Source organism: Mus caroli, unplaced genomic scaffold (genome assembly GCF_978045245.1).
Source record: "Mus caroli unplaced genomic scaffold, Mus_caroli_1 scaffold_14, whole genome shotgun sequence".
Taxonomy (NCBI): domain Eukaryota; kingdom Metazoa; phylum Chordata; class Mammalia; order Rodentia; family Muridae; genus Mus; species Mus caroli.
In genome coordinates, this window is record NW_028227269.1 from 113,170,962 (window position 1) to 113,243,050 (window position 72,089).

The window sequence follows — 72,089 nt, forward strand, 5'->3', positions numbered from 1 at the left end:
GGAAACCATTCCTTAAACACCTCTGATGGCTGGATCTAGATGAGCCAGAAGAGCAGGCAGCCAGGGACATCAAAATGTATGTGACAAATGATACTTACAGTCAGTGGGTCCTTACCAACAACAACAACAAAAAACAGACCCATAGAAGAGCCAAGCCTATACCAGAGCAGCTGAAGGCTAAAGAGCTCAAGCCTTAGGGTTTCAGAAGGAGGTGACTACCCTGACTTGTACTCAGAGCACAGGGTCCAGGCATCTTCACCACACTCTAAATCCCTAAGAGATCTGTCACCAACATAGATAACTACAGTCTGTGAGGAAGCATTCCCCTAATCAAGCCTAAACAAAGGATAATAGTGGGTGGCAACAATCACAAAGGTTTTGCTCACTGTCAGACCTTGGTGCCCAGAGCAAGAAAACATCTCCAAGACCTTTAGACTCCTACCTCACCTTTACAAGGGTATATTTGTACACAGTTGTTCTTCTGGCCAACACCAATGGCAGTAATAGCCACTAACAGCTGTCAATGATTGACAGAGATCAGCATCTTATTCAGTCCACTGAGTACTAACTGGAATCCATCTTGGGTTTTGCAAATGTTTCTCAAGACCATGTGGGCAGAAATAGCTGACCAGAAAGATAAAACCAGGTCTATGTAAATCCAAAACTAGGGTATGATGCTTCTCCTCCCAGGATGGCAGTTGTTATGTCTGTGCTTCTTGCAGCATGTTCTCCTGGCATCCTAGCATTCTCTCCAACGCCAGACAATATTACACTATGTGACCCAATTATCATTCTCACGGGACACCAAAGGATTTGTTACGGTCCCAGGCCCAATATAAGAATATATGGTAAATTCATAGTAATGATTATCTCTGATGAGTAGGATTATTACTATTTTAAATATCCTAAAATATACTTTATGAATTTGAGAGGTTTTGTTATGGTTTCATTTGTGTTTTGAGTCAGAGTTTCTTTGTGTAGCCCTGGCTGTTCTGGAACTTTATTTGTAGACCAGACTGAACTTGAATTCAGAGGTCTGCTTACCGCTGCCTCCCCAGTGATGGGATTAATGGTGTGTACTACCTTCAGTGGGAAATTATAAAATTTTAACGTGAACCCATAGAATACTTGATACATGAAAAATTTCAAATGTACTTGAAAGTTTGGAAACTAGAATGTATAGCCCCTACTAATAAAAATAAACACTATATATTTTAATGTAAATGGTTGTTTTGCCGGCATGTGTATCTGGATGTAACATGTGGACCTAGTGTGTGAAGACATCAGAAATAAACATCAGATCCTGTATGACTGGAGTTACAGATGGTGGTGAGTTGCCATGTGGGTGCTGTGGGTGTTGAGAATTGAATTGTAAGAGCAATAAATGCATTAAATCACTGAGTTAACATCCCAGGACCACCCACATTTATTTTCATTTACTATTTTATCAAAGAAGCTGCATCATCTGACCTGAAGAGTGTCCCAAAGCTATGCGTTAGAAACATTTTATTATTTATTATATTTATTTAGTGATTGATTGGTTGATTGAATATGTATATATGTTTACACACATACATGCCACGTGTGTTAGCCAGAGGAATTTCTTCAACCCTTCCATCAAGTGGATCTCTAACATCCAATTCCAATTGCCGGGTTTGGTCATGAGGGTCTTTATACTCTGAGCCATTTTGCTGGCTAGGAATGTAACATCTTGATAGTATTCAATACTTTATACAGAATTCTGTTTGTTTCACATAGATGCTTCTTTAGATAGAGAAACCTCTTAGCATTGAACAGCATGCTTTGTTTTTGCACAGAGGCAGGACAAGGCTAAAAAATGTGGGGGCATTTCCATCGATTTGAAAGATCAAATGTCTTGCCAGGCATCACTAATGGTTGATGTTACACCTGTCATGAAGGATTGCAAGGTGTTGATGGTTTCATTCTGTCATTTATCTTCTCCTTCTCTCTCTCTCTCTCTCTCTCTCTCTCTCTCTCTCTCTCTCTCTCATTAGAATGCTTCTTCAAAAGGAGCATTTCAGCAAGATAGAGTGGCACATTTATAAAAGTCCAGCACTACAAAGACATAGGCAAGAGGATTTGGAGTTTATTGGTAGCCTTGGTTCCAGGAGACTTTGTGGTGGTTTGAATATGCTTGGCCTAGGTAGTGGCACTATTAGAAGATTTTTCCTTGTTGGAGGAAGTGTGTGACTGTGGGGGTGAGCTTACAGATCTTCCCTCTAGCCACTTGGAAGTCAGTCTTCTCCTAGCAGCCTTTAGATCAAGATGTAGAACTCTCAGCTTCTTTCTTGCCATGCCTGTGTAGACACTGCTATGATCCCACCTTGATGATAAGGGACTGAATCTCTGAACATATAAGCCAGACCATGAGTTATCTTGGTCATGGTGTCTCCTCACAGCAGTAAAAACTTAAATAAGACACACTCTGTCTTAAAACAAGCAAGCAAGCAAGCAAGCAAACAAACAAAAACCAACAATAACTACTCAACCAACCAACTAACCAACCAATCAGAAGAAAGAATCCCACATAATTTTCCTTTCATCAACTATTTTATTGCATATCATAATAGAACACAAAGGTAAAGTAGAAACCTCTAGATCTTTGAGGAGTTAGTTATGTCAAATGATATTTTGTTAGAGCACACAGGTGAAAGCCTACAGAACAGTCAAACAGGATCTGAGGAACCACCTGTGGAGAGAATGAGAGGCGAGGTACACAAGGACGGACAGCAAGTCTGATTGATCAAGCTGTCATTTTTTTTTATTATTCCCAGGCAGGTTTTATGCCCACAGAAGCAGGGTATGGGGAGGGAGATGACTCAGATCACTTTGTTTCTGGGAGAACACACCTGTTCCCCAAAGCAGGATATTGGCTAGGAAAAAAGTTCAGCAGGAGAAACAGAATAGAATGGGTTGCTAGGTACCTGTCCACAAGATCTATAGCTATTTGTTCTTAACTTGGGGTAGTACTTTCCCATAGAGGCCTCAACTTTTTCCCACAGAAATCTCAACTAAGCTACTATTTTTCCACTAAGGCCAAGACTTTGTAAACAAGCACTTATGGCTGACAAGGCAGTAAACATTCAAACAGGGTTACTCCTATCATCTTCCTAAAACAAACACATAGAAGAATGTTTTCCTGAAGCAGACACATGTGAAAGGATGTTTCCATATAGCAAACATGTAGAAGGACCTGTGAGGAAAGAGTATCAATATGACGCCACAGAAAAGGGGAGACTAGCACTGAGCCTTGATTTGGTTTGCTCAACATCTCTATTCTTCATTAAAGTCATGCATGTATTGGTTTGCCATATACAGAATTGGTGAGCTCAACTTGTGATAATGCCACAACTGACTCAAACTCACTTAAAAACTGCCCATGAGGTTTCTCTGACCTTGCATCAGACCTGTTGGGCAGCCCTGTGGTTTCTTCAGGATTGAACTACATCTACTGGTTTGTGACTGGTGTCTACCTGTCTAGAGGTCTACAGCAGTTGAGGAATATTTGGTCTTTGCTATGTGAATGAACTCCTGTCATAAAATTCAAGCTCACTCCCATCTACTATTGCTGAACAGTCTACTTCCCCCATATCATAAAAACTTTTCTCTTTCACTATCTACTGAGTGGTGGGGTAGAAGAGAGTTTGAACCTTCATTAAATGTAGGTTGCTAAAAATTATGCCTACACAAAGGAAAGGGGTTGATTCTCTTTAATAGCCACATTCAACATTTATATATGCAAAATATATGATCTATAACATACACACACACACATACCACACACACACATACCACACACACACACACATATATATATATATATATATATATATATATATATATATATATATATAACAAATATATATATATATTTGTTAGAGGGACTGGTGATTGAACTCTGGGTCTTATACATGGTAGACAAATACTCTATGGATTGACATCTCTAAACTTCCTGGCCTCTGCTGTAGTGTTGAGTATCAAACCCAACACTTTTTATGTCAACTATTTGCCTCCATGTTAGTTAATCTTCTGCCACCGTGCCCAAACACCTGCTACACACAGTGTAAAGGAGAAAAGATTTCATTCCCCGTTTGAGATGGTTTGTTCATGTCCTCCTGACTTCCCTAATTTGGGACCATGTGTGGTGAGGCAGAACAGAGTGGCAAAGACCATGTAGTAGAGGAAAGTAGTTTTACTATCAGTGGACTGGAGACAGAAAGCAAGAGAAAGGTGCCAGAGCAAAGGCAATTTATGCAAGGGCACTCTTCCAATGAACCACTTCCTACAACAAGGTATTGAATCACAGCCCTAATGATCCAGATGTCTCTTGAATCTCACTCATATCTACAGCTGTGCTTGATGAATCTTCTAGACAACTTTCAGTACAATCAAGCTGACACCCAAGATTAACATCACAATCACTGAGCCACATACACAGCTCTTAGCAACAAGTTTTCAAATAATTACATGGTTTTCTAAAGGCTACCAGAGTGGCTTAGTATTTTTGTATCATAATGAATAAAAGGAGTTAAAAATAGTCAATGTGTTTTAATCTATTTATCTTTCTTTTTAGCTCACTTAACACAAATTGTCTCTTTTTGGTTTTGTTTTGTTTTTGTTTTTTGAGACAGGGTTTCTCAGTATAACCCTGGCTGTCCTGGAACTCACTTTGTAGACCAGGCTGGCCTCAAACTCAGAAATCTGCCTGCCTCTGCCTCTCAAGTGCTGGGATTAAAGGTGTGCACCACCACCACATGGCCACAAATCATTTTTAAAGTCTCTGAGACAGCGTTTCTCTGTGCAGCCCTGGTTGTCCTGGAACTTGCTCTGTAGATTAGAATGTCCTTGAACTCAGAATCTATGGGACTGTGATAGACAGCTTATTTTAGCTGAATGGGGCTTCCTCCTGTGACCCAATAGAGAAATTGAAAAGGGACAGAAAGGTGAGTCACGTTCCCAGAATCAGGTTCCTGTCCATAATTCTGTGACCATCAGTCATGTAGACAATGTCCCAAGCATCTGGCATTCTGGTTAGACACCACTCCCACAGTTACCTGACAATAGCCAGGTATGCTCCTCCCCACAGCTACCTGGCAACAGCAAGATAGCCCAGCCCAGTATAAAATGGCTATTTGGCCCCTCCTTGCACTCTTTAAGCCCTCACTTTTCTTACTCTCTAACCCTACTTCTCTCTTTCCATTCTCCCCTCTCTACATGTGGCCATGGCCTGACTCTCTCTTTCTACTTTCTCTCTTTCTCCCTGCCTTTCTACAATAAAGCTCTAAACCATACACTGTCTCAGCTCATCAAGGCCCACCATGCTTGAAAAATGGGATAGTCTCTCTCTCTCTCTCTCTCTCTCTCTCTCTCTCTCTCTCTCTCTCTCTCTCTCTCTCTCTCTTCTTTCTTTCTTCCTTGCCTCCTTTCTTCCTTCCTTTTTTTCCTTCCTTCCTTTCTTTCTGTTTGCTTGTTTTCTGGAGGAAAATAAGATGTGTAGCTGTGTGAATTCAAAGATAGGACCAATATGGAAAGAGTTGGAGATGGGATAACATTATTAGAATGCACTGTATTACTCTTATTGAGAAGCCTATAAAAGTCAAAAAATGAACATTAATATGACAACGAATTAGTAAAGAATCTAATGAACACAGAGACATCACATGTTAATCATAGCAGGGAAGATCAGTTAATACACTTAAAAAAGAAAGCCACAGAGGATAAAGAGTCCCTTCCATACCTACCTCATCTCTCTCTGGGGATTTGTGACATTTTTGTGTTATCTGCTGCTCATGAGCTCCCCTGCATGTAGGTTTGAAAAGACTTACACTGAAGTTGCAATGTCTGGCCTAAGAAAAATGGCATCCCTGTTACTTCATTGTTCACAGACCTCAGCTGAAGGGAGAAGTGGTTCTAGTTTACGTGGAGATGATGATTTACACAACAGCTGTTTTAAGTTGTTCTAGTATTTGTATAATATCCTGCTATATTGACAATGAGGGATGTATAGACAATGAAATACTACTCATAGTAAAACACAAATTATGAAGTTTAAAGATATAAATGGACCTTTAAAAATATGCTGAATGTGGTCACCTATGTTCATAAGACAAATGCTTCATGTTTCATGTTTTCTTTCATAATGTTCACTGATTTGACTATCTGATTGTGTGTTTAATTTGTAGAAACCAAGATAGTAGAAATGGGCCAATAGGGTCACATGAATTAAAGGAGATGATGTAATAAAGTTGAGATAAATTGAATGCAAAGAATGCATAGAGATGAGGCAGAGTGGTTCAAACACCAAATGGTGTTGGGGCATGGAGAAAAATGACAGTGGTGTAGGATAAAACAATGTTAAGTGTTATAAGAGAGGTAAGATGAAAGGTAAGATGTTTCAATGTAGGTAAAAACAAAAATATAGAGGAAATAAAATGTATGGTGCATGAAAAACAAACTAGGAATCCTGAGATTAAAACAAAATGCATTATGAAGTAAAAAGAGAAAAAAATTACAAATTTTCTATGAAAACCTCTTGAGATATAATGAACAGTTCATAGTTGCCTAATATATATTAAGGAATATCTTAGTGTTGATAGAGTAATATTATGTTGAGATTACAATGAGGATTTATGGATCTTCTGCTATAGTATTTTTTATCAAAAATATTGAATGCAAGGAAATTCTATGAGAAATTGCTGGTATTCAGATAATACTCACTAATCAGTTATTGCAATTGTTTCAGTGATCTGGGTCTTGGCATGCTCTATGGCTGTGTAGTATATGTATTTGCAGAGACCAGTAGAACGTATACAGATGGGCTGTATGTTTTATTTTGACCTAGGTATATTGGGACAGAGCTACAAGCATGGAGGGCAGTGCAGCTCCCAGAAGATATGAGTTATTAATTGGACATCTCAGTGCCCATCATAGGATAACTCACAATGAGTTAATGGTTAGAGAGTCCTCATAGGTGCCACAAGAGTATGAGGTATTTCACTTGCTATAAGTTTCAAAATAACTTAACAATTAAACCTCATTTCTGAGAAAAACATAAAATGCTGAATAGAATAAAATAGACAGAGGATCTGAATCCAAAGAACTGTCTTCCAGATATAACAGGACTCATGTGCATGTGAACCTACAGAAACTATAACAGCATGTACAAGATATACAGAGACTCAATACACATGGTGTCCCAGTGCTGAGAGAGGGTCATGGCCACAGGTTCTCACTCTTAACTAAGAGGTTTCTGGAATTCACACTTGTTTGGCATAGAAAATTAGCTTTCTCCAATGGAACAACATTGGGTCTATTAGCCATACTTAAGGATGGACACATGTCCAGCAAGAGAAGGCCAACACACAGTAAGAAATTCCATCCTCAGAGAGTTGTGGAAGAGGGTACTACTGTGGAACTGCTGGTTGTGTGAACAACCCTGTATTAGTGAGACTGCAAAGACAGTAAATATAAGAACAACCATTTATGAATAATCTCAGAACCTACCTCAATTAACAAGTATATGTTGGTAAATAAATTCTATGAAAAGTGACCTAATATTTTGAACAACCTACAGGAATTCCATATGCACACCTATACATTTTAATATAAGTATTTCTCACATTCTAAGAGAGTGGGACTTCTGCTAGAACAGAGCCAGAGTTAACAGCTCATCTGGGATCACTTAATACTTAAGAATATGAAAACAGTGTTTCTTTGCCCAGATGTTGGTGGTTTGGATTTTATAGGTCAAATTCAAATTATTCGTTATCTCCAACTATTTCAACAAAAGTTCTGGTCTCTCAGAATCCAGTGATATTTTTATCATGCATCGCCACAGTTTTCCCTTTTATTGTTTTGTGGAGTCAGGAACATGTCAGTAGAGGTGGTCACCACTGAAGATGTTGGCAATATATGCTGTCTTGTAGGTTTATCCTAAATCAGCACAGCTTTATTCACAGATGTCCTTTTTAAAACAAGAAAAAAGCAACTTAGGACTTTGAGGAGGAGGCATAAAAATGGAGATTCAATATTACTATTTCTGAACAAGTCTAAAGGTTAGACTTTTTGGTCATCTCAGTAACAGGGCAGATTACTGCTCCTCTGGGGATTCTGACACACTCAGGATGAGATTACAACCCTTTGTCTTCACAGTAATAGTCTTTAGAGTTCTCAGATATCAGGATATTAGTTGCAGGTAGGCTGTGCTGGAGGATTTGTCTACAGTAAATGTGGCCTGGCCTTTGAACTTCTGATTGTAGGTAGTACCAAAACTTCAAGAATCAATTCATCCAATCCACTCAAGAGCCTGTCCAGGCCTCTACTTTATACAGTTCATAGTAGTTGCTAAATGTGTAGACAGAAGCTGAGCAGGACACCATCACTGAGTCACACAACCTCAGCTCCACAATGCTGCAGCTGAACCAGGGAGTTAATGTCTATTGGAGGGAAAGGCACAGTGAATGCCATTGTCACCTCAAACCCTATCTCCTCATCAGATTTTGAAATGGTGAGCCCCTTCCTGTTTTTATTGACAGGAGGAGGAGAAAGATGCAGCTCCATTCCCTGGTTAGAGTCAGTGTGTTCAGGGACTGTGGAGAAGACACTGATCAAAGGTTTTTTTTTTTCAGGGTGAGGACATCCCTGTATTTAATGCCATAGACTCAAATAATTTGCATATTCATGAGCAGGGTACATCTTACATAAGAACCAGCTGGCCAACAACTGGAGAAGAAGGACTGAGAAGGCACATGGATTAGACAACAGGATGCATAGGTCCAAATCCTACTCATCTCTGAGGAAATGCACCCCATATCCTTTCCCTGAGCCCCGGGCAGATGCTTTGGATGTAACTTTCAAGGACTAAGCTCTCAATAGATTTTTTGGCCTGAGTCTGTTTGTCAACTTTGGGACAATGATAACACTTTGGATTATACATGGTACTTTGCAATGATGATAGTGGTGGTGGTGATGGTGATGGTGAACATGGTGATGTTGTTGTCGATGATGATTTCGGTGGTAAATTCCAAAAATGTCTATCTTTTGAGAATTAGAAACTTCTTTCAGATTTCTACAAGTAATATTTGAGTTTCCCACAGTTTATATACTTCAAACTTTGCTAAAAAGAATAAAAGTAAATGGGCTTAAAATATATACATATCAATGATTAATGGACCACTATCATGAGTAGCTAAATTATAGATATAACTATAGATGTTTTAACAAAAGATTTTATCAATAAGTCCATTCTCTGGACCTACCAACACTAAATCCCTATTGTTACTTTTGGAACCTTCCAATAAGTCTTTTTCCAAACATCCTAACCACTTCTGTTTCATTAACTAATAAGGAGTGTGAATTTAGTTACTAATACCAATATAAACATACCTAAAATCATCACTAGTAAAGAGTGGAACTCCAGAAATTTTCCCCCCAAAGGAGATTAATTTTGTCCATCAGTTTTCAAATGCTAAAAGACTTTCAGCTTGGTGTGCCCTAAGAATACCTCCCCATCCATGTGGCAATTTTTTAATTGCTATACTGTTCTTAGTGGTGATAACAAAATTTATATAATTCAAATCTAAGGGATTAAACTGATATTCATGAGCTTGCCAGTAGACATCTTTACTTGCTTAGTCATTTTGGGGTCTCTCATGTGGTAGTTTTCACTGATTTGATTTGTTTATGTCTTTCCTCTTAAATATAGCTATTGAGAGTTCATATGTACACTATGAAGAAACAGTTAAATCCCTAGAGATAGAATTTCATGTCTGTTAACCTAATTTTCTGTATCATACATCCTTATTTGCCCTGTTTTTTTTTTTGAGACAGGGTTTCTCTTTTTTTTTTTTTATTTTTTAATATTTTTTTTCCACATAATGTGGCAACTTTATTTTATTTTTTTTAATATATTTTTATTACATATTTTCCTCAATTACATTTCCAATACTATCCCAAAAGTCCCCCATAGCGCCCCCACTTCCCTACCCACCCATTCCCATTCTTTTGGCCCTGGCATTCCCCTATATTGGGGCATATAAAGTTTGCAAGTCCAATGGGCCTCTCTTTCCATTGATGGCCGACTAGGCCATCTTTCGATACATATGCAGCTAGAGACAAGAGCTCCAGGGTTCTGGTTAGTACATCATGTTGTTCCAACAATAGGGTTGCAGATCCCTTTAGCTCCTTGGGTACTTTCTCTAGCTTCTCCATTGGGAGCCCTGTGATACATCCAATAGCTGACTGTGAACATCCACTCCTGTGTTTGCTAGGCCCCGGCATCGTCTCACAAGAGACAGCTATATTTGGGTCCTTTCTATTTGCCCTGTTTTTGATGCCCCTTGATTCAGTGGTAAGAGGTTTGTAACATTACTTATCTGTGGCTGTGTACTATGTCAATCATTCTCAATTCTCAAACTACTCACTAATGTCTGCATCAATATTTACAAACAGTTACATATGATGATATGGCAGTCTCTAGATAGTCCATCCTTCGTCTCAGCCCCAAACTTTGTCTCTGTAACTCCTTCCATGGGTGTCCCGTTCCCAATTCTTTTTCTTTTTCTTTTTTTTAAATTAATTTATTATATGTAAGTACACTGTAGCTGTCTTCAGGCATTCCAGAAGAGGACATCAGATCTCATTACAGATGGTTGTGAGCCACCATGTGGTTGATCAAATTTGAACTCGGGACCTTCAGAAGAGCAGTCGGCACTCTTATCCACTGAGCCATCTCGCCAGTCCCCGTTCCCAATTCTAAGAAGGGGGTAAGTGTCCACAGTTTGGTCTTCGTTCTTCTTGAGTTTCATGCGTTTAGCAAATTGTATCTTACATCTTGGGTATTCTAAATTTCTGGGCTAATATCCACTTATCAGTGAAAACATATTGTGCGAGTTCTTTTGTGATGGGCTTACCTCACTGAGGATGATGCCCTCCAGGTCCATCCATTTGCCTAGGAATTTCATAAATTCATTCTTTGTAATAGCTGAGTAGTACTCCATTGTGAAAATGTACCACATTTTTTTGTATCCATTCCTCTGTTGAGGGGCATCTGGGTTGTTTCCAGCTTCTGGCTACTATAAATAAGGCTGCTATGAACATAGTGGAGCATGTGTCCTTCTTATTGGTTGGAACATCTTCTGGATATATGCCCAGGAGAAGTATTGCTGGATCCTCCGGTAGTATTATGTCCAATTTTCTGAGGAACCACCAGACTGATTTCCAGAGTGGTTGTACAAGCTTCCAATCCCACCAACAATGGAAGAGTGTTCCTCTTTCTCCACATCCTCGCCAGCATCTGCAGTCACCTGAATTTTTAATCTTAGCCATTCTTACTGCTGCGAGGTGGAATCTCAGGGTTGTTTTGATTTTCATTTCCCTGATGATTAAGGATGTTGAACATTTTTTCAGGTGCTTCTCAGACATTTGGTATTCCTCAGGTGAGAATTCTTTGTTTAGCTCTGAGCCCCATTTCTTAGTGTTTGTTTGTTTTTTGTTTTTTGTTTTCTGGAGTCCACTTTCTTGAGTTATATATATATATCATATATATGTATATATATATATATATATATATATATATATATATATATATATATATACACATATATATGATAGGTAAAGATACTTTCCCAATGTGTTGGTGGCCTTTTTGTCTTGTTGACAGTGCCTTTTGCCTTACAGAAGCTTTGCAATTTTATGAGGTCCCATTTGTCGATTCTCAATCTGACAGCACAAGCCATTGCTGTTCTATTCAGGAATTCTTCCACTGTACCCATATCTTCGAAGCTTTTCCCTTCTTTCTCCTGTATAAGTTTCAGTGTCTCTGGTTTTATGTGGAGTTCCTTAATCCATTTAGATTTGACCTTAGTACAAGGAGATAGGAATGGATCAATTCACATGGTTCTACATGATAACCACCAGTTGTGCCAGCACCATTTGTTGAAAATGCTGTCTTTTTTTCCACTGGATGGTTTTTGCTCCCTTGTCAAAAATCAAGTGATCATATATGTGTGGGTTCATTTCTGGTCTTCAATTCTGTTGCTTTAGTCTAATTGTCTGTTGCTGTACCAGTATGATGCAGTTTTTATCACAATTGCTCTGTAGTACAGCTTTAGGTCAGGCATGGTGATTCCACCAGAGGTTCTTTTATCCTTGAGAAGAGTTTTTGCTATCCTAGGTTTTTTTATTCCAGATGAATTTGCAGATTGCCCTTTCTAATTCGATAGAGAATTGAATTGGGATTTTGATGGGGATTGCATTGAATCTGTAGATTGCTTTTGGCAAGATAGCAATTTTTACTATATTGATCATCCTAATCCATGATCATGGGAGATCTTTCCATCTTCTGAAATCTTCTTTAATTTTGTTCTTCAGAGACTTGAAGAAGTTCTTATCATACAGGTCTATCACTTCCTTAGTTAGAGTCACACGAGGTATTTTATATTATTTGTGAGAATTGAGAAGGGTGTTGTTTCACTAATTTCTTTCTCAGCCTGTTTATCCTTTGTGTACAGAAAGGCCATTGACTTGTTTGAGTTAATATTACATCCAGCTACTTTGCTGAAGCTGTTTATGAGGTTTAGGAGTTCTCTGGTAGAATTTTTATGGTCACTTATATATACTATCATATCATCTGCAAAAAGTGATATTTTGACTTTTTTCTTTCCAATTTGTATCCCCTTGATCTCCTTTTGTTGTTGAATTTCTCTGGCTAGGACTTCAAGTACAATGTTGAATAGGTAGTGAGAAAGTGGGCAGCCTTGTCTAGTCCCTGATTTTAGTGAGATTCCATCCATTCTCAGTTATCTCAGGATAACTAAAACTGAAGAAAAGAAAATATCTCAAATATCACAGCAGACCTTGTAGGTGTCATCTGGAATGCAGCCTCCCTGATCCAGATACAAGAAAGGATAGATTTTGTGCATGTTAGAGGATTTTGGAAATGGAGGTGCTCCCAGAAATCCATGTGACCAGTATGGTTTGGATAAAATGCAAAAAAAAAAAGGTGTCAAATTCATTGACTATTCAGTTGGATCATGAAGGGAAAATTAAATATGATACTCAACATAGACCACTAAAAGAAAAGTTCATTTACAGGAAATACCATGACCTAGATCCAAGGGTAGTTATATATGTGGATGACTCAGATCTGCAATGTCTCTATGAAGAGACCAGTGAAGAGATAACAGAAAAGACAAGAGTAGCCTTGCAGAAGATAGTATCAAGGAAGGTTGCTGCTGCCATACCATATCAGCAAGGAGTAACATTCAATTCTGCAGCTAAACAGAGGGTTATTTGGATGGTAGAATTGCAGAAATACCCAATGGAGCCTCCATCATCCAAGATGAGTAAGAAAATTCCCTGTGGACCACCTACTCCTAAAGTGGCTATGATGTACTGTCCTACTCAGAAAAAGACTTTTAAAGAACAGTTAGAATGGAAGATCCCTTAATGTATCCAACTAGAAGAACTCAAAACTTTATAAGATTCCTTTGGATAAACAAATGATTACTGATGGAAAAAGGGCTGCAGCCTATACATATAAATGAAAATTTGCAAACTGCCTGAAGCACTATCTTTTGCTGATCTGAAGGCACATGAAGTTGTGGAAATGTGAGCCGAATTGGAGAAAAAGATGGCTCAAAAAATAATAATAAAGTGAAACTTAGAGAAATGGCCCAGAAATTGAAAAAGGAGAGATGGGTTGAAAGTCCATGTGAAAAAGAGGATGGAGAGACATGTGAAAGGGATGAAATCCTTCATGACAGGCGAAAAGAGAGGCAGTGTGACTGGAGCGTTTCTAGGGCAGCTCCTGATAACAGGTCAAACTAACACAGAAATGAAAATGGTGATGTCAGTGAAGTCATTGATCTTGGTGTGCCCAATCCTTGAACTTCCAATGAAGTCAAGTATGAACAAAGGCCATTCACCTTTGCCAAGGGCTTGCAGGAGGAGAGGATGAAAATTACATTGTTTATGATTAGGCCTGGGGAGGTGGGAATGATGTGGCTCAGAGTATCTACAGGCCCAGTAAAATTCTGGACCATGACATGTAAGGTGATGACCTCAGAGCCAGGAAAAAGACTTACAGATTCATGCCAGATAAGGTGTTTTCTTGTTCAGACCATAGTCAGAGACTCAAATGGACCAGTTCACTTTGAGGATGATCCTTTTGGTTTGGAGATGTTTTTTGAAGAAGCCAAACTGCACAGTTTTTCTAAAAGACCGTCTGAAGGCATGATCTTAGTTTGTATAAAGCCATAGTGTGTCTGTATTCTACAAGACCTCTGCTACATCCTCACTGCCTTCTGATCCTTAGTCCCAGGCAGTTTTGCAAAATGGATACTGATTCTCCCACCCCCTTTCCTTTTCCTACTTATTTTCCTGTAGATTGAAATTTGCTAAGTGCTTCCCATCAGACTCCTTCGGGATGTCACTCCATGCTTGATCTTTTGTGAGACCAGAGTGTGGGTCACATATGTCAAGCTCCCAGAGGACAGTGCTGTTATTACCCCTCTATATCAACATCAGTTCAACCTGGGTGGCACTTACATGTTACCAAGTAGAGCTTCAGCAGGAGGTACCTTGCTTTTCTTTGGATCACAGCTGCTTTGTATTCTCAGAAAATACTTCTCAGAAGATTTCACCTCAATGACACTGGTCTCTTCTTAATCATAATGAATTTTATAACTACAACTAATCAACATCACTTGTCCCAGTAGCCGCCTTCTCTTGTTGATTATAAACGCAAACCCACATGGCCAAAGCTGACAAGTTCTGCTGTTTGCAGGATCTTGTTCTATTACATTATCACTAGCTTCATCTTTCCCAACTCCTTCACTGCCTAAGCTTGACTGTCCTGGAACTTGTGAAAATTGACCTTGAACTCATACATCTGTTTGCCTGTCTCCTGGGATTAAAGGTGTGTACTACCATGCCTGCATTTAAGCTTTTCTTCACCTAGAACTTGCTCTGTTTTTGGCTGACCTTGAACTCAGAGATCTGCTTGGCTTTATCTCCTGGGATTAAATTTTGCTGTGTAGGATCTTGAAACAAGTTCATCACTCCTTGATTCAACTTAACATCTTTGAACTCAGGATTTAGCTCCATTTCTATTCCTGCTGCCCCTTTAATACTTCACCTATATGTTTTATATTTTTCCTTTCAACATATTCCAAATGCCCTTTATGTGATGTAAGCAGAGAACAAAGTCTATAACAGGCATTTCTGAGACTTCCTTATTCAAGGCTATTAATCTGAGTCTCTAAAACTTACCCTCATTCTGTCTCTTCAGACTAGGCCAAAAAGCAACCACTTAAGAGCACTAATCCCAAACACTAACATGGTGGCTCAGAAGAAACATCTGCTATTCTAGTACCCAGTGGGTCCAATGCCCACTTCTAGCATCTTCAGGCACCAAGCATGCATGTGGTTTCAGATAGCTATGCAGACAAAACACAGACACACACAGACACACACAGACACACTATGGTTACATGACGTATATGAGTGTGGGGTGTGTGTGTGTGTCTAAAACAACTACAACACCTCTGTGAAAGTTAGAGAACAACCTGAGAGAGTCATTTTTCTCTATCTATCTGAGACTGTACTCAGGTAGTGAAGCATGTGAGCAAGGGCTTTTTCCCATTCTGACACCAAATCACTTTGACAGATCTACTTTCTTAGTTGTGTTGTAGTAAAGTTGCTGTTCTCTATATAAGCAGAGGACAAAGAGGGATCATCATGGTACAAGCAGCCCAAATGATATGCCCCTGCGGAAAATGAGACTTGACTGTAAGAATACATACCCATCCCTTTCTTCCAAGCCTACAACCCAGGTTATGGTCTAGGCATTTCTGATTTCCCACATTCATTATTTTAACATTGTCCTCTGTAGCATCTTTTGTCTCTCATCACCATAGAAAGCCAGTATCAAGTAAGAATTGCCCTTTGGTTTATTTTGTTGGTGTGGTGATTTAATTATGCTTGGAGCAGTGTGTGGTCCTATCTGGAGGTGTGGTCTGGTTGGAGGAGGTGTGCCACTGTGGAGGCTGGGCTTTGGGGAAATGTTTATATACTCAAGCTCTGCCCAGGGTGAGACACAGTAGGTTCTCCTTGCTGCCTTCGACTTGGGAGGCAGATGCAAACAGATATCTGATCTAGCTTAACCTGGTCGGTAGAAAGAGTTTCAGGGCAGCCAGGATTACACAGACAAACCCTATCTCTGAAAGAATCATCTCTCTTCTGAGTCTCAGTCCTCCTTTAGAGAAGATGGTGCTCACCAGGTAAGGAGTCGATTTGGGTTCTGGATATGCAAGGGTCTGGGAGTACATATATTTTCCATTTTTCTAACCAGATTTTTCAGGCTCAGTGTCAGAGCGAGGTAACTTGGCCATGATCATGGCTAGAAGCTCTTGTGGGCTTCATTGATGATTAGGCAGTTCAGAACCTGGGGTCTTTCATCAGGTGCCTTGCCAGCCTACTTGCCTCCCTCCTTCCTTCTCTGCAAGAAAGCAAGTCCATCTTGCTTTGTTGTGAGGAATTTAACTAGCTGCCTTCACATTACTTGCTACATTTTAACCTGGAATAGTAAGCTGGATAAACCCATCCACCTGTAAATTGTGATTTTCAAGAGTTTTTTAACAATAGCCACAGAAATGAAGGTAGAACCAACATGCAATATTTACTAGTATGGTAGTAGCCTTGATACAGAAAAATAGGCGTGAGTAGTGCTTACCAAGTGTTAGAGGTAGCAAATATTTGAGTCTTCTTCAGGTACTCTGATATATATTAGTAGGACTATGAGAGGAAAGGTAGAATTTGAAATGAATGCACACAGAAAAAAGCCATGGGTTCGCTGTGTATTGTGTGCTTGTCATAGCAATGTTGAAAAGTAAAGTCTCAAAATGGCCAGGCTTGATGAATACAATGCTTTCAGTTAGCTTTCATTTGTATGTTTTTAAATGTCATTTATAAAAAGCAGCAAGTACTGGCTAGAGAGACAGCTCATTTATTCAGAGCATTGGCTCTTCTCACATAGGACCTGGATTGGTTCCAGACACTATCTCCAGTAACTGCTCACAAAGAAAAAATTAGAAAATAAAAGCCTCTTGTGGTGGCAAACACCTTTAATCCCATCACTTGGGAGGCAGAGGCAGGGAGATTTCTGAGTTCGAGGCCAGCCTGGTCTACAAAGTGAGTTGCAGGACAGCCAGGCCTACAGAGAAACCCTGTCTTGAAACACCTGTCTATAAAATTTTTTTAAGAAAGAAAGAAACAAACAAAGAAAGAAACAAAGGAAGGAAGGAAGGAAGGAAGGAAGGAAGGAAGGAAGGAAGGAAGGAAGGAAGGAAGGAAGGAAAAGTTATTTTTCTTCAAGGGAGTCTCACTATGTAAAAAAAAACATTTTTATGGAAAAGCCCCATACCCAGAAGTAGATGGTCAACACAAAATGAACTCAGTAGTGTTTCTGGAGATTTTTTTTTTTTTTTTTTTTTTACTTTTACTGTTTGTACTGGCTGGTTTTGTGTGTCAACTTGACACAGCTGGAGTTATCACAGAGAAAGGAGCTTCAGTTGAGGAAATGCCTCCATGAGATCCAACTATAAGGCATTTTCTCAATTAGTGATCAAGGGGGAAAGGCCCTTTGTGGGTGGGACCATCTCTGGGCTGGTAGTCTTGGTTCTATAAGAGAGCAGGCTGAGCAAGCCAGAGGAGGCAAGCCAGTAAAAAACATCCCTCCATGGCCTCTGCATCAGCTCCTGCTTCCTGACCTGCTTGAGTTCCAGTCCTGACTTCCTTTGGTGATGAACAGCAATGTGGAAGAGTAAGCCGAATAAACCCTTTCCTCCATAACTTGCTTCTTGGTCATCATGTTTGTGCAGGAATAGAAACCCTGACTAAGACACTGTTAATCTGTTTAGTCCTATACTAGTTGGTTGGTTTGTTACTAAGAATTTCTCACATCCTAAGGAGATGGAGATGAACTTTCTGGTTGGTCTTTGCTGTTATGTTTCACTGGATGCACCAGGACTTCATATAATTGTCATATGTGTCTATGTCAACTGCTTTAATGCATAAATTTGTTTCAAAAGTAGAACTAAGTAACAAAACCTGAGGCTTTAATTTTTCGTTCATTTTGTGAACTTAAAAAAAAAAAACAACTTAAGAGTAATTTATTTATAGGAGCATACTCTAGATGTTCTCAGACACACCAAAAGGGGTACTGGAACCCATTACAAATGGGTGTGAGTCATCATGTGGTTGATGGGAATTGAACTCAGGACCTCTGGAAGAACATCCAGTGCTTTCAACTGCTGAGCAATCTCACCAGCAGTGAAACTGTTTTATTATATGTTTTGAGCATGTCCACTCAAAGTGCAGCAGTGCATATTTGTAAGTGTTCTAGTGATATATTAAAAGTCTGATAAACACAAATTACCTTATAATATTGGGTACTCTAAACTTCTTTAAAATGTATAGAAAGGGTATCTGAGTCTATTAAGTGTTTTATGAAATCTTAAACAGCTACTTGTTATATAAAACTACAATCCTCAGAATGATAAAATGAAATTTTTATTAAGCTATACAATTCATTGTTGTGTGCTGAAGTTTTGATAAATATAAATTCATCTTTTCCAAGGCATGAGGTTTCAATATGGCAGTGTCTGTGTGGTTGAACCTGAGGCAGAGGTGAAGTTCCCTTCTCAGAAATTTCTCCAGGAGAACCTTCTAGCTGCTCTTGCCTGCCCTGGAACCTTACAGTCATTCCTGTTCTAAAATTAAAAAGTAAATCATATGAAAAGCAGAAAGTTGCTCTTGGAAGAAGTGGCCTCTCTGAGTCTGTGACAGAAGCACCATTACTACCTTCTCAAAGCTCCACTTGTCTGCTTGCTGGGACATTCTGCTGCCAAGATTCCCAGAATCATGATCAAAGGGGGAGTGTGGAGGATATGGAGGATGAAATTCTGAAAGCAGAGGTAATGAAATATGGGAAAAACCAGTGGACTAGGATTGCCTCATTGCTGCATAGGAAATCAGCAAAGCAATGCAAAGCCAGATGGTACGAATGGCTGGATCCAAGTATTAAAAAAACTGAATGGTCCAGAGAAGAGGAAGAAAAACTCTTGTACTAGGCCAAGCTGACGCCAACAGAATGGAGGACCATTGATCCCACCATAAGAAGAACAGCATCCCAGTGCTTGGAACACTATGAGTTCCTCCTGGACAAAACTGTGCAAAGGTACAATGAAGAGGAAACAACAGATGACTCCGGAAAACTTAAGCCTGGAGAGATAGATCCAAACCCAGAAACCAAACCAGCCCGGCCTGATCCAATTGACATGGATGAAGATGAACTTGAGATGCTTTCTGAGGCTCGAGCCCATCTGGCCCATACTCAAGGAAAGAAGGCTAAAAGGAAAGCAAGAAAAAAGCAGTTGGAAGAAGCAAGGTATCTTGCTGCCCTCCAGAAAAGGTGAGAGCTTCAAGCAGCTGCTATAGAGATTCAGAACAAAAGGAAAAAGAAGAGAGGACTCGATTATAATGCTGAAATCCCATTTGAAAAAAAGCCTGCTCCTGGATTTTATGATACTTCTGAGGAGAATTGCCAGGCCCTTGATGCAGATTTCAGTAAATTACGACAGCAGGATCTTGATGGGGAGCTAAGATCTGAAAAAGAAGGAAGAGAAAGAAAAAAAACACAAACAGTGTTTTAAAAGGAGAAGGGCATCTGAATTACCATCAGTTATCCTCCAAACTAGTGGTGTCTCTGAATTTGCTAAAAAGAGAAGCAAACTTGTGTTGCCTGCCCCACAGATTTCAGATGCTGAACTCCAGGAAGTTGTCAAGGTAGGCCAGGCCAGTGAAATTGCACGGCAGATAGCAGAGGTGTCTGGAATAACAAACTCTGCTTCTAGCACTCTCCTGTACTATGTCACAAAAAACAACAGTATTGCTCTGAGAACCCCACAGACACCATCCTCTCAAGACAGGATTCTACAGGAAGCTCAGAACCTCATTGCCTTGACCAATGTGGACACTCCATTGAAAGGTGGGATAGATACTCTACTGCATGAGAGTGACATCTCTGTCGTGACCACACAGCAGCAGGTTATGCAGACTCCAAATACAGTTCTGGCTACCCCTTTCAGGACTCCTCCTAATGGAGCTGAAGGGCTGACTCCCCGAAGTGGAACAAGCCCTAAACCAGTCTCTAATGCCACCCCAGATAGAACACCATTTAGAGACAAGTTAAACATTTATCCAGAGGACAGAATGGCAGACTACAGTGACCCCTCTTATGTGAAGCAGATGGAAAGAGAATCTCCTGAACAACTCCGTCTAGGGTTGTTATGACTCCCTGCACCTAAGAACGATTTTGAAATTTTTCTGCCTGAAAATGCTGAGAAGGAACTGGAAGAACATGAAATAGATGATACCTACATTGAAGATACTTCTGATATGGATGCTCAAAAGCAGGCCATAAGAGATGCTGAGCATGTAAAGGAAATGAAAGGAATACACAAAGCTGTTCAGAAGGATCTACCCAGACCATCTGAAGTAAATAAATCTATTTTAAGAACTTCAAATGTAGAACCACCCCTAACAGATTTACAGAAGAGTGAAGAACTGATCAAAAAAGAAATGATTGTGATGCTTCATTATGATCTTCTACATCACCCCTACGAACCATCTGGAAATAAAAAAGGAAAAAATGTCGGGCTTGCTACCAACAATTCAAAGCACATTACCTATCTTGAGCATAGCCCTTATGAGAAGTTCTCCAAAGAAGATCTGAAAAAGGCCCAGTATGTTCTTGTACAAGAGATGGAAGTGGTAAAACAAGGAATGAGCCATGGAGAACTCTCTAGAGAAGCTTACAACCAGGTATGGGAGGAATGCTACAGTCAAGTCCTCTATCTTCCTGCTCAGAGCCGATACACTCATGCTAATCTTGCTAGCAAAAAGGACAGAATTGAATCACTTGAAAAGAGACTTAAGAGAAACAGGGGTCACATGACAACAGAAGCCAAGAGAGCTGAAAAGACAGAAAAGAAGATGAAAATTTTGCTTGGTGGTTACCAGTCTCGTGCTATGGGGCTCATGAAACAATTGAATGACTTATGGGACCAGGTTGAGCAGGCTCGCTTTGAGCTATGCACTTTTGAAGAACTCAAGAAACATGAAGACTCTGCTATTTCCCATAGGCTAGAGTGTTTAAAAGGAGATGTGCAGCTGCAGCAGGAACGAGAGAAAAAGCTTCAGCAGAGATACTCAGATTTGCTGATGGAGAAAGTGACTTTACAGGCCAAGTTCTGAAGCAGAGGATGCTCTGCCACAAAAGAACTAGTTGTTGCTTTACTACTCAGCAAGGCTGAACTGACCTTCCTCTTCCTTGACAAAGTTACCGAGCACCCAGGGTTTCTCAGTTGTTTCTTGTGAATGTTACTGATCTTTGCATTCTGTGTTACAAACTTGGACTCCGGGATAATGAAGGCTTAAATTATCCAGATGCTCATTCTTTGCCAGTGTCATATTTATAAAATTTCATAGTTTAGGCCTTTCATTTAAAAAGCCGGACTTTAAATACTGCCTTGAGTAAACACTTGAATAAAAAGAACATGTGGAAAAAAAAAAGAAGTAAATCATATAAATTGTCAACATGGGACAAAGATAAACATCCTCCACCAAGAATGAAAGTTTATGGCCCCCACAGATCAAGCCCAAAATGAAACAGGGAAGAGACAAATGAAAAGGAACAAAAAGCAGTGCATGATGGTACAAGCTGTAGTTTTGAAGGTGAAAGATCCTAAACAGATTATCCAGGGCAAGGGGAAGTTTGATGAAATGGTGTATAACAGTATAACGGCCACAGTTGAATGAGGAAGTAAGTACTGAAGGATGAGCAAAAAAAGCTGGGAGAAACCTTTCAACAATTCTATGACTTTATGAAAATCCTAGCTATTGAAAAAGAATTGAGAAAGCTAGAAGTAGAATATAAACAGAAGAGAGCTCAACTGAGCTAGTATTTTTATCCTGTGAAGAACTCTCAGCATGTGGAAGTACAGAGTATCCCTTTGCCAGACATGCTGCATTCTCCTTCCAACATCTTGATTCAGGGCATTCCACTTCCTGGTGCCCAGCCACCCTCCATACTGAAGAAACTCTCAGCATACGGGCCTACAATTGGAGCAGTTTCTATCCTTCCTCTTCTGGGACATGGTGTTCCTTCTATGCCTCCTGGCAGGAAACCACCAGGCCCTCCACCTGGCCCACCTCCTCCTCAAGTCCTGCAGATGTATGGCAGTAAAGTGGGCTTTGCTCTAGAACTTTCCCCTTAGAGGCAAGATGAAGACATGCTGTACAGTCCAGAACGTGCTCAGCAGATTTATGGTGATAACATGTCCAGCACCTGTGAAGATGACGGCTATCCTAAGAACATGGACCAAGATAAGTATGATATAGGTACTGAGGACAGTGACACTGACAGATTGGATGCAGAGAGTGACTGGTATGAGTTCAGGCACAGAGATAACAGTAAGCACAACATCACTGAAGAGACAAAGTCAGGTCTGGGCATTCAATTTGCTGATATGTCTGGGAACCTAAGGAAGAAGCACATGAAGGAGCTGACTCCTGTTCATGTCAAGATGCTTCGAATGGTAGGTCATGATATCCCTGAGGAAGAACAGGAAGTGGAAGAATTTTCAAAAGAGGATGATGACAAAGACTCTGATAATTCTGAAGCAGAGAAGCAATCACAAAAGCAGCACAAAGTAGATTCCTACTCTGACGGTACACGCTCTACAGTCTGTTCCTACTTAAGCAGCTCCCATGCCACGAAGGCCACCTGTCCCACCCTTACAGAATCCTGACCCACATACAAGCCTTCCTCCATTCCTAAGACCACCTGGAATGCCAGGAATTCAAGGGCCTTTACCACAACTTTTACCTCAAGGACCTCCAACAGGCCCACCAGGTCTGCTCCCTGAGGACCATCCTTGAGGAGCCCTAGGAAGTCGACCTCTTACAATCGACCTCCAGGTATCCCTCCTCCTCATCCTAGAATGCTGTGCCTACCCTTGAGGCCTCCTCTTCCTTCTGCCCAACCTGGCCATTTCCAATCAGCTCCCTTGCCCAACCCAGGAGTGTTGAGTGCCCTGCCCAGCCTCATTCAGCAACCAAAGGCAGAGGATGCAAGTGCAGCCACCATCAAGAAGTCCACAGTGACCATCAGTGCTAAGCCCCAGATCACCAATCCCAAAATAGGGGTCATATATTTTGTGCCCACTGCACTGAGGGTATACCATGAGAATAAGTGGGGTACTGCTGTTCACCAGAGAAGATCTCAGGATGACTCTGCTGTGCTCATTGCCAAAGCAGCCCCAAGATCTAGTCCTTCATTTCCTGTCTCAGTACAAACCAAGGATAATGCTTATGAAGTATTTATGATAGAGATGGAAGGACTGCTGTGAAAGACTCTCCTGCTTCCAGGACAGGCTTCTCATCAGAGTACTGGTTTGTGGAAAAAGAGACTCTTGTTAAAGTTAAGGTTAAGAGAAATGTCCACTGTCAGGTGTTTTTCATGTCCACTTCCATGAGCCTCCTAATGCTTGCCTGCTGTGATCCATGCCCTCACTCCACACAAGATGTTTCTTTTCAATAGGCCAGGATGTGAAACACTGCTGCTAAATGCTGTTCTATTTGACACCACCATCTCCTCCCTCTCTTCCCCTCTCTATTTTGGGAATTCTGCTAGATATTTTTCTTGAAGTTTTAGTTATTTGTTTTGAATCATGTGCCTTGAGTAGAGAATTGTGAAGGATAAATAAAGTTTATTTCATCTTGACTTTTGTTTTTGAGTTATTTTAAATATTTTCCTGTAAATATTTTGTAATATTTTATTGGGAGTGAAATTGATTACTATATCATTTTCTAATTCAATGTAGGATATATGGGAAGAAAATATATAGTTCTGGGATTAAAGTTATTTCTCACAAGCTAAACTCTTTGAGTGTTTCATGGAGAAATTAAATGTTCCATACCAAGATAAAAAAGTTCAATGTGTTGTAATGGCCACTGCTGGGAAGCCCTGAGGTTGCTCTACAACTCCAGCAAAGGCTGCCTGCACTAAGACTGGTTGTGGCTACTGAGCTATAAGAATGATTTGGAAGAATGCAGGTCTCATCAGAAGCTATCTTCTTACTCTGAATGGGTGGTAGATCTCATCCTAACCACAACTCATGACACATCCAAAAGCATGCTCCTTCCTCTGATAAGTCACCATCTTCTAGATCTGCTTCAGGACAACGTCAAAGTAAATGGTGAGAAGCTGGAAACAATCCCACTAAAATCAGGGACTACACAGGCTGCCCACTTTCTCCTTACCTATTCAACATTGTACTTGAAGTCCTAGCCAGAGCAATTTGACAATAAAATGAGATCAAGGGGATAGAAATTGGAAAGGAAGAAGTCAAAATATCACTTTTGGCAAATGATAAGATAGTATATATACTTGACCCTAAAAATGCCACCAGAGAACTCCTAAACCTGATAAACAGCTTCAATGAAGTAGCTGGATAAAAAATTAACTCAAACAAGGAAATGGACTTCCTCTACACAAAGGATAAACAGGCTGAGAAAGAAATTATGGAAACAACACCCTTCTCAATAGTCACAAATAATATAAAATACCTTGGCATGGCTCTAACTAAAGAAGTGAAAAAACTGTATGATAAGAACTTCAAGTCTCTGAAGAAAGAAATTAAAGATGATCTCCGATGATGGAAAGAAATGAAAGACGATCTCAGAAGATGGAAAGATCTCCCATGCTCATGGATTGGCAGGTTCAATATAGTAAAAATGGCTATCTTGCCAAAAGCTATCTACAGATTCAATGCAGTCCCCATCAAAATTCCAACTCAATTCTTCTTCAACGAATTTGAAAGGGCAATCTGCAAATTCATCTAGAATAACAAAAAACCTAGGATAGCAAAAATTCTTCACAAGGATAAAAGAACCTCTGGGGAAATCACCATGCCTGACCTAAAGCTTTACTACAGAGCAATTGTGATAAAAACTGCATGGTACTGGTATGGCAACAGACAAGTAGATCAATGGAATAGAATTGAAGATCCGTAAATGAAACCATACACCTATGGTCACTTGATCTTTGACAAGGGAGCTAAAACTATCCAGTGGAAAAAAAGACAGCATTTTCAACAAATGGTGCTGGCACAACTGGTGGTTAACATGTAGAAGAATGTAAATTGTTCCATTCCTATCTTGTACTAAGGTCAAATCTAAGTGGATCAAGGAACTCCACATAAAACCAGAGACAGTGAACTTATAGAGGAGAAAGTGGGTAAAAGTCTCGAAGATATGGGCACAGGAGGAAAATTCATGAATAGAACAGCAATAGCTTGTGCTGTAAGATCGAGTATCAACAAATGGGACCTCATAAAATTGCAAGGCTTCTGTAAGGCAAAAAGGCCACCAACAGATTGGGAAAGGATCTTTATCTATCCTAAATCATACAGGGGACTAATATCCAATATATATACATACACACACACACACACACACACATATATACATATACATATATACATATATGTGTGTATATATGTACACATATATATATATGTAACTCAAGAAGGTGGACTCCAGAAAATCAAATAACCCCATTAAAAAATGGGGCTCAGAGCTAAAAAAGAATTCTCACCTGAGGAATACTGAATGGCTGAGAAACACCTGAAAAAAATGTTCAGCATCCTTAATTATCAGGGAAATGCAAATCAAAACGACCCTGAGATTCCACCTCGCACCAGTCAGAATGGCTAAGATCAAAAATTCAGTTGACAACAGATGTTGGCAAGGATGTGGGGAAAGAGGAATACTCCTCCATTGTTGGTGGGATTGCAAGCTTGTACAACCACTCTGGAAATCAGACTGGCAGTTCCTCAGAAAATTGCACATAGTACTACAGGAGGATCCCGCAATACCTTTCCTGGGCATATATCCAGAAGATGTTCCAACTGGTAAGAAGGACACATGCTCCTCTATGTTCATAGCAGCCTTATTTATAATAGCTTGAAGCTGGAAACAACCCAGATGCCCCTCAACAGAGGAATAGATACAGAAAATGTGATACATTTACATAATGGAGTACTACAAAACTATTAAAAAGAATGAATTTATGAAATTCCTAGGCAAATGGATGGACCTGGAGGGCATCATCCTGAGTGAGGTAACCCAATCACAAAAGAATTCTCATATATGCACTCACTGATAAGTGGAAATTAGCCCAGAAACTTAGAATAACCAAGATATAAGATACAATTTGTAAAACACATGAAACTCAAGAAGAATGAAGACCAAAGTGTGGACACTTTGCCCCTTCTTAGAATTGGGAACAAAACCCCCATGGATGGAGTTACAGAGACAAAGTTTTGAGCTGAGATGAAAGGATAGACCATCTAGAGACTGCCATACCCGGGAATCCATCCCATAATCATCCCCCAAACGCTGACACCATTGCATACATTAGCAAGATTTTGCTGAAAGGACCCTGATATAGCTGTTTCTGCTGAGGCTATTCTTGAGCCTAGCAAACACAGAAGTGGATGCTCACACTCAGCTAGTTAATGGATCAAAGGGCCCCTAATGGAGGAGGTAGAGAAAGTACCCAAGGAGCTAAAGGGATCTGCAACCCTATAGGTGGAACTGAAAGACTCTGAGAGGAGCCCCTCGCTCAGGCCTCAGGACAATAGTGGACACCCAAGAACTTACAATAGACCGAGCTTGTTGCAAACCACATGAGGCTTTATTCGGGGAAAGCCAGAGCTCTAGGGACGACTCATATCTCACACAGGGGTAGAGGAGTCGACCCCGAGGAGAAAGAGGTCCCAGTTTTTATAGGCCCTCAGGGGGGAAAGGAAAGGGGGGAGTAGGGGATTTCCAGATCTAAACAATATCTATTCTGAAATGATTGATTCCTCAAGAAATGGGTATGGGAGGGAAACAAGGAAAAAAAAAATCTAATGAAGGTCCAGCAATGGGCACACACCTGGACAGAACATTGGCAGACACAGGTTGGAGGAGTGGCCAGAGCATTGTGCACCTCTATTTTTCTAAATCAGTGAAGCTAGTTCTGCTAACACTGACGTCTATCTCGCCAATTTCAGGGCTTCTGTGTCCTTTTACATTCTGTCAGGATCTTTCAGAACAACAATATGAACTAACCAATACCCCCTGGAGCTCATGTCTCTAGCTGCATATGTATAAGAAGATGGCCTAATGGGCCATCAGTTAAAAGAGAGGCCCATTGGTCTTGCAAACTTTATATGCCTAAGTACAGGGGAACAACAGGGCCAAGAAGTGGGAGTGTGGGGTGGGGGGGAAGGAGAGTTGGGGGAAGAGCATGGGGGACTTTTGGGATAGCATTGGAAATGTAAATGAAGAAAATACCTAATAAAAAAAAGAAAAAAAATGTTTACTGTCATTGAGGAATGGGTATATGCAAAACCATACTCTACTTCTCAGAGTGGGCCTGAGATTAAATACCATTTGCAGGGAGGAATGTCTGGGAACAGAAACTTCCTGGCTAAGCTCTGCAGTTCTTTAGGAACCTCATTAGCATGGAGAACACATTTGGGCCTACTTTACTGTGGTCACATCTCTTGTCCTGTTGTCTTGGTCTGAGATGTTGGGGTGTTGCCATATGTACAGGAAGCTAGACTGCCTGGTCTAGCCTCAGTCAGAAGAGATGCACCTAACCCTTAAGAGACTTGAGATCCCAGGGAGTGGGGAGGAGACATCTTAATTGTAACAGGCAGGATGAACAGGATGAGGAACTGTCAAAGGGATGATTGGGAGGGGGATAATGACTGGAATGTAAAAAATAGGTTTAAAAAATTAAAAATATATTAATTAAATTAAAAGATGAAACATAATTAAAACAAGCAAACAAAACAAAACAAAATAAAACAAAACAAAACAAAAATATAAACAAAACAGAACAAAAAGTAACCTGGGTGATCCCAATACACCTTTCTATTCTGGGAGTTAGGGGCATTGAATATTCTCTTTCTGGATAGATCTTTTTTAATTAATGTTTCTGTTTCTCCAATCTTGCAGCACTTACAGAAAACACAGCCCCATGCCGAAATGAGACTACATTATTTTGTGTTCCACTTACTGATCCAGGAGTAAAATTTACTGTAAGAACTTTCTGAATAAACTTTATGAATAACATCTCCCCAAATAGTCAGTGTGATAATGTTCACACACTGCGACTATGCTAGCAGATGCATTTGCCCTGTTTTGCTCTTCTCCCATATGGTGGGGAAATGAACATCTTGCTTAGTGCAGATGGTTTCAAATAAAAACATAAAGAGTGTACTGATCATCTCAGAAATATTTCTCTTTATCAGATGTTTGATGATCCTGAAAAAGCTTTGATTTTGAGCTTAAACATGGATTGTGGGGGTGCCCCACTGTCAGAGAAGGGAATTTTCTTTAAGAAACATTAAGAGCAGAATTTATCTAATGTTAAGATTAGAGTCTCATACCGAATGACTCAAGTGGTTTTTGTCTTCCTTCTACTTCAATTGACACATCATTAGTCAGTAGGAATGATAAAGTTTCAGCCCCTTTGCCTACACTTCTGTTTCCACTGTTCTTTGTTATATACATGCTGATAAGAGATCAAAGGGTTTTCCATGTAGGGATGTAACTCAGAACAGGATGTATTAGCATATATGTGCATGCTGAATTAAATTCCTGGCACCAAAGCTAAAGAGAGGTTTTCAGGGACTTCCCTTTTCAAACCTTATAGGACACCAACTACTCTTAAAAGGGACATGGAACACACAGCAGAAATACTCACGTTTATTCCATCAATAATATGAGATTCTTATACAGCATTCTCAAGTTCTTCCTGTCAGGAAACCTGAACCCAAACTATGCCTCTGTGAAAACCAAAGTCCTTTGACCTGAAAGTGATCATTTTAACCGTGAGCATCACATTATCATAGACCCATTCACATAAAACTGCCAACTTTGTCATTTGCCAAAATTAGATTTCAAACAATATATGTCCGGGGCCCATACTACATACCATCCTGGCTGTATCTGAGCAAGTCTACGAGCAAACCTGCTCTGAGTCTCCTCAGTCCCAGGGCAGTTTGCTACTCCTCCAGGGTTTCTGACACTCTCAGGATGTGGTTGCAACACTGTGTCTTGCACAGTAATAGACCGCAGAGTCCTCAGATGTCAGGCTGCTGAGCTGCATGTAAGCTGTGCTGGAGGATTTGTCTACAGTCAATGTGGCCTTGTCCTTAAACTTCTGATTTAACCTAGTTTCACTATCGAAAGGATCAATCATGCCTATCCATTCAAGGCCTTGTCCAGGCCGCTGCTTCACCCAGTGCATCCAGTAGCTGGTGAAGGTGTAGCCTGAAGCCTTGCAGGACATCTTCACTGAAGCCCCAGGCTTCACCAGCTCAGGCCCAGACTGCTGCAGTTGGACCTGGGAGTGGACACCTGTGGACAGAAAGGCAGAGTGAATGTCATTGTCACCCAAGTATATGGCCACACCTGAAGCCTGCTACTGTGAGCCCCTTACCTGTAGCTGTTGCTACCAAGAAGAGGATGATACAGCTCCATCCCATGGCGAGGTCCTGTGTGCCAAGTAACTGTAGAGAGACCAGTGATCTTATGTTTTTCGTTTGGTGTAGACAACCCTATATTTACCTTGTAGACTCACAGGATTTGCATATTCATGAACAGGATACATATTAGATAAGCACCTACTCCTGCTCCAGAAGAAGGGACACCTGGGACAGGAATCAGGATGCTGAACCCCAAGTCGTAATCTTGTCTGTGGAAAATCATCCCATACCTCATCCATGAACCTTGTGTTGAGGCAATGGAAGTAACATTAGAGCCTGTGCACTAAAAAGATTTGCAGCCTGAGACAGGGGCCCCACTTGTGACACAGTTGACAGATGGATTTACAGGTGGTTACAAGGATGACAATAGTGATGGGAAATTTCAAAAACAGCTACCTTATTAGAATTCACAGCCTCCTTTCAATACAAACAATTAACATTTGCTTTTCCAATATTGTATACATTAGAAATGTCACCCAAATGACCAAAACTAAATATACTTCAGAAACTTTTATACATGAGTGATTATTGCAGCATTATCAGCAGAACTAAATTATGTAAATAAACTGTGTATAGCTCAACAGAATATTGCATCAAGAAGACATGAATATATATGATAAATATACATATATATATATATATATATATATATATATATATATATATATATATCTTTGAAGTGTTTAACTTCAAAGAATCTTCACTGTGTTTGAGCATGGAAACATTATATATCAATCACAATATGTAAATATAAATTAAGATAGAAAACAACAGAAGACACAGAGTCCCCTCCACACACACAGTATCTCTCTGCTGACCATTCTTGGCCCCATTGTGCCCCCTGCTGGTCCAGAACTCGCCTGCACGTAGATTTCTCATAAAGTTGCCCAGTCTGACTTGACTAGTAAGGTTACCCTGAAGATTGTGTTTACTTGGTTCAGCCTCAGGAGAAAAAAAAATGGCTCTTGTTTATCTGGAGATGACTGGTGTCTCAGTGTCTGAAGTTAAGTTGTTTCTACATTATCCTCAATACTTCTTTCAAAGTCATCCTCTTTCCTAGTGGCAGTTGAATACAACTCTAGCAGTACCAATTTGTAATAAGGTCTAAACAAGAGAGATCAGGGCCTTTGTTGCTTTCATCAAGCTGTACCTTGGCCAGAGCAGCTGAGCATAGCAGTACAGTGATGAGTCTTGAGCTCTTATATATTGCCACCATGTAACCATGTAGGAATTACTGGAGTAGTCACATACAGCAAAATGAGGAAGAACCACTGTGGTACTCACAGGTAAGTTAACAGCTATGAGTTTTACTACATCCACTCCAGTAGTGACAAGCACGACAGGCCTCGAAAACCTGGGCACTGTTCTAAGTTCATGGAAACTTAGTCTCCTGGAACCGTGGCATCCTATATAAAGAATGCTAAAATGTCCTTGCTTTAATTGGTAAACAGATATGTGTACTTTCCCTTAATATTGCTTTATTACAAGTGCTCCTAAGGATTGCTATTTTGACATATAGCTAAGTTAGATAGGAGGTAGTTCTTGATACAACCTTGGGTATGGATAGCTAATTCACTGTCCTAAACAGGAATTACCATTATCTAGGAAGAAGGAAGTTTATGACCTAAAGAGGAACCAGAGTAGAAACTTAGAACTATAGCTAGCTGAGTCACACCCATACACAACAAGTATTTGCAATGGCCTAGGGGGAAGGTGGACTATACAATAGACTAGAGTAGGAACTATGGCAAGGGCACTAAGCACTTGCCCCTGGGTTTCAAGATTAAGTGGACCTTAGGTGTTTATTTATACCAGTTGTTAACATTGAGTTTTACCCCAGTTGGTTCCTGCCAGTTCTTCCATATTTGTATTTATTTGTTTTGTGTAATAATCCAGTAACCTCTTTGTACCTTGCTGGTGTGTCATCTAACTTCCCTATTTTCTTCTGTAAAAATTTTTGATGCTCGATTTGACAAATTACAATCAGATCCACACTCCCTTGTGTTGAGTCTGTCTGTCAGTTCCTGACAACTCCTTGCCCATCTGCTCCAGAGATTCATTCCATGCAGACAAGGGACCTAGAGGGTCTATGGCAAGTTTTCTTCTTAGGACTGCCTTCATTGTGTCCCATAAGTTTGGGTATGTTGGGGCTTCATTTTCATTACTCTCTAAAAAGTCTTTAATTTCTTTCTTTATATCTTCCTTGACCAAGGTATCATTGAGTTGAGTGTTGTTCAGTTTCCACGTGAATGTTGGCTTTCTATTATTTGTGTTGTTATTGAAGATCAGCCTTAGTCTGTGGTGATCTGATAGGATGCATGGGATATTTTCAATATTTTTGTATCTGTTGAGGCCTGTTTTGTGACCAATTATATGGTCAATTTTGGAGGAGGTACCATGAGGTGCTGAGAAGAAGGTATATCCTTTTGTTTTAAGAAAAAAATGTTTTATAGGTATCTGTTCAATCCATTTGTTTTATAACTTCTGTTACTGTCCATGTGTCTCTGTTTATTTTCTGTTTCCAGGATCTGTCCATTGGTCAGAGTGGAGTGTTTATGTCTCCCACTATTATTATTTGAGGTGCAATGTGTGCTTTGAGCTTTACTAAAGTTTCTTTAATGAATGTGTGTAGCCTCCCATAAGCCTGAAGCAGGCCGAGCCAGGATTGACCTTGTTGCCACTAAGAAGATCACCTGGGGTGGAACCTGCCTCCCTGGATCACTCTATTGTTCTGCCACTGCCACTGCTGTTACCTGCTGCCTAGCTGTTCTGGAGCCTACACGTGGTCACCTGCAGCTGGGCTCCAAGGATGACTTGGCAGGAATGGGCTTTCCCCTCTCCTTTATAAAGCTTGTCTGCCATTAAAAATTTGAACATTGATCAGACTACTTGTCTTGGTTCCATCTTTCTCTCGTCGACTAGTTCCCTTTCTTTCAGTTCCAAGATGCCTTCCAGGCTGGAACCGAAACATGAGAGCTGCAGACCAGCCCGAACAAATGTGGCTGCCCTTGCACTTGGAGCATAGATATTTAGAATTGAGAGATCATCTTGGTAGATTTTACCTTTGATGAGTTTGAAGTGCCCCTCCTTATATTTTTTGATAACTTTGCATTGGAAATCAATTCTTCTTTTAGTTTTGTTAAAGGATTACTTTCTTGCTTTTTCTAGGGTGTAGTTTCCATCTTTGTGTTGGTGTTTTCCCTTTATTATCTTTTGAAGGACTGGATTTGTGCAAAGATATTGTGTGAATTTGGTTTTGTCGTGGAATACTTTGGTTCCTCCATCTATGGTAATTGACAGTTTGGATAGGTGTAGTTGCCTGGGTTGGCATTTATTTTCTCTTAGTGTCTGTATAACATCTGTCCAGGATATTCTGGCTTTCATAGTCTCTGGTGAGAAGTCTGGAGTACTTCCAATTGGCCTGCCTGTATATGTTACTTGACCATTTTCCCTTACTGCTTTTAATATTCTGTCTTTATTTAGTGCATTTATTGTTCTGATTATAATGTGTCAGGAGGAATTTCTTTTCTGGTCCAGTCTATTTGGAGTTCTGTAGGCTTCGTGTATATTCATGGGCACCTCTTTCTTTAAGATAGGGAAGTTTTCTTTTCTAATTTTGTTGAAGATATTTGCTGGCCCTTTAAGTTGAAAACCTTCATTCTCATCTACTCCAATTACCCGTAGTTTTGGTCTTCTCATTGTGTCCTGGATTTCCTGCATGTTTTGAGTTAAGATCTTTTTGCATTTTGCATTTTCTTTAATATTTGTGTCCATGTTCCTAATGGAATCTTCTGTACCTGAGATTCTCTCTTCCATCTCTTGTATTCTGTTGCTGATGCTCACATCTATGGTTCCTGATTTCTTTCCTAGGGTTTCTATCTCCAGAGTTGTCTCCCTTCTCCTTTGGATTCTTCTTTGGATTCTTCATTATTTCTCCTTCCATTTTTAGATCTTGGATGGTTTTGATCAATTCCATTGCCTGTCTGGGTGTGTTTTCCTGCAGTTCTTTAAGAGATTTTTGTGTTTCTTCTACCTGTTTAGTAGTGTTTGCCTGTAGTTCTTTAAGGACTTCTACCTGTTTAGCAGTAGTCTCCTGTAATTCCTTGAGGGGTTTTTGTGCTTCATCATTATGGGCTTCTACCTCTTTAGTACTGTTCTCCCGTGTTTCTTTAAGTGAGTCATTAATGCCCTTTTTAAATCTTCTACCGCCATCATGAGATGTGATTTTAAATCCATGTCTTGCTTTTCAGGTGTGCTGAGGAATTCAGGACTCGTTGTGGTGGGAGTACTGGGTTCTGATGATGCCCAGTGTTCTTGTTTTCTGTTAGTAATATTCTTACGTTTGCCTTTTGCCATCTGGAAATCTCTAGTGTTAATGATCAAGCTGTCTCTGGTTGGAGCTTGATCCTCCTGTGATTCTGTTAGCCTCTGTCAGCACTCCTGGGAGTCCAACTCTCACCTGAGTTCCAGTGGTCAGAGCACTCTCTGCAGGCAAGCTCTCCTCTTGCAGGGCAGGTGTCCATCAGTCTGGAGCTCTGATCAACCTCCTGAGTTCTGGGGTCAAAACCCTCCCTGTAGGCTGACTCTCCTCTGGCAAGGTTCTGGGTCTCAGCTTTGCCTCCTGGCTGAAAATGAAGGCCTGAGGGGACTCTAACCAAGAAGTTCTGTTGCTTCTATCACCCATGTGCTCTCAGGTGATCATGAGGTCCTGGGTGTGCTAGGGGTCCTGTGGTGTGGATAGACCTCTGGTGCCCTAGATGCCCTCGGCCAGGTTCACACATAAGATGGTGGGGCTAGCCCCGACCTGAATGGATCCCAGGCTCTGGTTGGGCAGGGTTCCTTTGTCCCTGTTCCTCCTGGCACAAGACCCTCCACGATTCTTTGAAGCTGATGTTGCATTCCACTCACCCATGTTCCCAAGGTGATCCTGGGGTCCTGTAGCATGGAGAGCACCCTGGAGCCCTTAGCAGCCTCCTCTTGGCTCAGAAGGAAGATGGTGGGGGTGGCCCCAACTGGAACAGATCCCAGCCTCTGGTCTGGTGGGGTTCCTCCATCCCTGTTCCTACTGGCACAAGACCCTCTGCGATTCTTTGAAGCTGATGTTGCCTTCCATTCACCCGTGATCCTGAGGTGATCCCTAGGTTCTCAGGTGATTTGAGAATTCTGGAGCCCTTAGTGGCCTCTGCTGGGATCAGAAAGAAGATATTGTTCAAACTTTTCAAGGCTGGGAAAGGCCTAATCAAATCTGAGAAGGCTACAAGACTGTTCCAATAAAGGAACAGTTGATATCACTGTGATATTTCAAAGGAAATTTTGTTAACATATGATGTAGGAAAAACTAATGATCCAGACAATGATCCAGTCCCAAATTTCCAGTCCCATATGGAAAAATTTTTTCAACCAAAGGCATTAAAAGTTTGCATTAAAACTAGGTTGATAGTTGGGTATAATTGCATACATCTGTAATTCTAGCATTTGAGAAGCAGCCAAGATCTGTGCTGATCATCACTGCTAAGCAAGTTGGAGGGCAGCCCAGGCCACATGACCTCCTGTCTGTGCTAGAAAATTACTTTGTAATGGCTGGGTCTTATACTACCATTCAATACTATGCATGCTGCTATGGGATAAAGGCAATGATGGTCTTACCTACCTGTGAACTCTGATCTACATCTCCAACACAAACATAATAGCAATGGGATATATGAGATGGGTTGGAAGGAGGAAGGGGGAAGGGAGAAATGGTTTAATACTATTTTTTTCTTTGCTTGTTATTTTCAAGACATATTTTCTCTGTGGCCCTTTCTGTCATGGAACTCACAAAGGCCAAAATGGCCTCAAGCTCAGATCTACCTGCCTCTTCCTCCTATGTGATGGGATTAAACAGTTGCCCTTGTCTATGCTGACACAGCCACCACCACCACTGGAAAGAAAAAAAAATTAAAATCAGTGTCACCCAATTAAGAATATCATGGAACTCTATTCTAATATTGTAGTGTAAGGAAAACTTTTTAATTATGGATGAATAAATAAACATCAAAAATCCTTTTCCAATCAGAGGCTAAATTTCTGAAAGGCCTTAAAGTCTAGCAATAACAGAGACTCAGAAAACATAGTAACTGGAGATTAGGCAAAATAGGACCAAACATTCATGTTAAAACAAGACAGTAAACATCCTAGAAAACACTTCCAATCTTATGGATTAGCTTTTCCATATCCCTCATTGGCCCTCTATGCTAAAGGCTTGGTTGCCAACCACTGAGTGCTATTGGAGGTGGGAAGGTTTTAGAACATAGTGCCTAGTGATTGGAAGGATATTATTGCAATAGGAGGACCCTGCCCATGAAAGAACACTGGGGCCTCTGATTCTTATTCATTCTCTTTTTTGAAGTAGACAACCTTCCTATACATTCTGCCACAAATATGATATACTATGCCAAGAAAACCCCATACAAGCATGGGTAAAACTGGACTGAAAGACTTTCTCTCATTTTCCACTCCACCTTCACTTTATCTGCCCAATCATCAGCTCTCCTTTATTTTGCAAATTAAGGTGGGAAGATCATTTACATTAAATCACCTGAGTGCTGAACTCATTCCTTGTTCACACCCCTCACAGGAGAAAGGAATCAACCTCAAATATAATTTGCCCTAAGACTATCCACAAATGGAGGCTTTCCCAGCATGGGGATGAGAAAAGGGTGGCCAGCAGAGGCAATAGGAGTCAGGGATGTGAGGGAAGGAGCCCAGCACTATGGTCAGGGTAATCTATCACCTGACTTGCTAGAAATCAGGCCACTTCTATGTCTTAGAATAATAATGAGCCCATTGCTGCTGTGTGGACATATTAAAATCAGCTTCTTTATTCATACAAGCTTCATAGAACAAAGACAGACTGATGAACCCTGATTATCCAAGTGGTACAGAATATATGTATGATTTGTTGTTACAAGTCCAAGGATAAAATTTAAATCACAACTAGAAAATACAAACAGAACAGATTGTTCTTAATGTTATTAGTCCTATAACTCAAAATGACTCCTCCAAATCTAACACATTTGTTATATGGTAGCCTGCATTTGGGCTGCCAATTTTTGGTGTTTGAAAGCACTCCAGACAAACAAAAACTATCTGAGTCAGTCTTTTTATGAATAGCAAATACTAATACTGAAATTCTTTCACTATACTTTTCACCATCTACACTGTTAGGTAGGAAATTTTTTTTTTAGTTCATCTTATTTACTGATATCTATTCTTCCAAGGTTGAACCATGCCAGAACCCCTATTTTAAAAGTACATTTTCAAAGAAATCTCAGCCTATAATCAAGTTACACTTTGAATATGTAATCTATTCTCTGACCATCCTGATTGGTAATTGTCTTTGTTTGCCCTGCACCAATTATATTGTTTGAGTTGGCTCAGGGGTAGATACCCTAAGAAGTTTCCTGAAGCAATGGCCTCATCTAACTATGTGTTTATCTCTGCATTGCCAAGAGCCATCTAGGAGAAGCTAAAAACTAGCAGGTTATTTTCCTCATATGATTGCCCCAGAGACTAAAAAGCATGTTCGCCTTCCTTCTTTAGGCAAGGCCAGGGAGATTATATTTGAGTAAAGATTACTGCTATTACTAGGTTTCCTGTTATTATTGAATATTTATATAATCACTTGTTATTTGCCCACACTTTTCAGGAGATTTCAGAAGATCAATAAAGATGTGCTGTCTCAACATGAGGCTGTATAGACAAAGAGATGATTTCTTAAGTTTTAATGATGATCCTATCAGTATTCCTATGATAATATAAGCAATTATTAAGATATTTTCTAATAGGACTGCTATTCAGTTCTTTCTGATATAAAACTTGCAATGAGAACTCTGCCACAATTAAAATGTCATTATTTAATTACTTTTGAGATAGGAAGCAGACATTTACAATTTACATTCCATCAGGTTATAAAACTATTAAAAAAGGACCTAACAATTTTTGTAGGTGAAAGAACCGAAGATAAAATAATGATTGGCCTCATCTATATAAAATTTAATGATAACTTATTTGTGGTCCTTAACTCTCGAACAACCTGTAGAGCTAAGAAGAGGTAATGAATGTTTAGCCAGATAATTACTACTAAAGGATATGCACATAAGCATCATTTTTGTAACTTCTTATTCAATTTATGATTTAAATTTATGATTGAACTTCTACGTTCATGGCCTATCTTGTATGAGTTCCTTGGCCATCAAATCAGGGTCAGTGGCGAGTTCCATCAAGACAGGAAATGGCCACTTCAGGATCCATATCCACACTGCTAGGAGTCTCATCTAGAGTCACCCACATAGGTGCTCTGGGCGCTCTCCATATTCTGGGTTTCTAGCACATCATTGAGATTGCCCACTTCATTGATCTCTCTTTTCTCTCCACTGCCTGCTACATATGATCTTCCCCCAACTCTGCTTCCCTTCCCCTCCTCCTCTGCTTCCCTCCTTCCATCCAACTCCAATATCATTTTTTATCCTTCTGTGTATGATTCTACAATGCTCCCTTGGATATTCCTTCTGATTTGGCTTCTTTGGATACTTTGATTACAGGTTACCCTCTAATTGATGGCTAATATCCACTGATAAGTGAGTATATACAACACATTTCCTTTGGAATCTGGGTTAACTTACAAAGCAATTATTTTCAAGTTCTGTCTATGTGCCTCTGAGATTCATGATTTTCTCTTTTTTTAATGTCTGAGTAGTATTTCATTGGATAGATAAACCACATTTTTTGTATCTGTTCTTCCATTGAAAGACATCTAGTTTGTGCCCACTTTCTGTCTGTTATGAATAAATGTGTTATGAAAATAGATGAAAAAGTGTCCTTTTGGGATGATGGAGAATCATTTGGGTAAATGGTCAGGAGTGATATAGCTGGTGCTTAAGGAAGAAGTATTGAAAACAAGCATTCAGTTCACTCAAAGCATAATATTATAAGAGAAGTATTTGTACCATCAGAACTTATTTATGTGATGCTAATGATATTAAAATTTATCCAAGCCTACTCAATCAAAGATCAAGTGTCTTGGAACCCCAACATATTTGATCATTGTGCATTTTAACAATATTATATTTTTATTGTTTTACTAAAGAGGAAACATTCCAACAGAGATGGTCACTGCTCAAGAGATTGTCAATAGACATTGTGTTATTGGGGGTAAACCTAATTAACATCATTTTATTTGGTTATAATTTTCAAATTTTGACAAAGAGCATAAAGTACAGTGAACAGGAACAAATAAAGGGACACTCAGGGTGATTATTTCTGAGGAATAGTCTCCAGGCTAATCTTCTCTGTCATTTCAACTTCCTGCTCCTTGGGAGTTTATGACACACTCAGGATGTGGTTGAAACATTGTGCACTTGTCTAGTACAGTAATAGACAGCAGAGGCTTCAGAGTCAGACTGCTGAGCTGCAGGAAGACTGTGATGGCTGAATTGTCTACAGTCAATGTGGTCTTGCCTTTGAACTTCTGGGAATAGCTACTACCACCATTTCCAGGATAAATATATACAATCCACTCCATGCTGTCTCCATGATTCTGCTTCAACCAGTGCATATAGTAGTTAGTGAATGTGTAGTCAGAGGCCTTGTAGGATATCTTCAATGAGGCACCAGGCCTTCTCACCTCAGATTCAGACTGCTGAAGCTGGATCTTGGAATAGATACCTGTGGAGAGAAAGGCAGAACGGATAGCATTGTCATCTAAGGCTCTTTCTTTATTTCACAGAAGAAACTGGGGAGCCACATACCGGTAGATGCTGCCCATAAAAAGAGAATACAGCTCCATTCCATGGTGAGGGTCAGAGTGTTCAGTAACTGTGGAGAGGAAACTGATTTATGTTGTGTTGGGTGTGGATATCTCTTGATGAAAGAACCATAAATTTATGTAATTTGCATATTTATGAACAGTGAACTTGTTAGATAAGAATCTAGTCCAGGAAGAAAAGGAGACAGAGAACACTTTGGTCAGATGGCGGGTGCTAAGATCCAAGTCCTAATCATTTCTGAAGAAATGCATCCCTTGCTCCTTCCCTGAGCCCTCTGCAGATGTGTGCATGTAACATCAGGACCTAAGCTCTCAAAGGATTTCTGACCTCAGACTATTGTTCCCCTTTGGGACAATGCTATCAGATGAATTTATAGAAAGAGGTTGTGGTACTTTTAGCAACTGGAAATTTCAAAATGTACTAAGGTATGGGAGTTTGGTGTCTCTTTGAGAGACATACAATGAATATTTGCCTTTATAGACAGTCTGGATACAAAAACAACTTACCAAAATGAAATATTAGCAAAGCAAGTTTTTTGCAGGACTATCTACAATAACTAAGTTATGTAAAAATGCTAGCTGTATGCAGGTGATTGTATAAGGAAAGTATGATTATATATGCATCACAACAGAAACATTCTATTTGAGAGAATAAGAAAGTTATATCACATGTGGGAAAATCAATGCAACTGTAGATAAGGGTATTAGTGGAGACCTACAGCCTTGAGAATAAAAGGATCTTTTTGCAGTGTGTAATGATGGATGCAGACCTTCCTTACTGGTCGAAGTTTTGAGAATTATTTAAAGAGCACTCAGTCACAGCTGAATCCTCTTTATCAACCTCCCCACAAATGAGAAATTGGAAAGAACATAAGATACAGAATGTGGGATCAATATACATGAAATGCTATCTCTGAAAAATGACATGACCATTCACACATGAACTATTAGTAGCTGCACTTACTACCACAAGGGACTATTGGGGATAGAACACCATGCTTTTGGTATATTGGTTTTTTTTTAATTTTTTAATATTTTTATTACATATTTTCCTCAATTACATTTCCAATGCTATCCCAAAAGTCCCCCATAGCGCCCCCCACTTCCCTACCCACACATTCCCATTCTTTTGGCCCTGGCATTCCCCTATATTGGGGCATATAAAGTTTGCAAGTACAATGGGCCTCTCTTTCCACTGATGGCCGACTAGGCAATCTTTCGATACATATGCAGCTAGAGACAAGAGCTCCGGGGTTCTGGATAGTACATCATGTTGTTCCAACAATAGGGTTGCAGATCCCTTTAGCTCCTTGGGTACTTTCTCTAGCTTCTCCATTGGGAGCCCTATGATACATCCAATAGCTGACTGTGAACATCCACTCCTGTGTTTGCTAGGCCCCGGCATCGTCTCACAAGAGACAGCTATATTTGGGTCCTTTCAGCAAAATCTTGCTAGTGTATGCAATGGTGTCAGCGTTTAGAAGCTGCTTATGGGAAGGATCCCTGGATACGGCAGTCTCTAAATGGTCCATCCTTTCATCACAGCTACGAACTTTGTCTCTGTAACTCCTTCCCTGGGTGTTTTGTTCCCAATTCTAAGAAGGGGCACAGTGTCCACACTTTGGTCTTCATTATTCTTGAGTTTCATGCGTTAAGCAAATTGTATCTTATATCTTGGGTATCCTAAGTTTTGGGCTAATATCCACTTATCAGTGAACACATATTGTGTGAGTTCTTTTATGATTGTGTTACTTCACTCAAGGTGATGCCCTCCAGGTCCATCCATTTGGCTAGGAATTTCATAAATTCATTTTTTTAATAGCTGCGTAGTACTCCATTGTGTAAATGTACCATAATTTCTGTATCCATTCCTCTGTTGAGGGACATCTGGGTTCTTTCCAGCTTCTGGCTATTATAAATAGGGCTACTATGAACATAGTGGAGCATGTGTCCTTCTTACCGGTTGGGACATCTTCTGGATATATGCCCAGGAGAGGTATTGCTGGATCCTCCGGTAGTACTATGTCCAATTTTCTGAGGAACCGCCAGACTGATTTCCAGAGTGGTTGTACAAGCTTGCAATCCCACCAACAATGGAGGAGTGTTCCTCTTTCTCCACATCCTCGCCAGCATCTGCTGTCACCTGAATTTTTGATCTTAGCCATTCTGACTGGTGTGAGGTGGAATCTTAGGGTTGTTTTGATTTGCATTTCCCTGATGATTAAGGATGTTGAACATTTTTTCAGGTGCTTCTCTGCCATTCGGTATTCCTCAGGTGAGAATTCTTTGTTCAGTTCTGAGCCCCATTTTTTAATGGGGTTATTTGACTTTCTGGAGTCCACCTTCTTGAGTTCTTTATATATATTGGATATTAGTCCCTTATCTGATTTAGGATAGGTGAAGATCCTTTCCCAATCTGTTGGTGGTTTTTTTGTCTTATTGATGGTGTCTTTAGCCTTGCAGAAGCTTTGCAGTTTCATGAGGTCCCACTTGTCAATTCTCGATCTTACAGCACAAGCCATTACTGTTCTATTCAGGAATTTTTCCCCTGTGCCCATATCTTCAAGGCTTTTCCCCACTTTCTCCTCTATAAGTTTCAGTGTCTCTGGTTTTATGTGAAGTTCCTTGATCCACTTAGACTTGACCTTAGTACAAGGAGATAGGAATGGATCGATTCGCATTCTTCTACATGTTAACAACCAGTTGTGCCAGCACCATTTGTTGAAAATGCTGTCTTTCTTCCACTGGATGTTTTTAGCTCCCTTGTTGAAGATCAAGTGACCGTAGGTGTGTGGGTTCATTTATGGGTCTTCAATTCTATTCCATTGGTCTATTTGTCTGTCACTATACCAGTACCATGCAGTTTTTATCACAATTGCTCTGTAGTAAAGCTTTAGATCCGGCATGGTGATTCCACCAGAGGTTCTTTTATCCTTGAGAAGAGTTTTTGCTATCCTAGGTTTTTTGTTATTCCAGATGAATTTGCAGATTGCACTTTCTAATTCGTTGAAGAATTGAGGTGGAATTTTGATGGGGATTGCATTGAATCTGTAGATTGCTTTTGGCAAGATAGCCATTTTTAAAATGTTGATCCTGCCAATCCATGAGCATAGAAGATCTTTCCATCTTCTGAGATCTTCTAGAATTTCTTTCTTCAGAGACTTGAAGTTCTTATTATACAGATCTTTCACTTCCTTAGTTAGAGTCACGCCAAGATATTTTATATTATTTGTGACTATTGAGAAGGGTGTTGTTTCCCTAATTTCTTTCTCAGCCTGTTTATTCTTTGTGTAGAGAAAGGCCATTGATTTGTTTGAGTTAATTTTATATCCAGCTACTTCACCGAAGCTGTTTATCAGGTTTAGGAGTTCTCTGGTGGAATTTTTAGGGTCACTTATATATACTATCATATCATCTGCAAAAAGTGATATTTTGACTTCATCTTTTCCAATTTGTAACCTTTTGATCTCCTTTTTTTGTCGAATTGCTCTGGCTAGGACTTCAAGTACTATGTTGAATAGATATGGAGAAAGTGGACAGCCTTGTCTAGTCCCTGATTTTAGAGGGATTGCTTCAAGCTTCTCACCATTTACTTTGATGTTGGCTACTGGTTTGCTGTATATTGTTTTTATCATGTTTAGGTATGGGCCTTGAATTCCTGATCTTTCCAAGACTTTTATCATGAATGGGTGTTGGATTTTGTCAAATGCTTTTTCTGCATCTAACGAGATGACCATGTGGTTTTTGTCTTTGAGTTTGTTTATATACTGGATTACGTTGATGGATTTCCATATATTGAACCATCCCTGCATCCTTGGGATGAAACCTACTTGGTCAGGATGGATGATTGTTTTAATGTGTTCTTGGATTCGGTTAGCAAGAACTTTATTGAGTATTTTTGCATCAATATTCATAAGGGATATTGGTCTGAAGTTTTCTATCTTTGTTGGGTCTTTTTGTGGTTTAGGTATCAGAGTAATTGTGGCTTCATAGAATGAGTTGGGTAGAGTACCTTCTGTTTCTATTTTGTGGAATAGTTTGTGAAGAACTGGGATTAGATCTTCTTTGAAGGTCTGATAGAACTCTGCACTAAACCCATCTGGTCCTGGGCTTTTTTTGGTTGGGAGACTATTAATGACTGCTTCTATTTCTTTGGGGGATATAGGGCTGTTTAGATCATTAACCTGATCTTGGTTCAACTTTGGTACCTGGTACCTGTCTAGGAACTTCTCCATTTCATCCAGGTTCTCCAGTTTTGTTGAGTATAGCCTTTGGTAGAAGGATCTGATGGTGTTTTGGATGTCATCAGGATCTGTTGTTATGTCTCCTTTTTCATTTCTGATTTTGTTAATTAGAATGCTTTCCCTGTGCCTCTAGTGAGTCTGGCTAAGTGTTTATCTATCTTGTTGATTTTCTCAAAGAACCAGCTCCTTGATTGGTTGATTCTTTGAATAGTTCTTCTTGTTTCCACTTGATTGATTTCGCCCCTGAGTTTGGTTATTTCCTGCTGTCTACTCCTTTTGGGTGAATTTGCTTCCTTTTGTTCTAGTGCTTTTAGGTATGTTGTCAAGCTGCTAATGTGTGCTCTCTCTAGTTTCCTTTTGGAGGCACTCAGAGCTATGAATTTTCCTCTTAGAAATGCTTTCATTGCGTCCCATAAGTTTGGGTATGTTGTGGCTTCATTTTCATTGAACTCTAAAAAGTCCTTAATTTCTTTCTTTATTCCTTCCTTGACCAAGGTATCATTGAGAAGAGTGTTGTTTAGTTTCCACGTGTGTGTTGGCTTTCTATTATTTATTTTGTTATTGAAGATCAGTCTTAGTCCATGGTGATCTGATAGGATGCATGGGACAATTTCAATATTTTTGTATCTGTTGAGGCCTGTTTTGTGACCAATTATGTGGTCAATTTTGGAGAAGGTACCATGAGGTGCTGAGAAGACGGTATATACTTTTGTTTTAGGATAGAATGTTCTGTAGATATCTGCCAGATCCATTTGATTCATAATTTCTCTTAGTTTCTCTGTGTCCCTGTTTAGTTTCTGTTTCCATGATCTGTCCATTGGTGAAAGTGGTGTGTTGATGTCTCCCACTAATATTGTATGAGGTGCAATGTGTGCTTTGAGATTTACTAAAGTTTCTTTAATGAATGTGGCTGCCTTTGTATTTGGAGCATAGATATTCAGGATTGATAGTTCCTCTTGGAGGATTTTACCTTTGATGAGTATGAAGTGTCCCTCCCTGTCTTTTTTGATTACTTTGGGTTGGAAGTCAATCTTATCAGATATTAGAATGGCTACTCCAGCTTGTTTCTTCCTACCATTTGCTTGGAAAATTGTTTTCCAGCCTTTCATTCTGAGGTAGTGTCTATCTTTTTCTCTGAGATGAGTTTCCTGTAAGCAGCAAAATGTTGGGTCTTGTTTGTGTAGCCAGTTTGTTAGTCTATGTCTTTTTATCGGGGAGTTGAGTCCATTGATATTAAGAGATATTAAGGAAAAGTAATTGTTGTTTCCTGTTATTTTTGTTGTTAAAGTTGGCATTCTGTTCTTGACGCTGTCTTCTTTTAGGTTTGTTGAGGGATTACCTTCTTGTTGTTTCTAGGGCGTGGTTCCTGTCCTTGTATTTTTTTTTCTGTTATTATCCTTTGAAGGGCTGGATTCGTGGAGAGATAATGTGTGAATTTGATTTTGTCGTGGAATACTTTGGTTTCTCCATCTATGTTAATTGAGAGTTTGGCTGGGTATAGTAGCCTGGGCTGGAATTTGTGTTCTTTTAGGGTCTGTATAACATCCGTCCAGGATCTTCTGGCTTTCATAGTCTCTGGTGAAAAATCTGGTGTAATTCTGATAGGCTTGCCTTTATATGTTACTTGGCCTTTTTCTCTTACTGCTTTTAGTATTCTATCTTTATTTAGAGCATTTGTTGTTCTGATTATTATGTGTCGGGAGGTATTTCTTTTCTGGTCCAGTCTATTTGGAGTTCTGTAGGCTTCTTGTATGTTCATGGGCATCTCTTTCTTTAGATTTGGGAAGTTTTCTTCTATAATTTTGTTGAAGATGTTTGCTGGTCCTTTGAGTTGAAAATCTTCATTCTCATCCACTCCTATTATCCGTAGGTCTGGTCTTCTCATTGTGTCCTGTATTTCTTGGATGTTTTGAGTTAGGATCTTTTTGCATTTTACATTTTCCTTGATTGTTGTGCCGATGTTCTCTATGGAATCTTCTGCACCTGAGATTCTCTCTTCCATCTCTTGTATTCTGTTGCTGATGCTCGTATCTATGGTTCCAGATTTCTTTCCTAGGGTTTCTATCTCCAGTGTTGCCTCATTTTGGGTTTTCTTTATTGTGTCTACTTCCCTTTTTAGGTCTAGTATGGTTTTGTTCATTTCCATCATCTGTTTGGATGTGTTTTCCTGTTTTTCTGTAAGGACTTCTACCTGTTTGATTATGTTATCCTGTTTTTCTTTAAGGATTTGTAACTCTTTAGCAGTGTTCTCCTGCAATTCTTTAAGGGATTTTTGTGCTTCCTCTTTAAAGTCTTCTACCTGTTTAGCAGTGTTTTCCTGTATTTATTTAAGTGTGTTATTAAAGTCCTTCTTGATGTCCTCTACCATCATCAGGAGATATGCTTTTAGATCCGTGTCTAGCTTTTCCGGTGTTTTGGGGTGCCCTGGACTGGGCGAAGTGGGAGTGCTGGGTTCTGATGATGGTGAGTGGTCTTGGTTTCTGTTAGTAAGATTATTACGTTTACCTTTCGCCATCTGGTAATCTCTGGGGTTAGTTGTTGTCGTTGTCACTGTTTAAAGATTGGAGCAGAAGCTGTGTTCCACTCACCAGCAGTCTCAAAATCCTGTGGTGGGGGTCGTGGGTAGCTGGCGGGTGTCAGCCGACCCTGCGCTCTAGCTATCCCGGTGCTGGTGTGGCTGGATGAGGCCTGTGGCCCTACTCAGGCCGGTTTCTGCTTCCCTAACTAATGCAGTCTCAGGTCCCGCGCGCAATTGGATTGGAGCAGAAGCTATGTTCCACTCACCAGAAGTCTTAAGATCCTGTGGCGGGTGTTGTGGGTAGCTGGCAAGTGTCAGCCGACCCTGCGCCCTAGCTACCCCGGTGCTTTTCTGACCGGAAGAGGCTTGTGGCCCTACGTAGGCCGGATTTCTGCCTCCCCAACCAAAGCAGTCTCAGGTCCCGCGTGATTGGACTGGAGCAGAAGCTGTGTTCCACTCACCAGCATTCTCAAAATCCTGTGGCGGGGGTCGTGGGTAGCTGGCGGGTGTCAGCCGACCCTGCGCTCTAGCTACCCCGGTGCTGGTCTGGCCGGATGAGGCCTGTGGCCCTACTCAGGCCGGTTTCTGCTTCCCTAACTAATGCAGTCTCAGGTCCCGCGTGCAATTGGTTTGGAGCAGAAGCTGTGTTCCACTCACCAGAAGTCTTAAGATCCTGTGGCAGGTGTTGTGGGTAGCTGGCGAGTGTCCGCCCTAGCTACCCTGGTGCTTTTCTGACCGGAAGAGTGCTTTTGGTATATTGTAATTTGAGAACTGATGAGCAAAATGTAATCCCTTGTCTTTGGAGGGTTGCTAAATGTTCCTTGTGTACTAGTGAATGTCACACATACGTGTATGTACATAGCACTGATTGGACTCCCTATACTGTTAGGTAATTAAATAAACGTGATCAGGAAGCTGGGAAGGAGGTATACTGGAAGATTCCATTGGAAAACAGAGGGATATAGTGGGGTACACACGATCATGATATATTTCCTACATTAATAAACTTTTCAAAGAATGAGAAACTCATTCTGAAAATAGAATAACAACGTATACATATGATTAGAATTTTCATGTACATGAATATAAAACACTGTGCATATTTCTATAATTTTTAGTCTTTCATTTCTTGATTGCCCTATATTTATTTATTATGCTGAACACTTTTGTTTACACACTATATTGTAATAATATATATAATTATATGTAATAATGCAATATCTAAGAAGTACTAAGGAAATATTTCTCTATTGCCCGCGCTTTTGTTCCCCCTGGTAAGAACACGCTCAGGGCAACCAGAATCTTCTGCGGCACTAGCTTTATTGCTTACCCCTTCAGGAGCCAGTGGAGAAGAGAGCCAGAGATAGAGAGAGAGAGAGAGAGAGAGAGAGAGAGAGAGAGAGAGAGATCGCTAGAATGGCGGAAACCCGTCCCTTTTATGGAGGACTGTCCTCCGCCTTGGACGTGTCGCTCCCTGATTTGCTGCAGCCCATCGGCCGGAGTTGTCGTCACGGGGAAGGCAGAGCACATGGGGTGGGAAACTACCCCGTGCATGCACAGATGGTTTGATTACACAGGTGCCAGTGCCATCAGTGCCATCAGTGCCATCTTGTAATGGCGAATGTGAGGGCGGCTCTTTACATTTCTCTAATGACTGAATATCTTCATTAATATAGTTAGTATATTAGAATATAAATATCATTAACACATCTATGGCTGAGGACTCTAATACTTTTCATCACTTTGAGTACTCATGAATGTCTGCATCAATCATTACACATTGCACACAGGAGCTTCTTTATCTAGGCTGAGAACATCACTAGTCTATTATATGAACATTTATAAGGCTGTTGGACATCTTCAATTCACCAATACCACTAGCTATCTCTCTCGTCCTGAGCCATGGGATTTTGACCATATTTAATTGAAGAATGTTGTTCCTATGCAATAGATCACAAGTCCAATCAGAAAACACCTGGTCACTGCATATCAGTTATTCACTAACTGGCACATCTTACCTGAAGGCTGAGATTGTAGACTACAAGGTTAGGCATAGTATAACATCACTGATGTCTTTGAAGTTTTTCTAAACTGCATGACATTGCTCCCCACATAAAAAAATGACAGCAGATAGGCTGTCCAGGTCAGTTGAAGGTTGGTTTCTCTATGCCCTGTACCACAGTCCTTAGGTAATAGTGTAATGTAGAATAACACTGATGAAGATCAAAAACACAAGATACATCACATTCTGGCAAGGAAAACACTACTCAGTTTCTGGCAGGAGTGAAAACCTGTACAACTACTCTGGAAATCAATCTTGAGATTTCTAAGAAAATTAGGAATAGTTCTACCTGAACATCCAGCTATAACAATCTTGGACATATACCCCACAACACTCCAAAATACACTAGAATGAGTATTCTACTATGTTTATTGCAGCTCTATTTGTTATAGTCAGAATCTGGAAAAAACTTAGTCACCCCTCATTCAGAGAATGGATAAAGAAAATGTGATTCATTTACACAATGGAATACTAGGTCATACCTGGTATATAAGGTTTTTTTTTATTTTTAAGATTTATTTATTATTATATCTAAGTACACTGTAGCTGTCTTTAGACACATGAGAAGAGTGCATTAGATCTCCTTGCAGATGGTTATGAGCCAACATGGTTATTGGATTTGAACTCAGGCCCTTTGAGAGTAGTCAATGCTCTTAACTGCTGAGCCATCTCTCTACCTTAGCTATTAAAAGCAAGGGTTCAATGAATTTTGCATACAAATGTATGGAACTATTAAATATCATCCTTGCATCCAGTGCTCCTACTCTCTAGGTTTTCCATTTACAAGATTCCATCAGTTTGTGCTTACTCTATTGTTTCTAATTCCACTTTTAAATCTTACACCATTTTAATGATTTTCTTCAACTGTTTATTTGTATTTGCCTGTATTTCTTAAGGGATTTATTCATTTCCTATTTAAAGGCCTCCATCATCTTTATAATACTGGATTTAAGGTCATTTTCTTGTATTTTGATTGTGTTAGGATATCCAGGGCAAAGAACTTTCCCAATCTGTTGGTGGTCTTTTGGTCTTATTGATGGTGTCTTTTGCCTTGCAGAAGCTTTGCAATTTTATGAGGTCCCATTTATTGATTCTCGATCATACAGCACAAGCCATTGCTGTTCTATTCAGGAATTTTTCCTCATATACCCATAACTTCAAGGGTTTTCCTACTTTCTCCTCTATAAGTTTCAGTGTCTCTGATTTTATGTGGAGTTCCTTGATCCACTTAGATGTAACCTTAGTACAGGAGATAAGAATGGATCAATTTGAATTCTTCTACTTGATAACTACCAGTTTTGCCAGCACCATTTGTTGAAAATGCTGTCTTTTTTGACTGGATGGTTTTAGCTCCCTTTAAAAAGATCAAGTGACCATAGGTTTGTGGGTTCATTTCTGGGTCTTCGATTCTATCCATTGGTCTACTTGTTTGTCGCTATACCAGTACCATGCAGTTTTTATCACAATTGCTCTGTAGTACAGATTTAGGTCAGGCATGGTAATTCCACCAGAGGTCCTTTTATCCTTGAGAAAAGTTTTTGCTATCCTAGGGTTTTTTTTTATTCCAGATGAATTTGCAGATTGCTCTTTCTAATTCGTTGAAGAATTGAGTTGGAATTTTGATGGGGATTGCATTGAATCTGTAGATTGCTTTTGGCAAGATAGTCATTTTTACTATATCGATTCTGCCAATCCATGAGCATGGGAGATCGTTCCATCTTCTGAGATCTTCTTTAATTTCTTTCTTCATAGACTTGAAGTTCTTATCATACAGATCTTTCACTTCCTTAGTTAGAGTCATGCCAATATATTTTATATAATTTGTGAGTATTGAGAAGGGTGTTGTTTCCCTAATTTCTTTCTCAGAAAAATTTGTTTATCCTTTGTATACAGAAAGGCCATTGACTTGTTTGAGTTAATTTTATATCCAGCTACTTCACTGAAGCTGCTTATCAGGCTTAGGAGTTCTCTGGTGGAATTTTTAGGGTCACTTATATATACAGTCATATCATCTGCAAAAAGTGATATTTGACTTCTTCCCTTCCAATTTGTATCCCCTTGATCTCCTTTTGTTGTCGAATTGCTCTGGCTAGGACTTCAAGTACAAAATGGCTGAGAAGCACCTGAAAAAATGTTCAACATCCTTAATCATCAGAAAAATTCAAACCAAAACAAACATGAGATTTCACCTCATACCATTCAGAATGGCTAAGATCAAAAATTCAGGTGACAGCAGATGCTGGTGAGGATGTGGAGAAAGTGGAACACTCCTCCATTGTTGGTGGGATTGCAAGCTTGTACAACTACTCTGGAAATCAGTCTGGCAGTTCCTCAGAAAATTGAACACAGTACTACAAGAGGATCCCGCAATACCTCTCCTGGGCATATATCCAGAAGATGTTCCAACCTGTAAGAAGGACACAAGCTCCACTATGTTCATAGCAGCCTTATTTATAATAGCCAGAAGCTGGAAAAAACCCAGATGTCCCTCAACAGAGGAATGGATACAGAAAATGTGGTACTTTTACACAATGGAGTACTACTCAGCTATTAAAAAGAATGAATTTATGAAATTCCTAGGCATATGGATGGACCTGGAGGGCATAATCCTGAGTGAGGTAACCCAATCACAAAGGAACTCCCACAACATGTACTCACTGATAAGTGGATATTAGCCCAGAAACTTAGAATACCCAAGATATAAGATACAATTTTCTAAACGCATGAAACTCAATAAGAACCATGACCAAAGTGTGGACACTTTGCCCCTTCATAGAATTGGGAACAAAACAACCATGGAAGGAGTTACAGAGACAAAGTTTATAGCTGAGTCGAAAGGATGGACCATCTAGAGACTGCCATATCCAGGGATCCATCCCATAATCAGCCTCCAAACACTGACACCATTGCATACACTGGCCAGATTTTGCTGAAAGGACCCACATATATCTGTCTCTTGTGAGGCTATGCCGGGGCCTAGCAAGCACAGAAGTGGATGCTCACAGTCAGCTATTGGATGGATTACAGGGCCCTCAATGGAGGAGGTAGAGAAAGTACCCAAGGAGCTAAAGGGATCTGCAATCCTATAGGTGAACAAGAATATGAACAAACCAGTACCCCTCCTCCCACCCAGACCTCATGTCTCTAGCTGCATATGAATCAGAAGATGGCCTACTCGGCCATCAGTGGAAAGAGAGGCCAATTGGTCGTGCAAATTTTAGATGCCTCAGTACAGGGGAATTACAGGGCCAAGAAGTGGGAGTGGGGGGGGAGCATGTGGGGGACTTTTGGGATAGCATTGGAAATGTCAATGAAATAAATACCCAACAAAACAAAAAATACAAAACAAAACAAAACAAACAAACAAACAAAAAAAACCCGATATCCAGGGCAGGCTGTAGTTGGTTAACTATGCTTTGGAGGTGTCATGTTGACCTCGATCTTGTTGGTGCTTTTTTAAGTATCTTTTGCAATATAGACTGCATCAGTCCTGGATCCTCTTGCAGTCAGTATTGAGAGGAAGACAAACCTCAATGGTCCTAGTATGATAGGTCTCTGATGGATATCTTTGCTCAGTATGGTTCCTGGCCTGCAGTTCTGTATGATTCAGGGACATCAGATCCAATGAACACAGGCAGAGAGGTGGCAGGAGATTGGATGTCCCTCTGTATGGGAGTGACCTTAACTGTGACACACTACTTTGGGGATATGGAATCTGAAGAGGCTAACTCCTATATCCAGAAAGAACTCTAGTGGAACAATAGGGATTCCAACCCAACTACAAAACTTTCAACCGGAAACTTTTCTTGTCTAAAAGAAAAACAGGGACAAAGATAGAGCACAGCCTGTGGAAATATTGAACCTACTGGCCAAACTTGAGGCTAATCCATGGGCAAACACCAATCCCTGACACTATTAATGATTCCTTTTTATGCTTTCAGATAGGTACTTCTCATAGCTATCCTCTGAGAGGCTCCACTCAGCAATTGTCTGAAACAGATGCAGAGAGACCCATAGCCAAACACTGGATGGAACTATAGGAGTCTTTTGGAGGAGTTGGGTGAAGAATTGAGGGACCTGGAAGAGATAGAAACTCCCAAGGAACTTCAACAGAGCTAAGTAACACAGATGATTGGGGGATCTCAGAGATTAAATCACCAAGAAAAACACATACATGAACAAGAAATAGGGCCCCTGAACGTATGAAGCAGATATGCAGCTCAGTCTTCCTGGGACTCTCCCAATAACTAGAGTGGGGGCTATCACTAAAGCTGTTGCCTTCCTGTGGATTCTGTTCTCCTAATTTGTCTGCCTTGTCTGGCTGAATTGGGAAAGGGTGTGCCTAGTACTGAAGACTCTTGATGTGCAAGGTAGAGGGATACCTAGGAATGGGAGGGCTTCACCCTCTCAGAGAAGAAAGTGATAAGGGAGATCATGTGTGAAAGGGGACTGGAGAATATAGAGTGAATAAATGAAAAAAAATCAACAAAAATCTCCAAAATTTAATGTTCCTATTTGACCTCAGTGAGACGAAAATAAGCAAGAATATAAATGATAACAAATAAGCATTTGTATACTGCAAAATTTTAAGTCTTTCTTGTTTTTGATATGAGTGTAAACTAAGAAAGGAAGATGGGAAGAAAGGGAAGAACGGCATATAAAGTTTGCAAGACCAAGGGGCCTCTCTTCCCAATGATGGCCAATTAGGCCATCTTCTGCTACATATGCAGCTAGAGACACGAGCTCTGGGGTACTTGTTAGTTCATATTGTTGTTCCACTTATAGGGTTGCAGACCCCTTCAGCTCCTTGAATACTTTCTCTAGCTCCTCCATTAGGGGCCCTGTGTTCCAACCAATAGATGTGTGTGAGCATCTGCTTCTGTATTTTCCAGCACTGTCATAGCCTCACACGAGACAGCTATACCAGGGTCCTTTCAGCAAAATCTTCCTGGCATGTGCAATAGTGTCTGGGATTGGTGGCTGATTATGGGAGGGATCCCCGGGGTTGGGGGGGTTAGTCTCTGGATGGTCCATTCTTCCCTTTTAGAACCAAACTTTGTCTCTGTAACTCTTTCCATGGGTATTTTGTACCCTATTCTAAGGCGGCACAAAGTATCCACACGTTGGTCTTCCTTTTTCTTGATTTCCCTGTGTTTTGCAAATTGTATCTTGGGTATTCTAAGTTTCTGGGCTAATATGTAGTTATCAGTAAGTGCATCTCAAGTGACTTCTTTGTGATTGGGTTAACTCACTCAGGATGATATCCTCCAGATACATCCATTTGCCCAAGAATTTCATAAATTCATTGTTTTTAAAAGCTGAGATAATAGCTGTGTTTAATAGCTGAGTCCATTGTGAAAACGTAACACACTTTCTGTATCCATTTCTCTGTTGAGGGACATCTGGGTCCTTTCCAGCTTCTGGCTATTATAAATAAGGCTGCTATTAACATAGTGGAGCATGTGTCCTTGTTAAGAGTTGGAACATCTTCTGGGCATATGCCCAGGAGAAGAATTGCTGGATCTTATGGTAGTACTATGTACAATGCTCTGAATAACCACCAGACTGATATCCTGAGTTGTTGTACAAGCTTGCAATCCCACCAGAAACGGAGGAGTGTTCCACTTTTTCCACATCCTTACCAGCATTTGCTGTCACCTGAATTTTTGATCTTAGCCATTCTGACTGGTGTGAGGTGGAATCTCAGGGTTGTTTTGATTTGCATTTGCATGATGATTAAGGATGTTGAATATTTTTTCAAGTGCTTCTCAGCCCTTCTGTATTCCTCAGGTGAGAATTCTTTGTTTACCTCTGTGTCCCATTTTTTAATGGGGTTATTTGAATTTCTGAAGTCCAGATTCTTGAGTTCTTTGTATATATTGGAAATTAGTCCCCTATCAGATTGAGGATTGGTAAAAATCCTTTCCCAATTGTTGGTGGCCTTTTTGTCTTATTGACAGTATCTTTTCCATTACGGAAGCTTTGCAATCTTATGAGGTCCCATTTTTGACTCTTGATCTTACAGCCCAAGGCATTACTGTTCTGTTCAGGATTTTTCCCCTGTGTCCATATCGTCAAGGCTTTCCCCCACTTTCTCCTCTATAAAATTCAGAGTCTCTGGTTTTATGTGGAGTTCTTTAATCCACTTAGACTTGAGCTTTGTGCAAGGAGATAGGAACGGATCAATTTGCATTCTTTTACATGTTTATTGCCAGTTGTGCCAGCATCATTTGTTGAAAATGCTGTCTTTTTTTTTTTTTTTTTTTTTTTTTTACTGGATGGTTTTAGCACCCCTGTCAAAGATCAATTAACCATAGGTGTGTGGGTTCATTTCTGGGTCTTCAATTCTATTCCACTGATCAGCCTGTCTGTTGCTGTACCAGTACCATGCATTTTTTTTATCACAATTGATCTGTAGTACATCTTGAGGTCAGGCATGGTGATTCCACCAGAGGGTTTTATTTTTTATTTTTGAGAATAGTTTTTGCTATCCTAGGTTTTTTGTTATTCCAGATGAATTTGCAAATTTCCCTTTCTATCTCAGTTAAGAATTGAGTTGGAATTTTGATGGGGATTGCATTGAATCTGTAGATTGCTTTCAGCAGGATAGCCATTTTTACTATATTAATCCTGCCAATCCATGAGCATTGGAGATCTTCTATCTCCTCTTTTTACTTATAGGTGTAACATTATTGTTTACAGAGTTTAGATGAAGGGAGACATGGCTCTAGTTTACTTGGGGATAATGACTTGTGCATCAGATATTTTAAGTTGTGCCAGTATTAATATAATATTCCTGTCAAAACCCAGTTCCTTCTTGGTGGCAGTGAGACCAAGCTCTAACAGTATCTATTTCTAAAATGGAAATGATAGGAGATAACAGATTTTTTTCTGTCTTCCTTAGGCTATACCTAGAGCACCTGTGTACAAATCATAAATTATTGACTTTACATGGTTTTTGCTTTACAAAGTAAAAAGGCTTACAGAGTAATGGTACAAAGGAGTGAGAGTATTGATATTACAAACTAAAATGCGGAAGCAGATCAGGACCTGGTTGACGCTTAGAAGCTGCAATATTTCTGAACTTAGGAATGAAATATGTCTGAATTAACAATATTAGATGGATAATTAATGCAAAAAAAGGGCTTAGAGAAAAGCAAAGCAACTAACCAGGTGAAATTTCAGAATCTTAGAGATCTGCAATGAGAATCACAGTAGAACTGCAGCAACTCTCAGAGACTATGCCACCAACCAAAGAATATATATGAGCTAGACTGAAGGCCCTGGCACATATGTAGTGAAGGACTGTCTTGTCAGGAACCAATGGTAGTGGATGCAACTAATTCAGCATTGATGTGATGACCTAGGAAAACAGGGAGCATAAGGAGTGAAAAGGTTGGAGGGAGCTCCCTCTTTGAGGCAAAGGGAAGAGAGGATAAGGTAAAGAACACATGGATAGAGGACTCACCATGGGGACAACGTTTGGAATATAAATAAGTTTTTTTTTTTAAAGAAGGAAATTGGAGAGATCTTATACTAGAAACCTAAATGTACACCTTAAAGATTTGGGGAGAATAAAAAGCAAGCACACTCAAGAGAAGCAGACAGCACAAAATAATCAAATACAGGACAGAAATCAATCAAAAAGAAAAGGAACAATAAAAGAACCAAGTAAATCATAAGCCGGTTCTGTGAGAAAATCAGCAAGACAGACAAACCATAAGCCAAATTGATGAAAAGACAGACAGACAGTATCCAAATGACAACATCAGAAATGACAAGGGAGATACAACAACAAACATTGATGAAATTGACAGAATTATTAAGTGTTACTTCAAATGCGAATATTACACAAATTAAAAATATAAACAAACATTTACCTAAACCTGAATGAAGGGCAGATCTTCATGCCTACCCTATTGAGACAACTCAGTGTGCCAGTCTCAGATGAGGTCTGCTCTAAAAGACCATAAGAGACTAAAAGGCTGAAAAATACTTCCAAGAAAATGGTACCAAGAAACAAGCTGTAGCAGCCATTCTAATATCAACTAAAATCAACTATCAACCAAAAGTTATCAAAAAGGATAAGGAATGAAAACTCATACTCATCAAAGGAAAAGTCTACCAGGATGAACTCTCAATTCTGAACCTGTTATATTCTTAGAACCTGGAACTTCTGTGGGACGACACAAGCAGAGTAATCAAAACATGGAGAAGTCACATAAGACTTAGTGCTGAAAGGACTTTTTGTTTACCCAGAAGTTGGTGGACATTTACAGGTCAAATTCATATTATACTTTATACCTAGCTAATCCAATGGAAGTTCTGCTGTTTCTAAAAATCCATGCATATTTTTATCATGCCTAAACAGTTTCTTTTTTATTGTTTTATTACAAAAGAAATACATCAACAGAGATGGTCACTGGTGAGGAAGTTGATTGACAAGGTATACTCTAGGAGCATCCTAAATCAATATCACATGATTATTCAATATCCATTTTCAAAGGTGACAAAAGCAATACAGGACTCTAAGGAACACACACAGAAACTGACTATCTAAATGGCTGTATCTGAGCAAGTCTACAAGCAAATCTTCTCTGAGTCTCCTCAGTCCTAAGGCAGTTTGCTACTCCTCCAGGGTTTCTGACACTCTCAGGATGTGGTTGCAACACTGTGTCTTGCACAGTAATAGACCGCAGAGTCCTCAGATGTCAGGCTGCTGAGCTGCATGTAGGCTGTGCTGGAGGATTTGTCTACAGTCATTGTGGCCTTGCCCTTGAATTTCTCATTGTAGTTAGTACTACCATCTCCAGGATAAATCTCTCCAATCCACTCAAGGCCCTGTCCAGGCCTCTGCTTCACCCAGGTCATCCAGTTGTTGGTGAAGGTATAGCCAGAAGCCTTGCAGGACATCTTCACTGAAGCCCCAGGCCTCACCAGCTCAGGCCCAGACTGCTGCAGTTGGACCTGGGAGTTGACACCTGTGGAGAGAAAGGCAGAGTGGATGTCATTGTCACTCAAGTGTATGGCCAGACCTCGAACCTGCTACTGTGAGCCCCTTACCTGTAGCTGTTGCTACCAAGAAGAGGATGATACAGCTCCATCCCATGGCGGGGTCCTGTGTGCTCAGTAACTCTAGAGAGACCAGTGATCCTATGTTTTTTGTGTGGTGTAGACGACACTATATTTACCTTGTAGACTCACAGGATTTGCATATTCATGAGCAGGATACATATTAGATAAGCACCTACTCCTGCTTGAGAAGAAGGGACTGTGCACTAAAAAGATTTGCAGCCTAAGACAGTGGCCCCACTTGTCACACAGTTGACAGACGGATTTACAGGTGGTTACAAGGATGACAATAGTGATGGAAAATTTCAAAAACAGCTACCTTATTGGAATTCACAGCCTCCTTTAAGTTCATAAATTAACATTTGTCTTTCCAATATCTTATACATTAGAAAAGTCACACAGATGACCAAAACTAAATATACTTCAGAAACTTTTATACATGAGTGGTTATTGCAGCATTATCAGAAGAACTAAATTATGTAAATAAACTGTGTATAAGTCAACAGAAGATTGCATCAAGAAGACAGGAATATATATGATATATATATTGATATATATATATAAATCTTTGAAGTGTTTAACTTCAAAGAATCTTCACTGTGTTTGTGCATGGAAACAATACATGTCAATCACAATACATACATGTAAGTTAAGATAGAAAACAGCAGAAGACACAAAATCCCCTCCACACCCACAGCATCTCTCTGCTGACCATTCTTGACCCCATTGTGCCCCCTGCTGGTCTAGAACTCACCTGCAAGTAGATTTCTCATAAAGTTGCCCAGTCTGACTTGAGCAGTAAGGTTACCCTTAAGAGTGTGCTTACTTGGTTCAGCCTCAGGAAATAAAAATGGCTCCTGTTTATCTGGAGATGACTGGTGTCTCAGTGTCTGAATTTAAGTGGTTTCTACATTATCCTCAATACTTCTTTCAAAGTAATCCTCTTTCCTTGTGGCAGTTGGATACAACTCTAGCAGTACCAATTTGTAATAAGGTCTAAACAAGAGAGATCAGGGTCTTTGTTGCCTTCATCAAGCTGTACCTTGGCCAGAGAAGCTGAGGGTAACAGTACAATGATGAGTCTTGAGCTCTTATATATTGCCCCCATGTAACCATGTAGGAATTTCTGGAGTGGTCACATACAACAAAATAAGGAAGAACCACTGTGGTAATCACAGAAAAGTTAACATCCCAAAAGAAATTCACATTAACAAGGAAGTAAAAATCAAGCAACTGTATTCTTCAACTCAATCTGTTTCTCAACCTGCATGTGCATCCATTTAATGGAGTGAGGGCCTAGAGGACAACCCCATGATAGAGAACCTAATGGGCAGAGAATCTGTGTACTTATAAATCTTTATCTCTACCAGAATAGCTTTCTAATCCAGGGTCCTCTTATTTCCACTTGGTTGATTTCTGCCCTATGTTTGATTATTTCCTCCAGTCTACTCCTCTTGGGTGAATTTGCTTCCTTTTGTTCTAGATCTTCTAGGTGTGCTGTCAGGCACAGTGTATGATCTCTCTAGTTTATTTTTGGAGACACTAGGGCTATGAGTTACTGCTGCATCCACTCCAGTAGTGACAATCATGACAGGCCTCGAAAAGCTTGGAACTGTCCAGAGGGGAAATGTTCATGGAAACTTAGTCACCCGGAACGGTGGCATCCTGTATAAAGAATGCTCCAAAGTTCTTGCTTTAGTTGGTAAACAGATCTGTGTACTTTCCCTTAATATTGCTTTATTACAAGTGCTCCTAAGGATTGCTATTTTGACATATAGCTAAGTTAGAGTCTAGGGAGTTCTTGATCCAAACTTGGGCATGGATAGCTAAATCACTGTCCTACAGAGAAATTTACCATTATCTAGGAAGAAAGAAATTTGTGATCTAAAGAGAAACCAGAGTAGATACATAGAACTATAGGTAGCTGAGTCACACCCATACACAACAAGTATTTACAATGGCCTAGGGTAAAGGTGGACTATACAATATACAAGAGTAGGAGCTATGGCAAGAGCATAAAGCCCTTGCCTCTGGCTTCCAAGATTAAGTAGACCTTAGGTGGAGATGTTTTTTTTATACCAGTTGTTAACCTTGAGTTTTGCCCCAGTTGGTTGCTGCCAGTTCTTCCATATTTGTATTTATTTGTTTTGTGTAAGAATCCAGTAACCTCTTTGTAATTTGCCGGTGTGTCACCCAACTTACCTATTTTCTTCTGTAAAAAAGTTTGATGCTTGATTTGACAAATTACATTCAGATCCACACTCCCTTGTGTTGAGTCTGTCTGTCACTTCCTGCCAACTCCTTGCCCATCTGCTCCAGAGACTCATTCCACGCAGACAAGGGACCTAGAGGGTCTGTGGCAAGTTTTCTTCTTAGGGCAGCCTTCATTGTGTCCCATAAATTTGGGTGTGTTGTGGCTTCATTTTCATTACTCTCTAAAAAGCCTTTACTTTCTTTCTTTATTTCTTCCTTGACCAAGGTATCATTGAGTTGAGTGTTCAGTTTCCACGTGAATGTAGGCTTTCTATTATTTATGTTGTTATTGAAGATCAGCCTTAGTCTGTGGTGATCTGATAGGATACATGAGATAATTTCAATATTTTGTATCTGTTGAGGCCTGTTTTGTGACCAATTATATGTTCAATTTTGGAGGAAATACCATGAGGTGCTGAGAAGAAGGTATATCCTTTTGTTTTAGGATAAAATGTTTTATAGATATCTGTTAAATCCATTTGTTTCATAACTTCTGTTAGTGTCTGTGTGCCTCTGCTTATTTTCTGTTTCCAGGATCTGTCCATTGGTGAGAGTGGAGTGTTGAAGTCTCCCATTATTATTGTTTGAGGTGCAATATGTGCTTTGAGCTTTACTAAAGTTTCTTTAATGAATGTGTGTAGCCTTCCATAAGCCTGAAGCACACTGAGCCAGGCTTGACCTTCTTGACACTAAGGAGATCACCTGGGGTGGGGCCTGCCTCCCTGTATCACTCTATTGTTCTGTCACTGCCACTGCTGCTACCTGCTGCCTAGCTATTATGGAGCCTACACGTGGTCATCTGCAGTTGGGCTCCAAGAATGATTTGGCGGGAATGGGCTTTCCCCTCTCCTTTATAAAGCTTGTCGGTCATTAAAAATTTGAACTTTGATCAGACTACTTGTCTTGGTTCCATCTTTCTCTCGTCGCCTAGTTTCCCTCTCTTTCAGTTCCAAGATGCCTTCCAGGCTGGAATCCGGACATGACAGTCACAGGCCAGCCCCAAAAAATGTGGCTGCCCTTGCATTTGGAGCATAAATACTTAGAATTGAAAGATCATCTTGGTAGATTTTACCTTTGATGAGTCTGAAGTGCCCTCCTTGTCTTTTTTGATAACTTTGTGTTGGAAATTGATTTTATTCTATACTAGAATGGCTACTCCAGCTTGTTTCTTTGGACCATTTGATTGGAAAATTATTTTCGAGCCTTTTATTCTGAGGTAGTGTCTGTCTTTTTCCCTGAGATTGATTCCTGTTATCAGCAAAATGTTGGGTCCTATTTATGTAACCAATCTGTTAGTCTATGTCTTTTTATTGGGGAATTGAGTCCATTGATATTAAGAGAAATCAAAAAAAGTCAATATTGCTTCCTTTCATTTTTGTTGTTAAAGTTGGGAATCTGTTCCTGTGGTTGTCTTCTTTTAGTTTTGCTAAAGGATTACTTTCTTGCTTTTTCTAGAGTGTTGTTTCCATCTTTGTGTTGGTGTTTTCCCTTTATTATCCTTTGAAGGGCTGGATTCCTGGAAAGATATTGTGTGAATTTGGTTTTGTCATGGAATACTTTGTTTTCTCCATCTATGGTAATTGAGAGTTTGGCTAGGTGTAGTAGTATGGGCCTTCATTTGTTTTCTATTAGTGTCTGTATAACATCTGTCCAGGATCTTCTGGCTTTCTTTGTCTCTGGTGAGAAGTCTGGAGTAATTCTAATAGGCCTGCCTTTATATATTACTTGGCCTTTTTCCCTTACTGCTTTTAATATCCTGTCTTTATTTAGTGCATTTGTTCTTCTGATTATTATGTGTCGGGAGGAATTTCTTTTCTGGTCCAGTCTATTTGGAGTTCTGTCGGCTTCTTGTATGTTCATGGGCACCTCTTTCTTTAAGTTAGGGAAGTATTCTTCTCTAATTTTGTTGAAGATATTTGCTGGCCCTTTAAGGTGAAAACCTTCATTCTCATCTACTCCTTTTATCTGTAGGTTTGGTATTCTCATTGTGTCCTGGATTTCCTGGATGTTTTGAGTTAGGGTCTTTTTGCATTTAGCATTTTCTTTGATAGTTGTGTCCATGTTACCTATGGAATCTTGTGCACCAGAGATTCTCTCTTCCATCTCTTGTATTCTGTTGCTGATGCTCACATCTATGGTTCCTGATTTCTCTCCTAGGGTTTCTATCTCCAGAGTTGTCTCCCTTTGGGTTTTCTTCATTATTTCTGCTTCCATTTTTAGATCTTGGGTGATTTTGATCAATTCCATCACCTGTCTGGTTGTGTTTTCCTGTAATTCTTTAAGGGGTTTTTGTGTTTCATATACCTGTTTAGTAGTGTTTGCCTGTAGATCTTTAAGGACTTCTACCTGTTTAGAAGTACTCTCTTGTAGTTCCTGAGGGATTTTTGTGCTTCATCTTTAAGGGCCTCTACCTCTTTAGCACTGTTTTCCTGTATTTCTTTAAGTGAGTTATTAATGCCCTTCTTTAAATCTTCAACCACTATCATGAGATATGATTTTAAATCCACGTCTTGCTTTTCGGGTCTGCTGGGGTATTCAGGACTTGTTGTGGTGGGAGTACTGGGTTCTGAGGAGGCCCAGTGTTCTTTGTCTCTATTAGTAAGATTATTACATTTGCCTTTCGCCATCTGGAAATCTCTGGTGTTAATGATCAAGCTGTCTCTTGTTGGAGCTTGATCCTCCTGTGATTCTGTTAGCCTCTGTCAACACTCCTGGGAATCCAACTCTCACCTGAGTTCCAGTGGTCAGAGCACTCTCTGCAGGCAAGCTCTACTCTTAGAGAGCATGTGTCTAGCCGTCTGTAGCTCTGATCAACCTCCTGAGTTCTGGGGTCAAAACCCTCCCTGTAGGCTGACTCTCCTCTGGCAAGGAATGTGCCCAGGGGTCTGGGTCTCAGCTCTGCCTCCTGGCTGAGGATGAAGGCCTGAGGGGACCCTAACCAAGAAGCTCTGTTGCTTCTATCACCCACGTGCTCTCAGGTGATGAGGAGTTCCTGGGTGTGCTAGGGGTCCTGTGGCGTGGAGAGTCCTCTGGTACCCTAGATGCCCTCGGCCAGGTTCACACAGAAGATGGTGGGGCTGGCCCTGACCTGAATGGATCGCAGCCTCTGGTTGGGCGGGGTTCCTTTGTCCCTGTTCCTGCTGGCACAAGACCCTCTGCGTTTCTTTGAAGCTGATGTTGTGTTCCACTCACCTGTGTTCCCAAGGTGATCCTGAGGTCCTGCAGCATGGAGAGCACCCTGGAGCCCTTAGCAGCCTCCTCTTGGCTCCGAAGGAAGATGGTGAAGGTGGCCCCAACTGGAACGGACCCCAGTCTCTGGTCTGGTGGGGTTCTTCTATCCCTGTTCCTGCTGTCAAAAGACCCTTTGCAATTCTTTGAAGCTGATGTTGCCTTCCATTCACCCATTATCCTGAGGTGATCCCTAGGTTCTGAGGTATGGGGAGAACTCTGGAGCCCTTAGTGGCCTCCGATTGGCTCAGAAAGAAGATACTGTTCAAACTTTTCAAGGCTGGGAAAGGACTACTCAAATCTTAGAAGGCTACAATACTGTTCCAATAAACGAACAGTTGGATATCACTGTGATATTTCAAAGGTAAATTTGTTAACATATGATGTAGGAAAAACTGGTGATCCAGAAAATGATCCAGTAAAAATTTCCAGTCCCACATGGAACAATGTTTACAACCCAAGGCATTAAAATTTGCATTAAAATTAAGATGATAGTTGGGTATAATTGCACACATCTGTAATTCTAGCATTTGAGAAGCACCCAAGATCTGTGCTGATCATCACTGCTAAGCAAGTTGGAGGCCAGCTCAGGCTACATGACCTCCTGTCTGTGCTAGAAAATTATGTTGTAATGGCTGGGTCTTATAATGCCATTCAGTAGTATGCATACTGCTATGGGATAAAGGTAATGATGGTCTTACCCAGCTGTGAACTCTGATCTATATCACCAACACAAATCATAATAGCAATGAGATATATGAGATGGTTTGGAAGGAGGAAGGGGAAGGGAGAAATGGTTTAATACTATTTTTTTTTCTTTGCTTGTTCTTTTCAAGACATGTTTTCTCTGTGGCTCTTTCTGTCATGGAACTCACCGAGACCAGGATGGCCTCAAACTCAGATCTACCTGCCTCTGTCTCCTATGTGGTGGGATTAAACAGTTGCCCTTGTCTATGCTGACAGAGCCACCACCACCACTGGAAAGAAAAAAAAAATTAAATCAGTATCACCCAACTAAGCATATCTTGGAACTCTATGCTAATATTGTAGTGTAAGGAAAGCTTTTCAATTATGGATGAATAAATAAACATCCAAAAAATCCTTCTCCAATCAGAGGCTAAATTTCTGAAAGGCCTTAAAGTCTAGCAATAACAGAGCCTCAGAAAATATAGTAACTGGAGATTAGGCAAAATAGGACAAAACATTCATGTTAAAAAAGACAGTAAACATCCTAGAAAATATTTCAAATCTGATGGTTTAGCTTATTCATATCCCTCATTGGCCCTCTATGGTAAAGGCTTTGTTGCCAACCTGTGAGTGCTACAGGTGGTGGGAAGGTTTTAGGATATAGGGCCTAGTGAGTGGAAGGATGTTATAGCAATTGGAGGGCCCTGCCCATGAAAGAACACGGGGCCTCTGATTCTTACTCATTCTCTTTTTTGAAGTAGACAGCCTTCCTCCACCTTCTGCCACAAATATGATAGAGTATGCCAAGAAAACCCCAATCAAGCATGGGTAAAACTGGATTGAAAGACTTTCTCTCATTTTCCACTCCACCTTCACTTTATCTGCCCAATCATCAGCTCTCCTTTATTTTACAAATTAAGGTGGGAAGAACATTTACATGCAACCATCTGAGTGCTGAACTCATTCCTTGTTCACACCCCTCACAGGAGAAAGGAATAAACCTCAAATATAATTGGCCCTAAGACTATCCACAATATGGAGGCTTCCCCAGCATGGAGAGGAGAAAAGAGCAGCCATCAGAGGCAATAGGAGTCAGGGATGTGAGGGAAGGAGCCAAGCACTATGGTCAGGGGAATCTATCATCTGACTTGCTAGGAATCAGGCCACTTCTATGACTTAGAATAATAATGAGCCCATTGCTGCTGTGTGGACATATTAAAATTAGCTTCTTTATTCATACAAGCTTCATAGAACAAGGACAGACTGATGAACCCTGATTATCCAAGTGGTACAGAATATATGTATGATTTGTTGTTACAAATCTAAGGATAAAATTTAAATCACAACTAGAAAATGCAAACAGAACAGATTGTTCTTAATGTTATTAGTCCTATAACTCAAAGTGGCTCCTCCAAATCTAACACATTTGTTATAAGGCAGCCTGCATTGGGGCTGCCAATTTTTGTTGTTTGAAAGCACTCCAGACAAACAAAAATATCTGAGCCAGTATTTTTATGAATAGCAAATACTAATACTGAATTTCTTTCACTATTTGTTTCATCATCTACACTGTTAAGTAGGAAAATTTTATTTTACTTTATCTTATTTACTGAGATCTATTCTTCCAAGGGTGAACCATGCAAGAACCCCTATTTTAAAAGTACATTTTCAAAGAACTCTCAGCCTATAATAAAATGATACTTTGAATCTGTAATCTATTCTCTGGCCATCCTGATTGGCAATTGTCTTTGTTTGCCCTACAACAATTATATTGTTTGAGTTAGCTCGGGGGCAGATACCCTAAGAAGTTTCCTGAAGTAATGGCCTCATCTAACTATCTGTTTATACCTGCATTGCCAAGAGCCATCTGGGAGAAGTTAAAAACTAGCATGTGATTTTCCTCATATGATTGGCCCAGAGACTGTAAAGCATGATTGCCTTGCTTCTTTAGGCAAGGCCAAGGAGATTATATTTGAGGAATGATTACTGCTATTACTAGGTTTTCTCGTAATTATTGAATATTTATGTAATCACTTGTTATTTGCACACACTTTTCAGGAGATTTCAGAAGAAAAATGAAGATGTGCTGTCTCAACATAAGGCTGTATAGACAAAGAGATGATTTCTTAATTTTTAATGATGATCCTATCAGAATTCCTATGATAATATAAGCAATTATTAAGATATTTTCTAATAGAACTGCTATTCAATCCTTTCTGGTGTAAAAATTGCAATGAGAAATCTGCCACACTTAAAATGTCATTAGTTAATTTCTTTTGAGATAAGAATCAGATATTTACAATTTACATTCCAACAGGTTATAAAACCATTAAAAAAGGAACTAACATTTTTTTTAGGTGAAAGAACAGAAGATAAAATAATGATTGGGCTCATCTATACAAAATTTAATGATAACTTATGTATGGTCCTTAACTCTCAAACAACCTGTAGAGCTAGGAAGTGGTAATGAATGTTTACTCAGATAAATACTAGTAAAGGATATGCACATAAACATCTTTTTGTAACTTCTTATTCAATTTATGATTTGAATTTATGATTGAACTTCTAAGTTCATGGTCTATATTGTATTAGTTCCTTAGCCATCAAATCAGGGTCAGTGGTGAGTTCCATCAAGACAGGAAATGGCCACTTCAGGATCTATATCCCCACTGCTAGGAATTCTCATCTAGAGTCACCCACATAGGCGCTTTGGGTCCTCTCCATATTCCAGGTTTCTAGCACATCATTGAGATTGCCCACTTCATTGATCTCTCTTCTCTCTCCACTGCCTGCTACATATGATCTTCCCCCAACTCTGCTTCCCTTCCCCTCCTCCTCTGCTTCCCTCCTTCCTTCCAACTCCAATATCATTTTTTTACCCATCTGAGTATGATTCAACAATGCTCCCTTGGGTGTTCCTTGTGATTTGGCTTCTTTCGATCCTTTGATTACAGATTACAATATAATTGATGGCTAATATCCACTGATAAGTGAGTATATACCACACATATCCTTTGGAATCTGGGTTAACTTACAAAGCAATTATTTTCAAGTTCTGTCTATGTGCCTCTAAAATTCATGATGTTCTTTTTTTAATGTCTGAGTAGTATTTCATTGTAGAGATAAACCACATTTTTAGTATCTGTTCTTCCATTGAAAGGAATCTAGGTTGTGCCCACTTTCTGTCTCTTATGAATGTATGTGTTATGAACATAGATGAGAAAGTGTCCTTTAGGGATGATGGAGGATCATTTGGGTAAATGTTCAGGAGTGATATAGCTGGCTCTTAAGGAAGATGTATTGAAAACAAGCATTCAGTTCACTTAAAGCGTAACATTATAAGAGAAGTATTTATTCCATCAGAACTTATTTATATGATGTTAATGATATTATAATTTATCCAAGCCTACTCAATCAAAGATCAAGTCTCTTAGAACCCCAACATGCTTTGATCATTGTGCATTTTTACGATATTATATTTTTATTGTTTTACTAAAGAGGAAACATTCCAACAGAGATAGTCATTGCTCGAGATATTGTCAACAGACATTGTGTTATTAGGGGTAAACCCAATTAACATCATTTTATTTGGTTATAATTTTCAAATTTTGACAAAGACCATATAGTACAGTGAACAGGAACAGATAAAGGGACACTCAGGGTGAATATTTCTGAGCAATAGTCTCCAGGCTAATCTTCTCTGTCATTTTAGCGTCCTACTCCTTGGGAGTTTATGACACACTCATGATGTGGTTGAAACACTGCACTTGTCTAGAACAGTAATCGTCAGCAGAGGCTTCAGATGTCAGGCTGCTGAGCTGCATGTAGGCTGTGCTGGCTGAATTGTCTACAGTCAATGTGGCCTTGCCTTTGAACTTCTGGCCATAGCTAGTACATTTACAGGATAAATATATCCAATCGACTCCTGGCTGTCTCCATGACTCTGCTTCAACCGGTGCATATAGTAGTTAGTGAATGTGTAGCCAGAGACCTTTCAGGATATCTTCACTGAGGCACCAGGCCCCCCACCTCAGATTCAGACTGCTGAAGCTGGATCTTGGAATAGATACCTGTGGAGAGAAAGGCAGAACGGATAGCATTGTCATCTAAGGCTCTTTCTTTATTTCACAGAAAGAACTGTGGAGCCCCATACCGGTAGATGCTGCCCATAGAAAGAGAATACAGCTCCATTCCATGGTGAAGGTCAGAGTGTTCAGTAACTGTGGCGAGGAAACTGATTATACATTGGTTGGGTGTGGATATCTCTTTATGAAACAACCATAAATTTGTGTAATTTGCATATTTATGAGCAGTGAACTTGCTAGATAAGAATCTAGTCCAGGAAGAATAGAAGGAGAAAGAGAACATTTTGGTCAGATGGCAGCATGCTAAGATCCATGTCCTAATCATTTCTGAAGAAATGCATCCCTTGCTCTTTCCCTGAGCCCTCTGCAGATGTGTGCATGTGACATCAGGATCTAAGCTCTCAATGGATTTCTGACCTGAGACTGTTGTTCCACTTTGGGACAAGGCTATCAGATGAATTTGTAGAAAGTGGTTGTGATACTTTTAGTAACTGGAAATTTCAAAACTTACAAAGATATGGGAGTTTGAAGCCTCTTTTATATACATGCAATGAATATTTGCCTTTATAGACTGTTTGGATACAAAAACAACTTACTAAAATGAATTACTAGCAAATCAAACATTGTTGCAGGACTATCTATAATAACTAAAATATAGAAAAATGCATAGCTGTCTGCAGGTGATTGTATAATGAAAGTGTGATTATATATAATATGATATATTATATCACAACAGAAATATTCTATTTGAGAGAATAAGAAAGTTTCATCACATGCGGTAAAATCAATGCAATTGTAGATAAGTGTATTAGTGGAGACCTATAGCCTTAAAGATAAAAGCTTCTTTGTGCAGTGTGCAATGATAGATTCAGACATTCCTTACTGGTCAAAGTTTTGAGAATTATTTAAAGAGCACTCAGTCACAGTTTAGTCCTCTTTATCAACCTCCCCACAAATGAGAGATTGGAAAGAACATAAGATACAGAATGTGGGATCAATGGACATGAAATGCTATCTCAGAAAGTGACATGACCATTCCACACATGAACTCTTAGCAGATACACTTACCACCACAAAATCTGAATAAATCAAGCCAATCAAAGTTAAAGTATGAGAGTATTTGAGATAGCTAAGTGATGGCTTGGATCCACATAGTAGAATGTTAGTGTTGGATTACATAAATGTGACACTAAGGGTAATACATCCACCTTGGAGCCTATGACTTCTGCTTTCATTACTGAACAAAGTGTATCTATATTTTTAAAATACTACAACACAATGGTGAGGGACTATTGAGGTAAATCACCAAGCTTTTGGTATATTGTCATTTGAGAACTGATGAGCAACATATAATTCCTTGTCTTTGGACAGGTTCTAGATGTTCCTTATGTACTAGTTAATGTCAAACATATGTTTATGTACATAGCAATGATTGGACTTCCTATACTGTTAGGTAATTTAAAAACATGGTCAGGAAGTTGGGAAAGAGGTATACTGGAAGATGCCAGTAGAAAACAGAAGGACATAGTGGGGTACACATGATCATGAAATATTTCCTACACTAATAAAATTTTCAAAGAATAAGAAACACATTCTGAAAATAGAATAGCAACCTTTACATATGGTTCGAATTTTCATGTACATGAATATATAACACTGTGCTTATTTCTCCTATAATTTTTACTCTTTCATTTCCTGATTGCCCTATTTTTATTTATTATGCTGAACACTATTGTTTATACACTATAATGTAATAATATACAAAATTGTATGTAACATGCAATATCTAAGAGATACTAATGAAATATTCATCTAATGACTGCATATCTTCATTAATTTAGTTAGTATATTGGAAAATATGGCTGAGGACTCTAATACTTTTCATCACTTTGAGTAGTCATGAATGCCTGCATCAGTCATTACACATTGCACACAGGAGCTTCTTTATCTAGGCTGAGAACAGCACTAATCTATTATATGAACATTTATAAGGCTGTTGGACATCTTGAAATTCACCAACACCACTAGGAAGCTCTGTTGTCCATAGCCATGGGATTTTGACCATGTTTAATTGGAGGAAGTTGTTCCTATGCAATAGACCACAAGTCTAATCAGAAAACAGCTGGTCACTGCATAACAGTTTTTCACTAATCGGTACATCTTACCTGAAGGCTGAGATTGTAGACTGCATGGTTAGGCACAGTATAACATAACTGATGTCTTTGAAGTTTTTCTAAACTGCATGACATTGTTCTCTGGGTCAGTTGAAGTTTGGTGTCTCTATGCCCTGTACCACAGTCCTTAGCTAATAGTATAACACTGTTGAAGATCAAAAACACAAGATACATCACATTCTGGCAAGGAAAACAGTCTTTAGTTGCTGGCAGGAGTGAAAACTTGTACAACCACTCTGGAAATCAGTCTTGGGATTTCTAAGAAAATCAGGAATAGTTCTTTCTACCCAGCTATAACACTCATGGACATATACCCCACATATCTCCATCATATACTAGGATGTGTATTCTACTATTTATTAATAGTAATAAATAGTTTATTGCAGCTCCTTTTGTAATAGCCAGTGTCTGGAAAAAACTTAGTCACCCCTCATTCAGAGAATGGATATAGAAAATGTGGTTCATACACAATGGAATCCTAAGTCATACCTGGTAAATAAGATTTTTTTTTATTTTCAAGTTTTATTTATTATTATATCTAAGTACACTGTAGCTGTCTTCAGACACACCAGAAAAGTGCATTAGATCTCATTGCAGATGGTTATGAGCCAACATGGTTGCTGGGATTTGAACTCAGGGACTTTGAATGAGTAGTCAATGCTCTTAACTGCTGAACCATCTCTCCACTTCAGCTATTAAAAGCAAGGGTATAATGAATTTTGCAAACAAAGGTATGGAACTATGAAATATCATCCTTGCATCCAGTGCTCCCGCTCTCTAGGCTTTCCATCTACAAGATTCCATCAGTTTGTGTTTAATCTATTGTTTCTAATTCCATTTTTAAATCTTACACATTTTAATTATTACCTTCACCTGTTTATTTGTATTTTCCTGTATTTCTTAATGGATTTATTCATCTCCTATTTAAAGACCTCCATCATTTTTATAAGATTGGGTTTAAGGTCATTTTCTTGTATCTTGATTGTGTTAGGCTATCCAGGGCATGCTGTAGTTGGTTAACTATGCGTTGGAAGTGTCAGGTTGCCCTCGATTTGTTGATGCTCCTTGAAGTGTCTTTAGCAACATAGATGGCATTTGTCCTGGATCTTCTTGTAGTCACTATTGAGAGGAAGATGAACCTCAATGGGCCTAGTATGATAGGCCTCTGATGGATATCTTTGTTCTGTATGGTTCCTGTCCTACAGTTCTGTATGATTCAGGAGCATCAGATTCAATGAACATGGGCAAAGAGGTGGCAGGAGATTGGATGTCCCTCTGTATGGGAGTGACCTTAGCTGTGACACAGTACTTTGGGGATATGTAATCTGAAGAGGTAACTACTGTATCCAGAAACACCCCTAGTGGAGCAATAGGGATTCCAACCCACCCAGAAAACTTTCAACCCAAAACTTTTCCTGTCTACAAGAAATGCAGGGACAAAGATAGTGAAAATGACCAACATACTGGCCAAACTAGAGGCTAGTCCATGGGCAAGCACCAATCCCTGACATTATTAATGGTTCCCTTTTTGTGCTTTCAGATAGGTGTTTCTCATAGTTATCCTCTGAGAGGCTCCGCCCAGCAACTGTCTGAAACAGATGCAGAGAGACGCATAGCCAAACATTGGATGGAACTATGGGAGTCTTGTGGAGTAGTTTGGAGAAGAATTGAGGGATCTGGAAGAGATAGAAACTCCCAAGGAACATCAAGAGAGCTAAGTAACACAGATGCTTGGGGGATCTCAGAGACTAAATCACCAAGAAAATCACATACATGGACTAGAACTAGGACCCCTGAACTTATGAAGCAGATGTGCAGCTCAGTCTTCCTGGGACTCTCCCAAAACCAGAGTGGGGGTGGTCTGTAAAGCTGTTGCCTTCTTGTGGATCCTGTTCTCTGAACTTGTCTGCCTTGTCTGGCTGCATTGGGAAAGAATGTTTCTAGTACTGAATACTCTTGATGTGCAAGGTAGGGGGATACCTAGGAAGGAGAGGGCTTCACCCACTCAGAGGAGAAGAGGATAAGGGAGAGAAGGTGTGAAAGGGGACTGGGGAATATGAAGTGAACAAATAAAAATATCAACAAAAAAAACCCACTAAAATTTAATGTTCCAATTTGACCACAGTGTGAGGAGAATAAGCAAGAATATAAGTGATAACAAATAAGCACGTGTATACTGCAAAATTTTAAGTCTTGCTTGCTTTTGATATGAGTGTAAACTAATGTAGTGACTTTGGAAATAAGTCTGAAAATGTCACTAATAATAATAAA

The 72,089-nt window shown here is 39.8% G+C and overlaps 5 pseudogenes and 1 gene segment (V, D, J or C); 3 read left to right on the forward strand and 3 right to left on the reverse strand.

The window, feature by feature from the left end:
• The first annotated feature begins 4,158 nt into the window (after positions 1 to 4,158).
• On the forward strand, positions 4,159 to 14,280 carry LOC110289177 (SNW domain-containing protein 1 pseudogene; annotated as a pseudogene).
• A 4,656-nt stretch (positions 14,281 to 18,936) lies between these two features.
• On the forward strand, positions 18,937 to 21,336 carry LOC147001346 (cell division cycle 5-like protein pseudogene; annotated as a pseudogene).
• Positions 21,337 to 21,679: 343 nt separating this feature from the next.
• On the forward strand, positions 21,680 to 23,492 carry LOC147001347 (WW domain-binding protein 11 pseudogene; annotated as a pseudogene).
• Positions 23,493 to 29,233: 5,741 nt separating this feature from the next.
• On the reverse strand, positions 29,234 to 29,709 carry LOC147001348 (Ig heavy chain V region 3-like). The segment is given in 2 exon segments: positions 29,234 to 29,562; positions 29,645 to 29,709. Coding segments are annotated over 2 exon segments (375 nt in total).
• Positions 29,710 to 39,027: 9,318 nt separating this feature from the next.
• LOC110288912 (Ig heavy chain V region 108A pseudogene) lies at positions 39,028 to 39,521 on the reverse strand (annotated as a pseudogene).
• Positions 39,522 to 56,971: 17,450 nt separating this feature from the next.
• Positions 56,972 to 57,439, reverse strand: LOC147001349 (Ig heavy chain V region 3 pseudogene; annotated as a pseudogene). Its single transcript, XR_015045096.1, has 2 exons — positions 57,383 to 57,439; positions 56,972 to 57,300 (listed from the first exon to the last, which is right to left on the reverse strand). The product of XR_015045096.1 is annotated as an Ig heavy chain V region 3 pseudogene (transcript).
• Between the last annotated feature and the right edge of the window lie 14,650 nt (positions 57,440 to 72,089).